The sequence below is a fragment of the Miscanthus floridulus genome, chromosome 6 (genome assembly GCF_019320115.1).
Source record: "Miscanthus floridulus cultivar M001 chromosome 6, ASM1932011v1, whole genome shotgun sequence".
Classification (NCBI taxonomy): Eukaryota; Viridiplantae; Streptophyta; class Magnoliopsida; order Poales; family Poaceae; genus Miscanthus; species Miscanthus floridulus.
In genome coordinates this window covers 11,498,132-11,569,682 of record NC_089585.1, presented here as the reverse complement: position 1 = coordinate 11,569,682, position 71,551 = coordinate 11,498,132, and the positions used below count along the sequence as shown (strand labels likewise).

The window sequence follows — 71,551 nt, the reverse complement described above, 5'->3', positions numbered from 1 at the left end:
TTGGCGCCATAGACGCTGACATGGCAGCCAGCTCCGCGCCATGGATCTTGGCGCCGAGCTCGGCGCCAACAATCCTGACACCAAGCCCTCTCTTACGTATGGGCCCGAGGTTCCTTTCTCTCTTCCTCTCTCTTTCTCTTTCTCTCACCGCCGCCCACTCTCACCGCCGCCGCACCGTCCCCACCCGCGCGCCCGTGCCCGCGCCGGCCATCCCTGGCCGCGCCCTCGCCCTCGGCGGCCGTCCCCGCCCGTGGCCGCGCCCGCGCCGGCCGTCCCCAGCCGCCTCCGCGCCCTCTGCGGCCGTCCCCTCCCGCGCCCGTGCCAGCCGTCCCCATCCGCGCCCGCGCCCTCGGCGACCGTGTCGTCCCCGGGCCCTGCAGTGTCCGGTCACGCCAGGTAAAAATTGTGAATATACAATGTAGGTGCTTAGTTAGCTTTGATTGTAATGTAGTAGTTCGATTATTTGTTATTTACTAGTTAATATGATGACTGAGGTAGTTGATTTAGTTAGTGATCTAGTGAGATAGATATGTAGATAGATAGAAACATACATACATAGGTACATAGACATAGCTATCTGTGAGTACACTGTATATATATATACATACGTAGTTATTATCTTATTTACTTAGTTTGTAGTTAGAAAGTACTTGTTAGGTACTATCTATCGTCTAATTTAGACTAAAGGATATGTGTTTTGTTATGTGTTTGGATATGTTGAGTTTGTTGACATGCAAAGCGTGCTTGTGCTATTCATGAACGAAAAGAGGAAGGGAACTACCATTATGTGGGAGGGTTATCTTGGTCCTGATTTCTTTGAGGAAGCTCTTTATGAGAGGTTCCTAGTTGAGAGTAAAAGTTATTTCACCAAAGAGACACCACTGAGAGGATACGATGAACGGAAAGAAGAGTGTCCAAAATGCATGCATGGTGAGGACTGCCTAGTGTAGATGTTCATCGAGGGAATAGATGGAGGTCGTCATTTCTTCAAATGCCCGCGAGCATGGGTAATTGCTATTACTATTTGTTTCTTTAATATGTTCCTCTTCTATACAACTTACATGACATACTTATTGCAGTCTTCCTTGGCCGAAAAAATTGTGGGTTCACTAGGTGGGTCGATCCTCGACCTATTTATCTGCATGCGGAGTACATCTACTACCTGCAGGACCGCATCTTCGATCTAGAAAGGGAAGTTAGCAGCGGTTACAAGGATGACGAACATGACGACAACAACAATGGTGCCGATTCATAAGAGGTACTCTGCAATGATCCATATTACACCTGCCCTAACTACAAGAACAAGGGGCCTCCACCGTCACCCCACCACCACCACCAACAACATGGGCGAACCTAGCCTGATTTCAGGTAGTCCGAGGACTACCCTAGCCAAAATTATTATTACTAGTTAGATTTAAAAGTCCAAATTAGAAGTCTAATGTTCTTAAGATATTAGTACCACAACTATATCTCCTCTTGACTGGTGCTCGATTGTGTTGGTATCTGCTAAGTTTATATTATATCTTAGATTATACACTATATTGATTGTGAAATATTTTTACTGCGCATACCCTAGGTTCAAATCTTGGGTCCGCCACTGACAACAACAATGGGAGGCTACTGTGGAGAAGGTGCAACATAATTTGCTATGTGACCACACTACTAGGACGACCCTATCTTATTCACATGGCACATCCATGTGTTTGTTGCTTGGTTTAATTACTTAGGGCATGTTAGGTTTAGTCAAAGGAACTCTGTATCCTAGTTCGGTACATGTTCTCACATGCCATTTCATGTGTTTCGTGTGTTGAATTATATAATGCCCTACTTCGTTAGGTTTTATTTGCAGCACGTGATCACATTTCACTATGTCCGTAATATTATACTAAATATTATGACCACAAATAATGAAAACAACTACATAATGAAAAGTCCAATACTATGCCACATTAAACAACACAAAAAATATTAGAAGTACGTGCTGACAGTAGACAACATTATCCATAAATAAACCATAGAACTAGCAAGTCATAGAGACTACTGAGTGCAACGAGGTCACTTTTCCTTCCTCAGGACATCGGGATTCTCCTCCACCGCTTCTTTCGCTCGGCGTGCACGCTCAAGCTTCTTCTCCCTCTCCTCCCTGTACGCAGCAACACACCCCATTTCCTCATCTTCCTTGTGCTCCTTTTTTACAGCCTCCTCTCCGCGTCTCTTCTCCATCATCTCCTTGTCCTCTGCCTCCCACCGCAACAGTTTTGCATCCATTCCTTGTCTTCAGGCATGATCTCAGTGTCGATTCACTGCTCAAAATCATAGAGTAGTGGAGGGGTTTATAAAAAATACAATTGTTACAAAACAAAAAATCATGTAAGATGTCATATGACATAAATATCAATTCCTCACCATCTTGTTAATGTGGCGCTGACGAAATGTAGGCTCAAACGCAAAATTGGAACACATCCAATACCTCTGTCTATACGTGTCCTCTTCATCGGACTTGGCTACCTTGCAAGGATCGCTTCAAAAGCACATGGGCACTGGAACACCACTAGGCAGAGGCAATGGGTCGAAGGCATTTCTGATCATCCGGCCATAACTACAATTCAACCAATTTCGTTCTAAGAACCGAAAGCAATTAACATTAAACCCTAAACCTAGGGTTTCCCATTTGATGTACAACAATGAACCCATAACATAACAACATACGCTGAGGTTACCTTGGTTTGCTAGCTTTTACATGCCTTGGCATCCTATGGATGTATAATACAAATATTAAAAATTGCATGAAACCCTAAGTCATGACGATTTTTAGGTTGAAAAATCTAACTAATATATACCGAATCAATGCGAAAAAAAACTAGGAGGGGAGCGAGGATACCTTGCTCTCTAAGATCTATGGATCAAATCAAAGTTTCTAAGGTCCAATATGCCAATTCCTGAGGTAGGGCGAAGTGGGAAGAGAAAAAAACTGAGAGGGAGGAGAAAGAAGAGGAAGAAGGCTTGGGCAGGAAGGTTGAGGCCGGGTTAAAACACCAGGTCGGCGCCATAGATATTGGCATCAAGCTTGGCGCTAAGATCTATGACGCCAAGCTTGGCGCTAGGATCTATGGCACCGAGCTACCTACCAAGTCAGCACCACATCTACATCGAGCCCAAAGACCTCGGCGCCAGCAACGATGGCGCCAAGCTAAGGGTCTAGATTTTGAAATCATACCTCCAGGGGCATATTTGTGAAAAAATTTCAAAAAAGTGCTAAAATGAAAAATTCAGGGACTCCCACCTGAATAAGGTGCAAGACCAGTGATCAAACTCGTTGGCTGGCTCAATCGAGAACACATGCCACCGCACTACTAGTGCGTTTGCACCGGCTAATGATTTGACAAGCATGTGCTTGTTAGTAGCTGCTTGGTGGATTCCATGGCGGAGGACAGAGGTGGAGTGGGTGCGTTGTAGCCACTAGGTAAGAACTGTGACCCTCCGAACAATGTGTAAAGTAATCTGCTGCTCTCTCTCTCTCTGTAAGTGCAGTAGGGGTAGGCATCGAAAGGGCTCCCCTGCTGCTGCACTATAGCCGTAGCAAGGGTAGGCACCGAAAGACTCCCCTGCCGCACTGTAGCCATAGCAGGGGCAGCACCAAAGTTAGTCCTGCTGTCACATCTAGTCACTATAGCAGCATGGCAGCCTGGCATGTCTGTGTACTAGGATTAGATAGATAGAGTTGTATATATAGCTTCCCACTGCAACTCAGTAAAGTTGAAGCGAGTTCAGTTTTGCCATCTCCTCTACAGAGCTTCGGCCAACGCTGGTGCTTGTGCTGTGTGTGTGTGCGCTCTATTCTCCCTCCCTTCTTCTACCTCTAGCCATAGTGAGCGAGAATGCCGGTGAGCAGTCAGCTCACCCGTGCGGGAGATCTTAGAATCAACAAGTGGTATCAGAGCCGTACAAGCTCCATCGCTGGACTAACCGCTGGCGATGATAGACGGTTTGGAGATGGGCGACAACAGCAATGCTGTTGTGGCTGCCTAGCCACGATAGAAGGTCATCATGCACATGGTACAGGAGGTCCACAACACCAATTGGTTGACGCTGACTCACACCAACTATGGCGAGTGGGCGGTGACCATGAAGGTCAAGCTCAGAGCCCGACGACTCTAGAATGCCATTGCCAAGGGCACCAACAACTAACAAGATGACATGTCAGTGTTGGAGGCTATCCTTGCTGCTATGCCAGCGGAGTACAGGGAGCCGTTAGGGGTGAAGAACTCTACTAAGGAGGCGTAGGAGGCTATTGCAGCGATGCGCATCGGCTCCGATCGTGCAAAGAAGGCGACGGCCCAGCTGCTAAAGTAGGAGTACGCCAACCTCAAGTTCAAGGATGGTGAGTCGATGGAGGACTTCTCCCTCCTCCTGCAATCACTCATCAGCAAGCTAAGGAGCCATGACATCACCATCAATGAAGAAGAGGCGGTCTCTAAGTACCTCCACTCCATGCTGGTGAAGTACATCCAGATTGCTCTCTCCATAGAGATGATGCTAGACTTGTCCACCCTCATAGTTGAGGATGTGACAGGCCATCTATGGGCGATGGACGGGCGCATGGAGTAGGCCACTGCAACAACAGACATTGGCAAGCTGCTGCTGATAGAGGAGGAGTGGGCTGCCCGGATGAAGAAGTCCGGGGAAGCCTCCTCCAGCCACGGTGGTGATGGCAAGCACCGCGGTAAGGCTTCTTTAGAGAAGAATAAGAAGAAGAAGGTTGCCCCCAATGCCTGTCGGCGCTATGAGAAGATAGGCCATTGGGCAAAAGAGTGCCCAAATCGCAAGTAGGAGAAGAAGGCTAAGGCTCATTTAGCGCAGGCTGATGAGGATGATGAGTCCACTTTCCTGGTGGCGATGTTCTATGCACTGCACGATATTGAGGCCAAGGAGAAGGGAGAGGTGATGGCAGTGGAAGGGCACGGCAAGGCTCTAAAGGCTGTCAACCTCGATGAACTGCGTGCCCATGTCCACCTTGGATGTGTGGGCGGTGAGCATGAGCAGTGGTGGTACCTAGACTCTGATGCTAGCAACCATATGATGGGCTCCAAGGAAGACTTCTCTGAGCTCGACGGCAACATGACTGGCATGGTGAAGTTCGGTGATGGCTCAAGGGTGGCGATCTAAGGGCGCGGCACCATCATCTTCAGGTGCCAAAATAATGACCACCGCACACTGACAGATGTGTACTACATCCTACAGCTGCGTTCAAGCATCGTCAGCATCGGGAAGCTGGACGAGCGCAGATGTGAGGTACTACTCGAGAGCGGGATCTTGAAGATTTAGGATCAAGAGCAACGTCTTCTCGTGAAGGCAAAATGCTCACGTAATCGATTGTACCTGCTCGACTTGAAGGTGGAGCAGCCAGTGTGCCCGGCAGCACAGCACACCGAGGAGCCATGGCTGTGGCATGCTCAGTTCGGCCATCTTAGCTTCGACACGCTCAGTCGGCTGGAGAAGATGGTCTGAGGGCTACCCCACATCAACCACGCAGGCGAGCTATGTGATAGCTGCCTGGCCGGGAGGCAGAGAAGGCTGTTGTTTCCAAAGGCGGCCAAGTATCGCATGACGGATGCTCTTGAGCTCGTCCATGGCGATCTCTATGGGCCAATCACGCTAGCCACAAACGGTGGTTGGCGGTACTTCCTCTTGCTCATGGATGATTATAGTCGCTATATGTGGCTACAACTCCTGACGAGCAAGGACGAGGTAGCAAAGGCGATCAAGAAGTTCAAGGCGTGCGCGGAGGTGGAGAGTGGTAAGAAGCTGCGCATGCTGCAAACTAATCGTGGTGATGAATTCACTTCAGTGGAGTTCACTGTGTACTGCATGGATCAGGGTGCGGTGCGACACCACACCATGCCGTACTCGCCACAGCAGAATGGTGTGGTGGAGCGGTGGAACTAGACGGTGGTCGGCATGGCTCGATCCATGATGAAGGCCAAAAGCATACCGGTAAGGTTCTAAGGTGAGGCAGTGACCACAATGGTGTTCATCCTCAACCACGCACCCACAAAGGCCCTAAAGGGCATGACACCATTTGAAGCTTAGTATGGGCGCAAGCCAAGCGTGTCCTTCCTCTGAACATTCGGCTGCATCGGCCATGTTAGGAAGACAAAGCCCGTCCTCACCAAGCTGAAGGATAGGAGCACACCGATGGTGCTCCTAGGTTACGAGGAAGGTACCAAGATATATCGGCTCTACGATCCATGTGGAGGCAAGGTGGTTGTCTCGCGTGACATCATGTTTGATGAGAAGGTAGCCTAGGACTAAGACAGTCTGGGCACGGGGGAAGTTGGTGGCTTTACCAACACCTTTATCATCGAGCACTTGGTCATCCACGGTGGTGCAGACGCTGGAGAGGAGGTGCTGACCACTCTAGCAACAGAGCCGAGCACTCTTGGGGTGGTGTTGAGCACTCCTGAGAGGGGTGCTGAGCACTCAAGAAGTGGTGCCAACCACTCTAGGATGGGTGTCGAATGCTCCTATGGCGGTGCTGAGTAGTCCTACAGTGGTGCCGACCACTCTAGGACGAGTGTCGAATGCTCCCATAGAGGAGCCAAGAGGTCTTGCAGTGGTGCCGACCACTCCAAGATTGGTGCCGAGCACTCCTGCAATGGTGCCAATCACTCCAGGAGTGGTGATGAGCAGTCCAAGAGCAGTGCCGAGCACTGTAGCTGGGGTGCCGAGCACTCTAGGTGCTGTGCCGACCACTCTAGGGAAATAGGTGACTCCATTGACACCAATCAAGTTCACCTCACCTCCAAGCGACATCACTGAGTTCATGGATGCCTTCCATGATGGCGAGGAGGTGCAGTTCCACAGGCTGGACGATATCATCAGTGGCACAGGGTCCTCAGGCTTGGCAGGTCAACTACTCAATGACCTAGAGCTCCTTCTCATTAGTACAGAGGAACCACCCATGTTAGCGCTGGCCAAACGCGATGCAAATTGGCGACGAGCGATGCTGGAGGAGATGAAGGCGATCGAGGAAATGAGACTTGGAAGCTCATCGATCCACCTATAGGATGTCATCTGATTGGCCTAAAGTGGGTGTACAAGGTCAAGCAAGACGAGCGCAGCGCCATTGTCAAGCACAAGGCGTGCCTCATCGCTCGAGGCTTTGTCTAGCATGAGGGCATTGACCTCGAGGAAGTCTTTGCGTCGGTAGCACGCATGGAGTCTATTCGACTGCTGCTGGCTTTAGCAACAGTGAAGGACTGGCACGTCCATCACCTGAACATAAAATTGGTCTTTTGTAATGGTGAGCTGGCGGAGACGGTCTTCATCAGGTAACCTTCAGGTTTCACCATCAAGGGAGCGGAGCATAGGGTGCTCCGACTACGTAAGGTGCTCTATGGGCTATGGCTGGCCACATAAGCATGGAATACCAAGCTTGATGCCACACTAGGTGAGCTTGGGTTCTTATGGTGTGCAACCGAGCACACGCTCTACACGCGGCAACAGGGGAAGGAGGAGCTCATCGTCGACATGTATATGGACGACTTGATCATCACCGGCACACATGCGGAGGACATCGATAGCTTCAAGTGCGAGATGGTGACTCGTTTTCAAATGAGCGATCTCGATGCGCTCTCCTACTACCTAGGCATCGAGGTTACATAGGAGAAGGAGGCACTCATGCTTGGACAGAGCGCATACGCCTCAAAGCTGTTGGAGCGGAGCGACAAGGCTGAGTGCAAGCCATGCATGATTTTGATGGAGGAGCGGCTGAAGCTGACTAAGGCTAGTACCACGGCGAAGGTAGATACAACACTCTACCGGAGCATCATTGGTGGTCTGTGCTACCTAGTCCACACAAGCCTAGACATTATGTTCGCCATGGGCTACGTTAGCCACTTTATGGAGGATCCCCAAGAGGATCACTGGGCCACGGTGAAGTGGCTACTATGCTACATCAAGGGGATGGTAGATCAGGTGATCATCTTCTCCAAGATTAGCAGAAGTGGAGTACAACTCACTATGTTCAATGATGCAAATATGGTGGGGGACATCGATGGACGGTGGAGCACCTCTGGCGTGTTTGTCTTCCTCAGGTCGGCTCCAATCTCATGGCTGTCACTGAAACAGAAGATGGTGGTGTTATCCATGTGTGAGAAAGAGTATGTGGCGGCAGCCACAGTGGCATGCCAAGCTATGTGGCTGTGCTGGCTGCTGGATGAGCTGATCAGTGTGGAAACTCACCCACCAGCACTGATGGTGGATAACCAACCCACCATTGCCCTCGCGAAGAATCCGGTTCTCCATGACCAGAGCAAGCACATTGATGTCAAGTTCCACTTTCTCACGGATTGTGTTGATAGAGGGCAGTCTTCATTGATTTCGTCGAAACTGATCGACAACTCACGGACGTCCTCACCAAGCCGCTCGACCGTCTTCGGTTCACGGAGCTGAAGAAGATGATCGGCATGGTGGAGGTTCTAGGGTTAGCAGTAGGATTATGGGAAGAATTGTAAAGTAATATGCTGCTCTCTCCCTCTGTACATGCGGTAGGGGCAGGCGCCGAAAGGCTCCCCTGCCGTACTGTAGCCACAGTAGGGGCAGGGGCCAAAGTCAGCCCTGCTGTCATATCTAGTCACTGTAGCAGCATGACATACTGGCATGTCTGTATACTAGGATTAGATGGGTAGAGTTGTATATATAGCTTCCCACTGCAACTCAGTAAAGTTGAAGTGAGTTTAGTTTTGCTATCTCCGAGCTCTGACCAACGCGGGTGCTTATGCTATGTGTGCGCTCTGTTCTTCTCCCCTTCTTCTACCTCTAGCTATAGTGAGTGAGAACGCCAGTGAACAGTTGGCTCATCCGTGAGGAAGATCTCAGGACCAACATAATACACCATCACATTGGGTGTAGGGGATTGACCAGATAGGCGATGATGGGAGGCGGCAAAGGAAAGTGGAGAAGTGACAAGAGTCAAAGAACAAGGAGAGAGTCAAGACTTGTTGCAAGTGTAGTACCGATCAGTCAGGGACTCAGTGTCTCTAAGGTTAGACGGGATGCTGGACCATATTATTGTTGCGATGGGTAGATTTGAGAGTTGTGCCAGATGGTTCTTACGAGCCAAGTTAAGTTGAGTCAGTTATTGAGCCAAAAGTTTCTTGTCTAGCCCTAAAGATGGATGTAAGCTTAGCCTTGGTGACATCCTTAAATTAGCGAATCGGGCAGGAGCCTATATGGATGTTTATTCATGCAATTAAGATTTGATGTTGTATGAGTTAGCATTTGTGTTATCTCTAGGACTCTTATTGTAGGCTCATTCATTTCTAAGGTTAGCAGCGAATGAAGTCCATCGGCCATGCAATGCAAGGAAATTAATCAAAAGGATGAACTAATCAGATATATTTATGTGTATCCATGCAAGGAAAGAAAGATATTAAGAGCTGATATGCAAGGAATTGAGATATATTCATTTGGCAAAAGAAAAGTTCAAAGAAAACAAATCAATTAGAAAAGTCCAATTAGAAACCTCGTGAAACTTGAAGTGACACATGTGCACTAAATAAAGATTATGTGTAGAGAGGGTGTGAATACATGTATATGTCTGGTCTCTGGCTACATGCCTTGAGCCAACATTTAAACTTTGATGGAAGCTATTGTTTCCAAGATAAAAAGAAAACCCAAGATTTTCACATGCATGTGGAAGGAATCAAGGAACCTTCATTGCATCCCATGAAAACCCGTGGACCTCAACCAGAACCTAAAGAGCTAAGCATATGAACACGTGCGCCACTGACCGTCTGAAACTCTAGGGTAGAAAAGTTGTCGCGTTGAAGAACCATGGTCATCTCACCTGAGCTAGGTATCTGAACATGTGCGCCATTGACCGTCTGAAACTCCAGGGTAGAAAAATTGTCACGTTGAAGAACCATGGTCGTCTCCCAGCCATGTTTTTCCAGCAATGTTCTCAACCGATACCCGATAACATGATCAAATGAAAGGTCTTTCTCCGGTTCTCCCCCCTAGAACATGGGTGGGGGACGGTGATGGTGGCTGGCGAGTCATGGCTAGGCTTTGTGATTGACGTGGTCTCATCGCTGCATGCTGAATGAGGTGGAGGTGGAGGTGGTGTGGCAGCATCGCATCCGATCGGCTTGTGGAGTGTATTGGCTCACTGGCTCTCCCCTTTCCAGAGCGAAAATGACCGCCTTATCCATGCCTAGTTAGCCATCCTATCTAGGGTTGTCGCCTGCTGCCATGTCAATGTCTCTGTCTTCTTCCCTTTTGAAAGATTTATTTTGAGAAAGTGACACACCGGGAGCTTGGGAAGCTAAGGCCCTGTTTAGATTCCAAAAATTTTCAACCCAAAGTGTCACATCGAATCTTGCGGCACATGCATGGAGTATTAAATGTAGACAAAAAACAAAACTAATTGCACAGTTAAGTGAGAAATCGCAAGACAAAACTTTCGAACCTAATTAGTCCATAATTAGATACTAATTACCAAATACAAATGAAAGTGCTACAGTAGCCAAACCCAAAAAAAATTGGGAACTAAACGCACCCTAAATGAGTGTATTACTCCTACTAATAAGCTAGCTAGGCGCTTTAGTTGAGATGAAATCATGAGCAGGTCGAGCAGGCTGTAGACTTTTGTATTGTACATAGTGAGTAGACTACTATTGTAGCATGGGTTTCATGAGCACGAATGCATGATACAGTATCTTATGGCCTTGGGGCGAACAAAAGTTCAGAGGATGACTTAATGCCTACTCAAACCAGTCTCAAAATGAAATGAAATGATTAGGTGTTGGGATGTCAAACTAAGTCATCATTGGCCTTAGAAGAATGAAGAGTGCATCATGAGTTTCACAACTATATATAGAACACTTACTTTTAGAGAAGCCTTCTATTTATTTATTGAAAAGTTAAGCCTTCTATTTCTCTATGCATGATAAAAAAAACTGAGTACTCCCTTTGGTAAAAAAACATACTCCCTCTGTTCTAAATTATAAGATGTTTTGGTTTTTTTAGATTCATAACTTTTGTTATATGCACCTAGATATATATTATGTCTAATTACATAGTAAAAACTATGAATCTAGAAATACCAAAACTTCTTATAATTTGGGATAGAGGAAATATCATTTAAGAGTTGGTCAAACTTTTAAAACTACAAATATAATCTTCTAAATTATGTAGTTCAAAAATATGCAAAATTTATATATAGATAGCGTTGAAAAATACTTAAAAGATCTATAAATTTGTAGTCAAGAATATGTTCTACGAGATATTAGTAGTCAAAGATATATATATCGAAAAAGTCTTATATATATTAAAATATGGTGCGTATTTTGACAAAGTATATCTTGTGAGGAAATAGAAGTGATGAACTACTTTCGATATTTTAGTTCATGGAATTGGAGGCGAGGGGTTCGTTTGTTGTCCATGGTCTTCTTACACGTTGCATTATTGTTTTATTTAGAGGATGTAATGCGTTGATCATTTACCATCTTGTAGGGTCGAGATGACGGATTAGAGAAGGGTGAATAGTCCTTTCTAAAGTTAATTGTGCTGACTAATCGAAACAAATGTGGAAATAAAATTATCGGTCTAGCCAAGACTACACCTCTCTATCTAAGTTCTCAAACACCTTAAAAAGATTCTAATTAGGCAATGAAGGCGCCGGGCTAACTAGAGCTCACCTAAACAATTCTAGTAGCAAGGTCACACAAACATATGTAACTAGTACTTTGGCAAACAGGGGAGCTCCTACACAAACTAGTAAGCAAAAGTACAAAGCTCCTAAGCTCACTAGCGATGCTCAATAATAAGACAACACAAGCCAAATTAGAGAGCTCAAATTACTTAGCTACACAAACTAAGCAATGTAACTAACAAGGCTACTCAAGCCAAATTAGAAATGCAAGAGAGCTACTTCTAAGCTACATAAGCAAGAAGGTAACTAGTGAAAGCATCTAGGCCCCTAGTTGTGTTTCGGTGATTAATGACAATACGTGATTACTGTGACTAACATGTGTTTTGCAGAAACAATTAAGTTAGGTCATGGTAATGGAGATCGAATGGGCAATCAAGGTTGTCATGCCCTTACGATGGAAATTATTTTGGTTTTCAAAGGATGGACGGCAAGGTTAAGGATGGATTAGTTCTAAGTGTCGATTGGAGTTGGAGAGACACTTAGAGTAGTTTAGAACTTTGTTTTTCCTTTGGCTATACTATTAAGGGGGTATGAACGAGTAGCTTGACCTAGGTGAGTCTAGTGAGTTAGGTGTGGTGCACACTTGTTAAAACTAGCACTAGGTAGCTCCATAATAGCCCTTTGATCCAATGGAGCAAACTTCATTCATATATGTTCGAGAGTTGGAAGTGAATGGAGGGTCAAATACTGATCAGACGCTGGCTCTGGGTCCAGTCAGTTCATTTGACCAAGGTGAAAGCATTTGGAAGTGACCGGACACTAAGGGCCAGCGTCTGGTTGACTCCAGTAAGATCCTAGAGAGGGAGAATCCTGATTGGATATGCCTGGTCAATGCTAACCGAACACTGATCAGGTTTTGGCTACTGACCGGACGCTGCTCAGCAAGTGACCGGATGCCGGTCGACATTAGTAAGGTTCTAGTGAGGGGAAAACATGACCGAACGCGTCCGGTCAGTGCTGACCGAATGCTGTCCAGTGTCCGGTCAACACTTAACCACTGGAGTTCGAGGTGTACTGACCGGTGTGTCCGGTCAACATGACCGAAGCGTCTGGTCACCCCGTAGAGGCACATAACGGTTCGTTTTTCAGCCGGTGTTATAAATTCAACCTCTGCTCATGTGTGGGGGTACTTTTGCTCATTCCAACAGCTGAGAAACACCTTAGAGAGTGCCAAAAAGAGCAAGGTCCTAGTGAGGTGATTGAGATTTGAGAATCCCAAAGAGAGCCCTCATTAGTGAAGATCAAGAGTAGCAAAGTGTGCATCCACCTTCTCATTAGGCTTGTCGTGGTCAAGTGAGAGTTCGTGCTTGTTACTCTTGGTGATCGCCATCACCTAGATGGCTTGGTGGTGATTGGGAGTTTAGTGATCATCCGACAGAGCTTGTGGATGACCCAACTCAAGTTGTGAGCGGTTGTGGGTGATTCCCTATGATGGAGTGTCGAAGAATCAACCCGTAGAGAGCACTTGATCCTTGAGCAGATCAAGGGGGAGCTACATCCTTACGCAGGTGCTCCAACGAGGACTAGTGGGGAGTGGCAACTCTCTGATACCTCGGCAAAACATCACCGCGTTCCTCCTTCTCTATTTACTTTGAGCAATTTAATTCTTGTCTTTACATTCATAGAATTGATATGCTAGAGTAGGATTAGAACTTAGGTTGCAAGTCTTTTATATGGTAGAATAATTAGAAACACTTTCTAGGCACAAGGGGTTAATTGGGCTAACCATAGGATTTAATTATTATAAAGTAATTTAGAATTAGCCCAATTCACCCCTCTCTTGGGCATCTTGATCCTTTTAATTGGTATCAGAGCCTCATGCTCATGTATTTAGGCTTAACCATCTAGAGCAAGATGTCTCACGGGGATGGATCTCCTCCTATCTTTGAGAGAGATGACTTTCCTTATTGGAAAATTCACATGGAGGCGTATCTAGAAGCTCTAGATGTTGGTATACTTAGAGCCGCCTCATAAGGCTTCCCAAAACCTTGGGATGCTACTCACCTATAAGGCGATGAGGTGAATTACAAGAAGTGGAATGCAAAGGCTTGAAACACCATCTATAGAGGCCTTTGCAAAGATGTGTTCAATCGGGTGAGGAACCACAAAGATGCTCATGCACTATGGTCGGACGTTTGTGCGCTCCATGAGGGAACTAAGAGTGAGCGTGAGGAACGCTATCATCTTGTCATGAAAAAGCTCAACTCTTTTGAAATGCTTCCTAAAGAATGTGCTAATGAAATGTATTCACATTTGAATGTTCTTGTAGAGGAAGTCAATGGGCTTGGAGTCACTCAAATGCAACCATCTGATGTTGTAAGAAAGATCTTGAGTGTCCTCCCCATTGATAAATATGGGCATATTGTGACTGTGCTTCATCAAGATGATCTTTCTATCGCTACACCGACACAAATCTTGGAAAAGATCAATGCTCATGAGATGTACATGCACATCACCCCACAAGATGGCTCATCCTCTACCAAGAAGAAAGATAAGGACTTAGCATTCAAAGCTAGTCAAGAGAAGGGCAAAGCAAGACTTGAGTATGAGAGCTCAAGTGATGATAAAGTTGATGATGAAAGTCTTGCTCTCATGGTGAAGAAGACCGCCAAGATGCTAAAGAAGCTTAACAAGAGTGGCATCAAGTTTGATGGTAAGAAGAAGTTCTTGACTAACTCTAGAAAGAAGCCAATCTCCGAGATGGATTGCTTCAATTGTGGAGAACTTGGTCATCTAGCACACCAATGTACTAAGTCCAAGAAAGACAAGTTCAAGAACAAATACAAGGGCAAGAAAGATGACTCAAGTAATGAAGAAGAAGAAGAGAAGAAGAAGAACAAGCCATACAAGAAGAGAGATGGCAAGAAGAGGGACTTCCATAAGAAGAAGAGTGGAAAGGCATACATTGTCGGTGATTGGCTCACGAACATTGATTCATCTAGTGCCTCATCCGATGATGATAGTGACAACAAGAAGGTGGCCACAATTGTTATCAACTCTTCATCATCTTCATCGCCACCACCGCCATCATCCTCTACACACCTATGCCTTATGGCCAAGGGTGACCGCAAGGTATCGAACAATGATGATAGTAGTGATGATGAGCATGCTAGTGATGATGATAGCGATAGTGATGATAATGAATATGAATCACCTTCTTATGATGAGCTTCCTAGATTGCTAAAACAATACACTAAGATCATTATAAAAACTAGAGCTAAGAATGAAAAGCTAGAGGCTAAAAATGATACACTTTTAGCTAAATGTGATATAGCCGATAAGGCTAGTGTTGAGCTTAGAGAAGCAAATGATGCTATATCATCCAAACTCAAGGAGCTTAAATCTTCTAAGAAAGAGCTTAAAGATAAACATGATAAACTTGAGAGGACACATAATGAGCTCATCACTAGCCACAACAAGCTAAGAGAAGAATATACCACTCTTAAGGTTAATCATGATACTCTTATTATTGCTCAAGAATTCTTATCTAATGAGTCACATGATGCTACTAACAATGTTGTTAAGATTGATATAGCTACATCATGTGATGACTTGATTATTGAGAGCATTGAGCAAAATTCTAGTAGCAAGGGCAAGCAAGTGGTTGAGGCCGATGATTATGATGAGTTTGTTAAGCTCAAGAATGACAATGAAAATCTCAAGAAAGATCTTGAAGAACTCAAAACCACCAAGTCTATTATGCTAGAAACTATTGTTCATGATGATGATTTGATCCTTAAGAATGAGAAGCTCAAAGATGAGAATAAGAAGCTCAAGGAAGAGAAAAACAATGATACTCTCAAGGAAGATAACAAGAAGCTCAAGTTGGAGAAAGAGCATCTTAAGATTGGATTGAGCAAGTTCACTAGAGGCAAGCATCTTCAAAGTGAGCTACTAATGAACACTGTCATGAAGATGGATAGAAGTGGCATTAGGTACTTGGCAAATCAAGAGAAGAAGGCTCAAGCTCAACAACAATATAAGTCCAAGCCAAAGCCAAAGAGATGTTTTGAGTGTGGATAAGAAGGCCACTTTGCTCATGAGTTCTAAACCCCACCACCACAACCCTTGCCCAAGCATGCTACACCTTTTGCCTTCAATGCATACTACATGCTTAGAAAGGATTCTAGTGGAAAGATGAAAGTCATGTTCTTAGGTCCTCCCAACAAGAATAGTCCTAAGAAAATTTAGGTTGCAAAGTCACTTATTGAGAAGGTGAAGGGCCCTCAATAAGTTTGGATTCCTAAAGCTTGATCTCTTATGTGTAGGTGAACTACAAGACCAGTGGAAGTCATTGGGTTATTGATAGTGGTTGCATGCAACATATGACTGGTGATTCTCGTATGTTCACCTCACTAGATGAAGAAGTAGATGGACAAGAAAGAATCATATTTGGAGATAACTCAAAGGGTAAGGTCAAAGGATTGGGCAAAGTGGCTATATCAAATGATCATTCCATCTCCAATGTGCTATATGTTGCTTCATTGAGTTTCAACTTGCTATCCATTGGACAATTGTGTGATCTTGGCTTTCAATGCTTGTTTACCGAGAAGGAGGTTGTTGTATCCAAGAAAGATGATGATCATGTGATATTCAAAGGATTTAGATACAACAACCTATATCTAGTAGACTTCACCTCCGAAGATGTAAACTTGAAGACATGCTTATTCACTAAAACAACACTTGGGTGGCTATGGCATAGAAGACTTGCTCATGTTGGGATGAGCTCACTCAAGAAGCTAATGAAGAATGATTTGGTGAGAGGGTTAAAGGATGTGAAGTTTGAGAAAGACAAGCTTTGTAGTGCATGTCAAGCCAGCAAGCAAGTTGCAAATACTCATCCAACAAAAGCTTTCATGTCAACCGCAAGAGTGCTAGAACTCCTTCATATGGATTTATTTGGACCAACAACATACAAGAGTTTGGGAGGAAATCTTTATTGTCTTATGATTGTTGATGATTATTCAAGGTATACATTGGTATTCTTCCTTTATGACAAATCCAAAGTTGCATCTTGCTTCAAAAAGTTTGCCAAGAGAGCACAAAATAAATATGAAGTGAAGCTTAAGAAGATAAGAAGTGATAATGGGAAGGAATTTGACAACACAAATATAGAAGCATATTGTGATGAAGTTGGGATCAAGCATGAAGTCTCCACAACATATACTCCTCAACAAAATGGTGTAGTTGAGAGGAAGAACCAAACATTGATCACTCTTACAGGAACAATGCTTGATGAGTACAATACCCCTAAAGCTCTATGGGCGGAAGCAATCAACACCGCATGCTATGCATCAAACTGCCTATTCCTTCAAAAGTTCCTCAGCAAGACACCTTATGAGTTGCTCAATGGGAAGAAACCGGACGTCTCCTTCTTTAGAGTGTTTGGTTGCAAATGCTACATTTACAAGAAGCGGCAACACCTAGGAAAGTTTCAAAGATGTTGTGATATTGGTTTTCTTATTGGTTACTCATCAAAGTCCAAAGCATATAGAGTATTTAATTATGTCACCAGCTTGGTTGAAGAAACATATGATGTAGAATTTGATGAATCTAATAGCTCCCAAGGAGCACATGAGAATCTTAATGATGTAGGTGATGAACCATTGAGGGAGGCTATGAAGAACATTCCGGTTGGAGACATCAAGCCTAAAGATGATGAAGATGATGTACAAGTGATTGATCCACCTTCTTCATCAAGTGTGCCACAAGATAGTTAAAATGATGGGAGGGTAGAAAATGAAGACACTTATGTCTCTCATGAACAAATGGTGGTACAAGCACAAGATGTTGATGCTCCACAATCTCCCCCTCAAGTGGTCAATAGAAGAAATACACCTCTACTTCAAAATCATCCACGAGATCTTATCATAGGGAGTCCATCAAAGGGTGTAATGACTCAATCACAAAAACTTACTTCATTTATTGCTCATCACTCATTTGTCTCTTGCTTTGAGCCTACTAAGGTAGAAGAAGCTCTTCAACATCCGGATTGGATAAATGCCATGCATGAAGAGTTGAACAACTTCACCCGCAATGAAGTTTGAACTCTTGAAGAGCGGCCAAAAAGGGCAAGAGTCATTGGAACAAAGTGGGTGTTCCAAAACGAGCAAGATGATCAAGGTGTTGTTGTGAGGAACAAGGCAAGACTAGTTGCAAAGGGGTTCTCTCAAGTTGAATGCTTAGATTTTGGAGAGACCTTTGCACCGGTTGTAAGATTAGAAGCCATCCATATCCTCCTTGCATATGCATCACATCATGAAATGAAACTTTATCAAATGGATGTAAAAAATGCATTTTTAAATGGTTTGATTAATGAACTAGTCTATGTTGATCAACCTCCTGGGTTTGAAGACCCTAGATATCCTAATCGTGTTTATAGGTTGTCCAAGGCACTATATGGACTTAAGCAAGCCCCAAGAGCTTGGTATGAGCGCCTTCAGGACTTCCTTATTGAGAAGGGCTTCACCATTGGGAAGGTCGACACCACACTATTCACCAAGAAGCTTGATGGGCATATCTTCATTTGTCAAGTGTATGTTGATGATATCATCTTTAGATCATCAAATGAAGACTCATGCAAAGAGTTTGGTGAATTGATGTCAAAGGAGTTCGAGATGTCAATGATTGGAGAGCTTACATTCTTTCTTGGTTTTCAAGTCAAGCAAATGAGAGAAGGGATTTTCATCTCTCAAGAAAAATATACTAATGATCTTCTCAAGAGATTCAAGATGGATGAATGTAAGCCAATCAAGACACCAATGCCAACTAATAGACATCTTGACCTAGATGAGGGAGGTAACCCGGTTGATCAAACTCTCTACCGCTCTATGATTGGTAGCTTGTTATATTTGACCGCATCTAGGCCTGACATCATGTTTAGTGTGTGTATGTGTGCTAGATTTCAAGCTAATCCTAAGGAAACTCATTTAATTGCCATAAAAAGAATCCTTAGGTATCTTAAGCACACACCAAGCATTGGCCTTTGGTATCCCAAAGGAGCTATATTTGAATTAGTTGGCTATTCCGATTCGGATTATGCCGGTTGCAAAGTTGATAGAAAGAGCACATCCGGAGGGTGTCATTTGCTTGGTAGATCACTTATGTCTTGGTCCTCCAAGAAACAAAATAGTGTGGCTTTGTCCACCGCTGAGGCGGAATACATTGCCACGGGTGCTTGTTGTGCACAAATACTTTACATGAAACAAACTTTACTAGACTATGGTGTAGTTCTAGATAAAGTACCTCTTTTGTGCGACAATGAAAGTGCGGTAAAACTTGGAAATAATCTGGTTCAACACTCTCGCACCAAGCACATAGATATCCGCCATCACTTTCTTAGAGATCATGTTGCTAAAAATGATATTTCACTAGAAGGTGTAAGGACCGAGGATCAATTGGCGGATATCTTCACTAAACCGCTAGATGAGGCAACATTTTGTAGATTGCGGAATGAGCTCAATGTGCTTGATTTTAGTAACTTCACTAAAAATAAACTTGTGTTGTCCCTTGCATTGCATTGTAATATACAACATGTTTAATGTTTCATAATGCATATAGGGCTTGTCTAACATGGTTAAGATAACTGCCAAAAAGCGTGTGAAGAAGCTTAACCTTGGATCAAACTTGACAAGGAATTAGATTTACTTACAAGTATTGTATTGCATATGCATGAATGTTGTTTTATCGTTTATCTTCAAATTGCCCTCTTATTGCCTATTTTCTTAAAAAGAATTATAGCCTAAGGCAAAATATTTTGAAAAACTTGAGGGTTTGAGAGAGGTCACTCACATTAGTCCCAATTGGTGTTTATTTGGATCTTATTCGAGTTGGGACTTGATTGGGAACAGGCAGCACGATGGACTTTGAAGATTTGTTGAAGAAAGAGTAATCAGACGCTGCACCGGACTCTGGGGTCTAGCGTCCGGTCAGTTCACAGGAGGTGAACTTGCTACGAAGGAGTGACCGGACTCTAGCTTTCAGCGTCCGATCAAAAGGCTTTCAGTGTCTGGTCGTGTGAAGAAGACGAAGGCTGTATTGACCAGACTCTGGCTATGTCCGGTCGGTGTCCACCGGACACGTCCGGTCGTGATTCTAGGGATTCTAGACCTTACTAGAATCAACTAGACGTTGGGTGGCAGCGTCCGGTCGCTGCCTTGGGAGCGTCCGGTCAGTTGTTAACGTGTGGCATTAGGTTTCTTTCTCTGTTTTCTTTTCTGATCCACTAGGGGCCACCTTATTTAATCTTAGTGTCATGTTTTGACCTCACCTATCCGCCGACATCACCGTCCCGAGTGCCGCCCTAGCCGCCGAGCAAGCCCATGCCTTAGCACCGCACGCCCACACACCACCGCACCACCGCTCGCCTTATGCGCCCGCATCGCCGTCTCTAGTGTCTCCCTACACCAGCGTCGCCCGCGTGCCTCCCTACTATGCCGCCGCACCGCGAGCCTCCCTGTGCCCACGCGCTGCCATAAACCTCACACCAGCATCGCCGAGCAAGCTCGCGCCACCACTCCATCCTCTCCTGCGTGCCTACCGTGCTCTAGTGCCGCCTTGCTGCGCCATAGCTTTGCCCACGCCGTGCCCTAGCTCTGCTTTGGCCTAGCCCTGCTTCAGCACCACAACCACTTGGTATCATTGCTCGGTCACCGCAATTCGTCGAGCCGAAACCCTAACCCTAGCTGATTCAGTGGTCCCCCGATCCATTCCTCTTCTCGCCGTTTCGCTGGTTCATCAGGTAGCAAGCCTCCATTTCAATTTCATACCTAAATTGCTTGCTTCCTAGGGTTTCATATCTATTAGATATATTGTATTTATTTGTATATCCTTTCTATTCTATCGTGCAGCGAGTCGGTGTCGTTGAGGTGTCAGTGGCAGTTGTCAGTTAACTCGAGGCCAAGCTCGCGAGTACGAAATGAGGCCAAGCCTCGAAAGTGACAATTGATCTTTGTCAACGGTAGTTGATTCATCTCAGATCCTTCAGATGGCTCGAACGAAGAATGTCAGAGGTGGTCCCAGTGACGAGGATCCAAGGCCCCCACCTCGCTAGCCTGTAGAACCAAAAGGCAAGGTGGCCAAGAAGTTGGCAGTATGGAAGCGCAAGTATCCAGATACAGATACAGCGAGAGCCATCATAGTTGCTGAGGCCACAGAGCGTGCCGAGAGAGGAGTCACTCGTAGTGGAGTCCGGATTACTGATCAGCTTTCACCAGAAGCGAGGGCTTCACTTGAGCGAGTTGAGCACCTTCATGGTGGTCCAGCTGGGACTCTCATGATCGGCGGATGGTGTGTTGCCATTGATGAGGTTTAGCCTTAGGGGGAGCCATAGCAGTAGCCTCGGCCAGCATAGCAGACTCATGAGCCTTAGCCAGCACAGTAGACTCAGGAGCCACATGATGTAGACTAGGCCCGATCTTCCAAAAGATATGATAGCGTCGATTGGTGAAGACTCAATGTTCATGATCTAGGCTTCAAACCAAGACTGATTCAGACCCCCCACAACCATTACACCACTGCTCTGTTGGTTATCAACCACGCGAACACGATTGACCTCGCCGAGAAGGCTTTCCTACAAGCGAATCGAGGTCACAAGCAAGAACGGGATGAACATAATCTGAAATTGCAAATAAATATGAGGCTTATGAAAATAAGAAGGAGTTCAAGTCTTTATTCAAAAGGACTAATCGCCACAGGCGAACAAGATCAAGAACTGGGGCCCTATTTCATAGCAAGCGGCCTTGGCGGCGACAGTTGCAGCAAAATGACGTCTATTTCATGAGGAAATCAAGAACTAAACAAAACCCAAACCCTAAGGAGAGCGATGGCTATTATTTATAGAGTCTTGGGCATCACCCCCCGGATGCGCCCCCTAATGGGCCCAAACACGATACATAGTCCAACGGACCAAAAGACGGTGTCACAGCACCCTGATAGATTCTAGATGCTGACTTATTTTGACAATCTCCATTGATTCCGAAGGTCTTTTGATGTGAAACTACTTGTATTGGCTTCCTTATCAAATTATCTTTCCAACCATATGTGGATCGTCGAAAACAGAGTCCGGATGCGTCCTGGGTGACCAGTTTAAGGCAGACTGGTCCTGGAGCCCAAGCCGGACTCGAACTTGAGTTGGACTGAGCTTCCACCATGAAAAAGATGAATTGGACACCCATGCTGGACCTCCTCCTCTCCTTGGCTTGTGTGTAATGAAGTAGTGATGTCCTCATCATCCTCCCTTTCTTGAATTAAAGTCATCCTCGACTGAAGTAGATCGTCTCCTCTATTGGATGACAGTAACGATGGTTCTAGAAGAAGACGTTCATCTTGGTGCCCCATCCTTCACAAAGGCAGCTGCCATAGTGGCTTCCCTGTTGGGAATTCATCCTCCTTCTCCTACAAAAGGTTAGTACCAACAAGAGGCATAGCACTAGGAGTAGGACCAAGTGGACATATAGGCGATGTACAAGTTAGAGCATAACATGGTTCATCATGAACAGCAAGAACAAATTTTAGAGCAAATAAAACTTCTTTCATGTTACTTGAAGGTTCATTTAATGGTTTACTAGTGTCATTATCAAGGCCTTTCTTTTTCTTTTCAACAAGTTCCTTTTCATATTGCATAATTTCAGCAGGTGTTAAGGAAGTAAAGCAATGGTCTTTCCTTTAAACATAAAAGTATATCTATTTTGCCTACCATGATGTACAACATTATTATCATATTGCTAAGGATGGCCTAACAAAAGTGAACAAGCTTGCATAGGCATGACATCAAAATCAGCATAATCATGGTATGACCTGATAGAAAAATGCACACGAGCAGATTGTGTTACCTTTGCCTTACCACTATTGTTGAACCACTAAACATGGTATGAATGTAGAAGAGCACGTGTAGATAAACCAAGAGTCTTGACAAGCTCAGAACTTACCAAGTTATTGCTGCTCCCTCCATCAATTATAGCACGGACATAGAAATTATTGACAATGAGGAATATTTGAAATAAATTATGGCGTTGTAGCTTGTCTACTGGCTCAACTTGTGTACTCAAAACATGCTGAACAAGGATTGATTTATAGTCTGTAGTGCATGCCACACTATCAATTACCTCATCAGGATCTTCAGCACTATCCGCAAATTTATCTGCATAAAGATCAGTTGCAAGTACAAATTCATTCTCTTCATCACTAGCACTAGCATACCCACCATCATCAGTAGCAATATATGCGCGTTTGCTGGGGCATTCTTTAGCAATATGTCCTATGCCCTTGCAGCGGTGGCACATAACTTTAGAAGAGCTACTAGAGAAAGGTATAGCAGATCCATTAGAAGGAGGTGTGATAGGAGAACTCTTCTTTACATGCGCTGGTGGTGTCTACACATTAGAAAATTTGCTCACCTTGGTTGGACGTGAAGGAATGGATGGAGTCACGGATGGAGTCATGGACTGCCTATGTTGTCATCCATGTACTTCCCTTTCAGCTTTAATAGCATAATGATATAATTGGGAAAATCTAGTCCATTCTTTATAGTTAAGAACATCATGTATTTCACGACGCAAACCTCCAAAAAATCTAGAACACTTATCCATATCATCCTCTTGTATGTTACTACGTGCTAGACCAATTAAAAGCTCCTGATAATATTCCTCAATAGTTTTACTACCTTGATTTAAACGTTGCAATTTTAATCGTAGATCACGCTGATAGTATGGAGGAACAAATCTCGATTTCATTCGTCATTTAAGTACAGTCCAGGTTTGAGGTATTTGAGCATTAGCATTAGCATTATTGCGAATATCATTCCACCAAAAAAGAGCAAAACTAGTAAACTCACTAGTAGCAAGTCTAACTCTATATTCTTCAGGTACTTGATGGGAACTAAATTTTTGATCTACAGCCATCTCCCAATCTAAATATGCTTCAGGATCAGCAGAACCAGAAAAAGGAGGTATCTTAAACTTGGTTTTAGAGAAAGGATCATTATTACCTTGGTTGTTACCTCCCATACCACGTCGGTTAAAGTTCAACCGATTACGGTTACGTGCATCCTCAGCACATCATTGAGCTTTGGCTTCAGCCTCCGCGTCGCCATCGTTCTCTTCAGAGAGATCATCATCATCATCTTTATGACGTGGTTCAGGATGTCGTTGTTCAACATCTTCAATCCTCTTGGCCAAATTGGTGATTTGTTGAAGGATCTCATTGAACTTGTCATCAAGAACGGCATGAAGCTTATTCTTAGAAACACAGTCATTGAAATCTGTAGGTGCATCCTCGTTTCCTTGACCGCTGCCTCTGGCTTTTCCTAACATGGTTAGTAGAAAGGAAAAGACAACACAAATAGTACTATCCCTACCAACTACTTAGGTTGTGGACAATGAGAAATAAGGCACTCAACTCTCAAGCGTCTTATCATGGTCTTACAAGTGTTCTTACCAAAGCAACAGGCGGTGCAATCGGTCGGTGACTGTGATACCGTTGTAGCTTGAGTGTAATAGTTGCAAGGCGAACCTGTACTTGGTTAGAAGAAAGTGGAGCTCGGACAGGCACAATACAGTAGCAAGGAATAGCAAAATTCGCAACTGAATAACAAAGCTGAATAAGTATCCTAAGTACTTGTCTTAGTTGCTGGCCTACTCACGTTCTAAGTACCAGATGTATCAAGTGATGTGAACAGCAAGAATACGATTAGGAACAAGGTAGAAATCAGCACATGTAAACACAGCTCAAATGGCGCTCTCTATGTGCTCCTCTAGACATTGTTCCTCTTTTGCCCCTCTTTTTTTTCTATTTTTTTTGCCTATCGTTGTTTTTTTGAGAAATTTCAACGTTTTCTTTTTATTTTTTTGATATTTTTTCTTCACTTAGGAGCACAAAAGAAGTAACCATAGAAAATATAAGCTTAAACAAGTGAAAGACGTGGCCTGTGGAATTTTTAGAAGACATGCTCAAAATCGATAAAAACCTTGTGACCACGAAAAAAGGATCTTATGACCACTTTTTGACTAAAATAAAAATCTCTGACCCCGATAAAGGCGGGGATGGGCAGATCCGAAATTTTTTTCTGATCGATTTTGATATATGAAATGTCAAAATCCGAGTTCGTATGCGAAAACTAGACTAGTTTTAAGAACGCACTACGAATTAGAGGACAAAACGGGAACAATACACGTAAAATTGGTCACGACAGCAATGATTTGATGGAAACAGTGAAGACAAGTGTAGGAAATTAGATGGCGTGGACTAGGGTTTTATGAACACAAAGGAAACTCAACAAGACTTGAAGATGTTCACGGATTATGATGAAAAACAAAGGGGGAAACACAAACTGGACTAAAAAACGATCTAAAACCAGCAACCAGAACTTGACCTAGGACACAAACTCAACAACGCAAAATAGAGACGAAATTGCATGGCACAATGAGGCTATAGGACAGGGAATATGTGACGTTGTATATTTTTTTTGGCTTTTTGTGGACTCTAGGTAATGCAAAAACAGTAACAATCTAAAGGGGAAAACAAAGTTATACATAACAGGCAATAAGGTCTCTGATATCACTTGATGTAGACTAGGCCCGGTCTTCTGAAAGGTATGATATCATTGATTGGTGGAGACTCGATGTTCACGATCTAGGCTTTGAACCAAGACTAATTCAGACCCCCGCAACCATTACACCACTGCTCCGTTAGTTATCAACCACGTGAACGCGATCGACCTCGCCAAGAAGACTTTCCTGCAAGTGAATCAAGATAACAAGCAAGAACAGGATGAACGCAATCTGAAATTGCAAATAAATATGTGGCTTATGAAAATAAGGAGTTCAAGTCTTTATTTGAAAGGACTAATCGCCACAGGCGAACAAGATCAAGAACTGGGGTCCTAGTTCACAGCAAGCGGCCTTGGCGGCGACAGTTGCAGCAAAATAACATCTGTATCACGAGGAAATCAAGAACTAAACAAAACTCAAATCCTAAGGAGAGCGACGGCTACTATTTATAGAGTCTTGGGCATCACCCCCTAGACGCGCCCCCTAATAGGCCCAAACACGATACACGGTCCAACGGACCAAAAGACGGTGTCGCAGCACCCTGATAGATTCTGGATACTGACTTGTTTCGATGATTCCCATTGATTCTGAAGGTCTTTTGATGTGAAACCACTTGGATTGGCATCCTTATCAAATTATCTTTCCAACCATATATGGATCGTCGAAAATGGAGTCTAGATGCGTCCTGGATGACCAGTTTAAGGCAGACTGGTCCTAGAGCCCGAGCCAGACTCGGACTTGAGTTGGACTGGGCTTCCACCATGAAAAAGATGAATTGGACGCCCATGCTGGACCTCCTCCTCTCCTTGGCTTGTATGCAATGAAGTAGTGATGTCCTCATCACCACAGCCAGCACAGTAGTCTCAGGAGGATGAGCAGGCCGAGGAGACAGAGCTAGCACCTCAGCCACAGTTACACTGCTCTGGTCATACCCGTGCAGTAGTCACGTCGAGGCCAGACACTCAAAGGAGGGGTTCTCATCCATCGCCTCGACCATAGGGTCTGCCTCCAGTAACTCATCTTGACCTGAGGGCCGCCACGGCCAAGCAGGTGCAGCAGCTGAGTTTCGTGGACTTTAGGTATGGTTTCCACCCAGGAGGGATGAGAGAGCATCAGAGGGATTCTATACACCCTTGTAGGAGGATTTCTATAATGCCTATCTGAACAGCGGTGCAGTTTTTAGATCATAGAGGGTGTGTACATAGAGTCTATAGTAGCAGCAGCTGGAGAGCATATTCGCCCATATCTATCCTATTTACCAGGGCTGACAGATCTGATCGGATGGATAGGGCTGTATGTTCCATCTTGGGTTCGACAGTTCTATGCTACTCTCTAGATTGACCCCCGGTACAGGTTCATACACTTTGTATTCGGAGGTAGAGACTACCGGCTGACAAGCACCAGGGTCAGGGAGATACTGAGGCTTCAGGAGCAGCCAGTCAGGTTACATGAGGTGTGCTATGGACAAACTGCACCCCCTAGACACCCTCATGGTGGCATAGTGCTGCCTACGGACTTGGTTCGTCACTACTTCATAGAGCCTTTTGGTGAGGGGTCACAAAGGAACCCCAGTGATCTCACTCCCATTGCTAGCGTGATTGAGGCTATCATGAGGAGGACTTTACTTCTAAGAATGGGATATAGAGAGGGATTGACTCGGATATAGCTATGGCTTCTTAACTCTCTGATGCAGTAGACAGTTTTTGATATTTGGGATCTTCTTCTATCAGAGATGGAGGACACTATAGCTGAGGGCTTCAGAGGTCACAGACAGCTACCCTATGCTCACTAGATCACATTCCTTATCCATAGAGCTATTACAGTTAGGTCACCTGAAATGATTGCTGAGTATAGTGGTGCCACTACAGAGTTTCCTGCTTATAACCTAACTCAGATGATCCACCATAGTATACCACAGGCACCTAGCCAACCGCACCATCGTCTAGAGGTGCTAGAGACTATAGCCTAGCAGGATGATATTATCAGGGGTATTGCAGCCATAGAGGAGGAGCGGCTTGCTTAGCAGGAGGGGTTGGTCACTAGCGAGCCCAGTGACAGTTCTGATGATGACTACCAGCCCATTCCTCAGATGCCTCCATGATGACATGATGCTGAGGCCAGTAGCTCTAGTTTAGCGCCACCTGCTCCATAGATAGACCCTGCTCTTGTGGCTATACTTGAGTGGATGAGGTAGGACCAGGCACGATAGGCTTAGGAGATAGCTGCTACATTTGCTCAGTTCCAGACTTGGCAGGATGAGTTCCAGCGATAGTAGCTAGTTATTCAGCAACAGACATAGGCTCTATAGCAGCAGCAGCAGCAGGCCATGCATCAGCAACAGATCCTCATGTAGCAGCAGCTTCTTGGATTTATGCAACATGTAGTGACAGCGATTGGGGCCCCACCGCCATAGGCTTCGCCCTAGCTTGGTCAGTCTGCCACCACTTCGATGACTCCAGCATTATAGCCTAGTGGGCTTTAGAGTTAAGGACAGCCACTAGCATAGTATGCTTCACCTATAGAGCAAGTGTCCTAGTGGTTCACTTCGCCAGTGGTAGCCCCGCAGTTCACACCACTTCAGACGGGCTTCACACCGGCACAGACATCGTCGCTGCTAGTGCCAGACACTTCAGTCTCTAGAAGTCTTAGAGCTTCCTTTAGTGAGTTGAAAGGGCAGCCCACTCCTCCATACCTATATGCTCCAGGTCCTTCTACGACTACACTTATCACAGCGACGACAGAGATGCTCCCCTCCTTAGTGGCATCATCAGAGCCGGCTGCTTCAGTTATACCAGCCCAGCCTACAACAGCACCAGTTTCTGATCCGACCTAGACTGCTTTAGCCTCACTTCTAGCTACAGAGGGTCAGATAGCCTAGAGCTCAGGATCAGATGATGATGGCACCCAATTCCACCTCGCTCCTCATACCTTAGTGCTCGACTCATCCGCTGCAGCCCTACCAACTGACCCTTAGGTTTTGGTGTTTGATGTCAAAGGGGGAGAGGGTTTGAGTATGTTAGGCTTAAGGGGAGCTACATAGCTAGGGGAGCTTAGTTATTATATTAGCTTATCTATTACATTTTGAGTTTTTATATGTGAGATACACTATTATGCATTTGTGTGTGTGATACATTATGCATTCATGTTTACTACTATATTTATGTGATAGTGATATCTACGTGATCATGATATATGACATGTGTACTCTCTACTTTGAATTATTTATATGTCATATCACTTGTGCTATGCTCATTTGCCTTTGCTTCCGCATTTTACTCCGATGCAAATGAGCTTCATTACTTGTACTCATGCTTATTTCATATCTTTTGAGTACATCATGATGGCTTGGGTCATATAAGCTTGCCTAACACTTTTGTTCTTATTGCCAAAAGCTTATATGAACCGAGCATGTTAAAAAACTCATCTCTTTCACATACTCGAGGTAATATTGTCATCAATCACCAAAAAGGGAGTGATTGAAAGCATCTAGGTCCCTAGTTGGATTTCGGTGATTAATGACAATACATGATTACTATGACTAACGTGTGTTTTGCAGAAATAATTAAGTTAGGTCACGGTAATGGAGATCGAATGGGCAATCAAGGTTGTCATGCCCCTACGATGGAAATCATTTCGGTTTTCAAAGGATGGATGACAAGGTTAAGGATGGGCTAGTTCTAAGTGTCGATTGGAGTTGAAGAGACACTTAGAGTAGTTTAGGACTTTGTTTTTCCTTTGGCCGTACTATTAAGGGGGGTATGAATGGGTAGCTTGACCTAGGTGAGTCTAGTGAGTTAGGTGTGGTGCACACTTATTAAAACTAGCACTAGGTAGCTCCATAACAGCCCTTTGATCCAATGAAGCAAACTTCATTCACATATGTTCGAGAGTTGGAAGTGAATGGAGGGTCAAATACTGACCGAACGCTGGCTCCGGTGTGACCGAACGTTGGCTCAGGGTCCGGTCAGTTCATTTGACCAAGGTGAAAGCGTCTGGAAGTGACCGGACACTGAGGGCCAGCGTCCGGTCGACTCTAGTAAGGTCCCAGAGAGGGAGAATCCTGATCAGACATGTCCGGTCAATGCTAACCGGACGCTGATCAGGTTTCGGCTACTGACCGGACGCTGCTCAGTAAGTGACCAGACACCGGTCGACATCAGTAAGGTTCCAGTGAGGGGAAAACATGACCGGATGCATCCGGTAAGTGCTGACCGAACGCTGTCTAGCGTCCGGTCAACACTTAACCACTGGAGTTCGGGGTGTACTAACCGGTGTGTCCGGTCAACATGACCGGAGCGTCCGGTCACCCCGCAGAGGCACATAACAGTTCGTTTTTCAGTCGGTGTTATAAATTCAACCTCCGCTCGTGTGTGGGGGTACTTTTGCTCATTCCAACAGCTGAGAAACACCTTAGAGAGTGCCAAAAAGAGCAAGGTCCTAGTGAGGTGATTGAGATTTGAGAATCCCAAAGAGAGCCCTCATTAGTGAAGATCAAGAGTAGCAAAGTGTGCATCCACCTTCTTATTAGGCTTGTCGTGGTCAAATGAGAGTTCGTGCTTGTTACTCTTGGTGATCGCCATCACCTAGACGGCTTGGTGGTGATTGGGAGTTTGGTGATCATCCGGCGGAGCTTGTGGATGACCCAACTCAAGTTGTGAGCGGTTGTGGGTGATTCACCACGATGGAGTGTCGAAGAATCAACCCGTAGAGAGTACTTGATCCTTACGCGGATCAAGGGGGAGCTACATCCTTGCGTGGGTGCTCCAACGAGGACTAGTGGGGAGTGATGACTCTCCAATACCTTAGCAAAACATCACCGCGTTCCTCCTTCTCTATTTACTTTGAGCATTTACTTTGAGCAATTCAATTCTTATCTTTATATTTATAGAATTGCCATGCTAGAGTAGGATTGGAACTTAGGTTGCAAGTCTTTTGTGCGGTAGAATAATTAGAAATACTTTCTAGGCACAAGGGGTTAATTAGGCTAACCATAGGATTTAATTATTTCAAAGAAATTTAGAATTAGCCCAATTCACCCCCCCTCTTAGGCATCTTGATCCTTTCAACTAGCAAGCTATACAAGCTAACTAATTACAAGAGCAACTACACAAAGCACAATATATATAAAAGTAAATACAAGCTTGTGTATGGGGAATACAAACCAATGAGAAGAATAGTGTTGACACGGTAATTTTTCTCCTAAGGTTCATGTGTTTGCCAACACGCTAGTCCCTGTTGTGTCGACCGCTCACTTGGTGGTTCGGCGGCTAATAGGTATTTCATAAACCTAACCCACACATTGGGCGCCATAAGAACCTACCCCAAATGTGAGGGTAGCTCAATAACACGCTCTACTAGAGTTACTCACAAGCACAACACCCCTCACAAATCCTTATCCGGAGCCACGCACAATCTTCACGTGGGCTTCACAACGAAGACCACAATCCACCAAGCCGTTTAGGTGATGGTAATCACCAAGAGTAACAAGAAATCCCCAATCACAAAGATTTCCTAGTGCCACCAAAAGCAATCCTCAAATGCACTCACTAGGTCTCTTGGTCCCTCACTCAAATTAGCACCAAGCTTGAGAAGGAGAGGAAAGGGAGGAGGTGATCTTCAATCTCTCATCAACACCCACAAAAGGGCACTCAATCTCTCATAGGAATTTTGGCACAAACCATGGGAGAGAGAGAGAGAAGAGGAGAGGAGAGGAGAGGAGAGGATCAACCCTAGAACTTGGTTCCCCAAACTCAACAAATGATCCAAGGGGTATGGGAGAAGGAGGGGGAACCCCCCCTTATCCACATGCCAGCCAGCCACCCAAGGGTGTGGCCCAAGTGCACTCCCACGCCACTCCAATGACTCTTTTCGGATATGAACATTAGTGCTGAAACGCCCAGAACCGGACCTCCGGTCCAAATCGGAGCTCTGGTTTCCAGCCCTTAAACAACGCAGAACCAGACCTCCGGTTGAGGCTCTCATCTTCTGAGAATAAATCAATTTTAGGGCGAAAATCGGACCTCCGATTTGGCAACCGGACCTCCGGTAGAAGCACTTAGATTCTGAAAAAATATTTTTAGAGCGAAACCGGACCTCCAGTATAAGCTCTCATCTTGGAGTAATTATAAAACCGAATATCTTCCGGGCCTTCGGTTGGGCTCTCAGAATTCACCAAGAAAACTAAAACGCCCATAACTTTTATCTCCAAACTCTGATCTCGATGATCTTGGACATTCCGGAAAGCTTATACGGAGGGCTATCCATCCCAACAAAGGATAACAGCCAAGATCAACATGTGCAAGTGTTGTGACAAGTGTTTCTTTTATGTTAGCACTTTTCATTCAAACATTTTGAAAGACTTTTCTCTTGCACCTCACCACGTCACTAAGCACAATGCATATGTAAGTGAGATTCACAATTAGTGGCACTATGTAACTAAAAGATTTTCCCTCTTTATAGTACGGCTATCTATCCTAAATCTAGTCTATTTCTTCTCTACTCAACCATAGACCAGTGAAATGAAAATGCCCTACAAATATACATTTGCCTTGCGCATTCCATTCCATCTCCTCCAATGTTGATACAACACATGCACCAACCAATCACAAATGATATGATCCACTTCATATCATCACATGACCGTATTGGTTCATCGATCTTGACTTCACTTGCTCTTCACCGTTGCTTCAGTCCATCAGCCCCAAGTCATCACTCAACTTGCCCTTCACACTTGCAACTGGTCCATCAAGCCAAGTCTTGTCTTGATCTTCTCTACCTTAGTCACATGACTCAATGTCATGTCTCATATGCAATGAGCTCCTTCATCTCATGTGTGAGCTTTGCAACATCTCAAGCCATCTTCACCTTCATGGCATAGGTTGCTCACACAAGTGTGCTTATGGACTAATTACCTGTGTATCTCGCATTTAAACACATTAGTCCATCTAGGTTGTTACTCAATTACCAAAACCAAACAAGGACCTTTCACATCTCATGCTATGTATCCACATTGAGTAACACAAATATGGGGATATAGTCATTGTACTAACATTGATGGATGAACTCATAATGGGCCAGTCCATCTAAGATGAGGTATTACTAAAACGAAGCACCAAATTTGTTTTCATGAATGCACCTAGTTGCTTGAAATAAAACAAAAGTATAACAATTAGCAATGCTCGAACCACAATTATAACCCAACTAATACAACTAATATCACTCCATCAATGATATAACTTGAAATTTCCCATTACTATCTTGACGTTTTAAGATCTACTACTCAACCTTTTGCTAGCACACAGCTCATATCTTCACAATCAAACTCAAACACCATCTCATGCAAAGTTGATGACAAATCCGATATAAAATGAGTGAAGCACGTCGATCAGAAGGCGGGCAGGTTTCTTTGGAATGTTCATTTGAGTTTAAGGGTCTATTTGGGACTGGTCTGCTCCATGTTTTTTAGCCAAATAAATTTCCCAAAACTCTGCTCTAGGAAAAGGTAGAGTTGAGAGAGTATCTAAAGAGATGCTATAAAAACTCCAGGTTTTTGGTGAAACTGCTCCTTGGTGGAGTATGTAGAGCAGAGTTCGTGGAAAACTTCGACTTAAATGAGTGCTCATATTTTAGCTAACTAACATGGCCGTTATCTAGGAGGTGTAAGCGGGTCCAGAAACTCATGCGTTTCATTGGTATGTGTGCAATGTGCATATCTTTATAGTCGTAAGGGAACCTACAACGATTGAGCCAACTTACTAACTTATACTCCAACGATACTACAAACTTAGACACCCTACAAAAGGTCCCACGTATTCCTTTTTCCCACCCACTTTCTTCCTCCTCGATCACGCCTAGTCTAATGACAACAACCACCTCGCTCGCACCCCCAGGTTGTAGCAAGTGGCCATTGACCTAGCCCCTGCTCGCTCGGGCGTCGCCTGCCCACCGTCGCTCTAGACATTACCGTGGTATCACCGGTGGAGCTCACTCCGTATATCGCCACGACTCGCTTCGAGTGTCACCACCCCCTATCATGGCTTGCTTCGGGACTCGCTCGTGCTCTAGCCACCAGGACCCGCTTGTGCTCCAACCGCCGTGGCGGAGGAACATTGAGACCAAAGGGGGCCATGGGCACCCCTGATTTTGATTGTTTCTTAAGAGTAATAGTGCTTTATTGGGCAGTAAATGTTGAAAATCTATGTGGATCAGACGATTAGCACTAATGGCTCCTCCACTGGCAACCGCCATCAGGACACTCTCGCATCTAGCCACTGCAGCATAACTCGTAACCTGCCAGAGCCTAGCGTGGGACCACTTGTCTTTTTCTTTTCTCTCTCTTCTCTTTTTTCTTTTATCTTTCTCCTTAACGTGGATTTGTATGAGCTAGCTGAAGCGTCTTTATTGAAGCTGCCCTACGTGTTAATAGAAAAAGAAGAAATAAATAAAATGATAAAAATGGTGGTGGGTCATTATGAAATTAGCAATTGAACATGTGCCGTCGCTAAAGAAAGAAACAACCGAACGATGTTTCCCCAGCGGTTACAACTGATTTCCCATTATCCAATCACCATCATGCAGTTCGTACCCGTATGCCTTTCCAGAGCGAAAGATGGAGAGCACCCAGCCATAAAAAAGGCCGAGATTCGACGGCTGAGGAAGCTCGAAACGCCCTATCCGACGTTCCAACCGCGCCGAGCGGGCGATCCATCGTCCTTGCAGCGCACCACTGCAGCTCGCTCGCTCGTTCTACTCGGAGAGTGTCCTCTCGCCTCCTCCCCTCTCCGCCAGCGGCTGCCCTCCCCTGCCACCAGCCCACCACCACCCCTCCTCAAAACGCCAAAATTTCCTCACTTCTCCACGCCCTTTCCCCTCCTCCCGAAATGCCATCCATGGCCGCCTCCCGCCCCCGGATCTGGCGCTGAGCCCGCCATTGCCGGATCCCTGCCAGGCCTCCTCCTCGCCGTCGCGCTCCCGGCCCGGTTTTATTGGGCGCGGCGTGGCATTCCCTCTCATCTCGGTGCGTTCACCGGGGGGCGGTGGTTGATCTGTACCGGCGGGTGCAGCGCACCTTGCGATCTCTTGCTGTCGCTGCGGGAGGATCGGCCGCTCGTCGCCGTTGCCAAGCGCGCTCTTTTAAGGCCCGGGGATTCGCGCCCCCGTGTCCGTGTTGCCGAGAGGAGGCCGGGCCTGTCGGAATGATCCTTTAATTGGGGGAGATTTGATGTGTTGTTGGTGCCGCCGGATCTCGCCGACATGTGGAAGCAATTTATTGGAAAGCTGTCGTGGAAGGCGATGAAATCCAGCTCTGGCGGCGGGGCCGCGAGCTCGCCGCCTGCGAAGCCGCCGCCGCCCCTATCGTCGCCGCGGGAGAATGGGGCCTCGCCGCGGGAGAATGGGGTCACGGCGAAGCCCAACGTTTCGCCTCCGTCTCCCGCGGCTGGCGCCGGAGCCGGAGCCGGAGCCGAGGTGAGGTCCAGGGAGGACGCCTTTGTCCAGAAGGTTAACATTTGCTGCGCGGTGTACGACTTCTCCGACCGGGGCAAGGACTCGCCGGAGAAGGAGCGGAAGCGGCAGATGCTCATGTCCCTGGTCGACTGCATTGGCGCCGCTGAGGATCCTCTCACGGAGACAATGATAGCAGCGTGCGTGCGCATGTTCGCCGCTAACCTGTTCAGGGTCTTCCCGCCCAAAGTCCGGTCTGGCACCTCGGCTTCGGAGACCGAGGAGGACGAGCCCTTCTTCGATCCGTCCTGGTACCACCTGCAAGTCGTTTATGAGTTTCTCCTTAGGTTTGTGACTTCGCCGCTCGTCGATGCTAAGGTGGCTAGGAAGTATGTGGATAGCTCTTTCGTCTCCAAGCTGCTTGATCTGTTTGATTCGGATGACCCGAGAGAAAGGGACTGCTTGAAGACAATATTGCATAGGATATATGGCAAGTTCATGGGAAACCGACCATTCATCCGTAAGGCTGTGAGCAATATCTTCTATAGGTTTGTGTTCGAGACAGATCATCACAATGGGATCGCCGAGCTGTTGGAGGTCTTTGGCAGTGTAATAAGTGGGTTTGCCAAGCCATTGAAGGAGGAACATAAGCTGTTCTTATGGAAAGCATTGATACCACTTCATAAGCCGAAATCAGTGGGAGTGTATCTGCCACAGCTGACATATTGCATCACACAATTTATTGAGAAGGAACCGAAGCTTTCTGGGACTGTGATCAGAGGCCTGTTAAAGTATTGGCCAGTTACAAATAGTCAGAAGGAAATGATGTTTTTGGGGGAGTTGGAGGAGGTGCTGGAGTTGACTGACATGGCTGAATTTCAGAAATGCATGGTTCCCTTGTTCCGGAAGATTGCTAGTTGCCTGAATAGCTCTCATTTTCAGGTGAGATTCACTCTTCATATTTTGTTCTGGTCTTGTGCTCATAACAGTTGCCGTGGTAAGAAATGCTAACAGGAATATATGCTCGTGTAATCATTAGTTTCTCTAATAAAGGTTAGATGCACAGCTTTAAGCTTTTTTATTTTTTTAATCAAGTAATAGTTGCAATGTTGTTTGCCAGATCAATCTTTCACTTATTTTAATTGAAGAGTCTGTTTGACCCCTTTCCTTTTCGCCTTGTTTTTTCTGATTTATTAGTGTCCCTTTACATGGTCCCCTGTGTCTTTATGACATAGTGCTTACTAATTAATGATAAGAATTTCATCAGTGGTTAAAATCTTTTCTTGTTGGCTAAAGTGAGACCACACACTTATGTTATTGGCTTAAGTTTAGTTGGTGGCCACTTCCTTTATGAGGCTTCAGGCCATTTGCTTTACTACAGAATTGGAAATGCCCTATAATTCTCTAATTCTGCCTCATAATGGTCTCAGTGTACTCTGAAGTCTAACGTCACAAATAAATCCATGGTCCAAAGGCAGATGATAGGAATCTTTGGGGTGTTAATGTGTGGCAATTGCCAAAATCTGCTGTTCTTGTAAATACTTTAATTTCCTCAATAAATTGAAGATACAGACATTTGCACTTTGTGGGACTTGACAATCAGCTAGGTGGAATTGTGATTTTGAATCTGTCTATCGATTTTGTGCACTAATGTGGATGGGACACAGTGACTCCTATTTCCTTGTTTGTACAGCATATTGTATTCATCTGTCTTCGTCGATTAAGTAAGATACATAAATGTAGGGTTGTGAGCGGCCTGGCATTTGCGTTTGTACTGTCTTTGCTCATGTCACTTGCATGTTGTATTGTTGCATAAAGGAGTTACCATTTGAAACTCAAGCACTGCTTTTCTTTGGCATGGCTTTTGCAGGTTGCAGAGAGAGCCTTATTCCTATGGAACAACGAGCACCTATTCGGTATGATCTCCCAAAACCGTCAAGTGATCCTACCGATTATATACCCAGCTCTGGAGCGGAACACCCGCTGGCACTGGAACCAATCTGTCCTCAATGTAACAATGAATGTGCGGAAAATGTTCCGCGAAATGGATGAGAGGCTTCTTGTAGCCTGCCAGAACAACTTCCAAGAGGAAGAGGAGAAGCGAGCTGCAACTGAGGAGCGGCGGAGGCTCATGTGGGAGCAGCTGGAGCGGAGCGCTGCTCATGGGTATCACCAACCAGTGATTGCTGCAGACGCAAGCTTTCCTGCGCCCCCTTCGTCGGGTCGTCTTGTAGCCCCTACCGTGACATGAGAACCTGAGATTGCAACAAAATGTGCTCCGTTTTCACCACTTGGTAGCTAAGCTAGATGAAGTTGCTTGCTTCACTGGGGATGCACAAAGGCATTTTGTTACCTTCTGTATGCATAACCCCCTGTCAAAGTCTGTAATTAATAGTTGATGGTTTGAGGACAAAGGGACATTTTGAATTTTGCATGGCGTATTCTTGAAATGGGCATGTGTTTTCTTCTTGCCTGAATCTTGTCTGATTCTACCAGAGTGCTCTGCTCTGTATATCTGGAGTCTGGACAGTGTGCATCATGGGAGGATGACAAGTAACAAGTTTGCAGCTTTCCTTTTTGTTGTTTTCGTGGCAAATAGCTTATGCTTATTTTTTATTCTATTATGTGGACAAATATGGAATATGGTGGGAAGGAAACAAGAACAGCTAAGGCCGGCTGACACACGAACCATCTCTTTCAGAATGTTGTGCTTAGGTTATCTACTTGCTGATTGCTATTTTGTACTACTATAAGTAGGATCATGATCTTACCTAATATTCTGAGAATTATTTGGATCCAGCTGTGGAGACCGGAGAGCCTTCAAAATGTACATTGTTAATATGAATACTTTCATACGTATATGTACAACTGGAAAAGTAAGAAATGAATTCATGCCCTGTATATGCCTCTTTGTATGATATGACATGGTATTGTCTGAATCCTGAGTGAATTCTCACCTGATGTTTGAATGCCACCGCATCTCTTAATGTACACTTGTTTATTGCTACTCAAGACATCCGTTAACGTGTCTATCATACGCTGTCAAACAAGATTACTATCTCCGTCTCAAAATAAGTACACTTCTAGAGTTTAGGTAAAAAGATCAAGATTAGTGAGAAATTACGTATATGCTCCTATAAAGGTATAATTGTTACGCTTTGGAAAGAGAGAACATAGAAAAAGACAAGTGAAATTAATTCTCTAAGGCCCTGTTTGGATTGTGGGATTTCCAAAAGGAAAAGTACAGGAATCAAGATTCCTCCATTTTATGTACCGTTCATGTGTTTGGAACACAGGATTGAGCGATCCTTTCCTATGGAAAGTTTACTTCACCCATTCATTTTGAAGGAAAGAAAACATCCAGTCTAGGCCATTGGAAAATTTCCTGTGACATGATGCGCATCTGCCTAAGCTACCGAACACTATTGCCATGCATCAGTGAGAAAAAGAACAAGACACAAAAACGGAGGAAACATTTTTTATCTATTCACGTCGCTTGTGTTCTCGCCATGCACCAACTCCAGAACTTTGATCTACGATCTACGCTTCAGTGCTCCATTGTTGAGTTAATGACCTACTAAACCTAATCTCAAGCTACCAAGTTTAGCAAAACAAGCACATCATTAGTCCAAATATAATGAGATTCTTCTACTACCTCATTCCTGCATTCCAAACGCTCATTCGTATAAATTTCCTGTGTTTTTTCATTCCTCTGTTTTACCACCACATTTCTTTCCTATTCCTACATTTTCTCCCATTCCTACATTTTTTATTCCTATGTTCCAAATAGACTCTAAAAATGCACTTGTTATGGGACCGAGGGAGGAACTTCCAGTACAGCATGATCCTTTCGGATACGAGATTATTGATCCACGTGGGGCCAATCACGTAGTAGCACTGGTACTTGCATACCCGAGGAAGACAGGAAGTAGCTGTCTGAGAGTGACACGTGGCCGCCTTGACAGTGCTGAGCTTCATATAAGAGACACTGGCACACAGCAATCCTGTGTTTGGTTGGGCGGTGGTCTTGTTCAGTTTCTTTTTACTTCATGTCACATCGCATCGTATGTTGGACACATACATAGAGTATTAAATATAGACTAAAAAATAATTAATTATACAGATTATGACTAATTTACAAGATGATTTTTAAGCTTAATTAGTACATGATTTGACAATATGATGCTACAACAAACATGCGCTAACGATGAATTAATTAAGCTTAATAAATTTGTCTCGTACATTACTGAGGACTTCTATAATTTATTTTATTATTACTATCCTAACCCTCTCATATGAGATCTTGATGTAACACCGAATGTGACCTTCCTAAACTTTACTTTTTCAGATTTAATCCAGGCTGCGGTAAGCCAGTTTCAAACTGTTTGGTTGCCTGGTTGGGCTGGTTAGCCTGTCCTGCTCGAGCCACCGACCACTTTAGCCAGGCCAGCTGGGAACGAGGTGGGCGGCCGTTTCCACGGAGCCAGGCGCGAGCCAGCGCGCGTATCCGCTCGCCTCACCTCCCGCTATCCGAGAAAATTGGAATTTTGCCCTTCTGGCAGATGGTTTTTGCTTAAATGTCATTAAAATTGTGGGCTTCGTTAAAATGCCTCTATGAAATCGGTCATTCACGTTATATTGCCATTTCATGATTTAAGCTAACTTTTAATATTTTTCAGCCTAATATTTGACTTACTGTGGCCGTTTTACCCCTCTGTGTCCATTTACCTTATCCCCTCGTTCACTCTCCTCTCCCTCATGAACTCTCTTTCATTCTCGCTCTCTCCGTCGCAGAACGAGGACCAGGCTCCGGGCAGGAGCCCGACGCCGGAACGCCGACGCCGACGCCCCCTACCCTAGCCCCCGTGGCTCCCTGGTCGTGTTGCCGCCCCCAATCCCAGCCGCGCCACCGCGGGGAAGGCGCAAGGGGCTAGGCCCTGACGGCAGTGGAGAGTGAAGCCCACAACGGGGAAGGCGCAGGGCAGGGCAGAGGCATGGCCTTGCAGGCCAATCGTCCTCATCTTTCCCCCTCTCCCTCTCTCCTGCTGTGGCCGCTCATGGTGCTCGTGCCCGGTGCCGGTGGGTCTCGGCGATGCCACGGTTTGCACAGAGCAGTCTCAGGTGCTCCTGTTTCCTCTTGTATTTTAGGATTTTGCTTTTGCCTCTCTGATTCGTCCCTTCGATGACTTCGATTCGTGTTCTAGGGTTTGGCCTAGAATGCCTGTTGTTCCAATGTTTGCCTTCTCTGTGTTTATCTGTGAAAGGACGGCACCAATTGGCAATGACACTACCAATTCGTGTTCTAGGGATTGTGTCTGTGATTTTATTTTTGCAGTTTTTTTCTTAGTTTTTCCCTCCCCAGTTCTTGCTTCGATTCTTCATTTTGAGACCGATTTAGTTCATTCCTTTTTGCTCAGATTCGTGCTATGACATGAGTTGATGCTACCCCTTAAGTGAATTTGATTGAATCGAGTCGAGCACGAAGAAATTGAACGAATTTTGTTTTTGGGGAGTTTTTCGTGTTCTTGGCCGTGATCTAATTTTCTCGGAGTTTGGGTTGAAATTGGGCGATGATATCTTAGACTATGCTCACCAACTCCCTTGTGATGGCCTGTGAAATGTTTGTTCGCGATTTGTTTTGATTTGGTCTAGTTTTTCGTCGATTTTGTGGCCGCCGGTTTCCTATTCTAGATTTCCAGTTCTTCGTTTCTTCATGCTTGTTCGCCGTGGGAGGCCGAGCAACAGGAGCCGCATGCTCCCAGCGCTAGTCTAGCGACCGGCCGCTCGCCTAGGTGTTCTGCTCAGCGGTGAGCAGCTCCACCGCTCAAGCCCCTCTCTGTCTCCCACCGTCTCTCTCTGTGCCCGACGGTGAGCAGCACCACCGTCCGTACTTCTCTCTCTGCTCATTTTTCCCACCGATTCAATGAGCTCAGGGGCAAAATGGTCACTCGTTTCATAAGTGCATTTCAACGAAGCCCACAAAATTGATGGTATTTGGGCGAACCCATATGGGCAAAATTCGGATTGTCTCCCCGCTATCCACGCGCGCATCACCGCCCGCCTCCCGGTAGCTCCTCCCCGTCCGCCGCCGGTCACCTGTTTCCCCGGCCAGCTCCTCGCCGTCCGCGCAGCTCGTCCGTGTCCGCGCGCCGGCCAACCGCATCCCCGGCGAGCTCGTCGGCTGCGCCGCGCTCATCCCGCAAGATCCAAGCGGAGGTCCACGCGGTGCGGCTCGAGGTTCACCACGCTCGTGGACGGGAGCTCCACAAGCAAGCAACACCCTCAATCCCGTAAATGTTGTTTCGTGATCTGAATCCGTGTCCCCTTCCGTCGAACGCGCTCGTGGACGGGAACTCTGCGCAGTGTGGCCAAGCGGAGCAGGGGAGGGGCGTCAATGGCGTCCGCGTGCTGGGCATCCTCGCAGCCCCTCGGCCGCACAGCTCCTCCGCGTTCGCGTGCCGGGCGTTCGAGAAGGTGGCCTGCTCCCTCAGCGCCTCGACGGACCCCGCGTGCTCGCCGCGGCGCCATGCCTGAGCGACAACCACGGAGGCAACGACCTGCCACTACTGTGGAACCGCGGCAGCGGCGTTCTGCATCGAGTGCCGCGCCGCCGGGGTCTGCTCCACCACGCCCGCGCCCCGCTCTGTGCCGAATGCCTCGCCGCCGGGGCTGTCTTCCGCCGCGCCTCGTCTTCCGCCTTCCTCTGCTCCAACTGCGACTTCGGGAGGTACAAGTCCACGGCCGCTGCGCCGTGCTGCCGAAGATGGTGCTTGGTGGAACATCTAGGAGGACGAGGAACCCCAGGTGCTGAGCTTGGAGGATCTGAATATCTGATAACGCTGTCGACGCCCAAGGTAGTAGCAATGCGCATGCGCTGCCTTGTCCCCTTAATTCTCTGCTCTCATTGCCCACTGAATTTTAGTCATGTCTACGTTTTACTCTGATTTCTGTGATGTAAATTCTCGACTGGCAGTCAGGTTGGTTCACATGCCTCTGCTCAATGATGATTGCAGATATGTTTGTGTGCTAAATCACATGAATTTTTGTTGTTATTTGGTTGTTCAAATGGAATAGATTGATCTGGATTGAGGCACTCACTGAACTGCATCAACCTGCTTCTAGACCATTCAGTTTCGTGACTGTCCAAATGCAATCCAATCAACATGCTACTTCCTTTAAGCAGAACTCAAACTCCATCAACCTGCTATATACTAGACCTTCGAATAGCAGGAGCAGAAGAACTTTGGCAGCATGTTAGTTTTATGACTGGGCAAATACAGCATGGCATGTTCGAACCGATTCAGGCCTTGTTTAGTTCAGTGAAATTTGGGAATTTGGCTATTGTAGCATTTTTGTTTTTATCTGGCAATTAGTGTTCAATCATGGACTAATTAGGCTCAAAACATTCGTCTCGCGATTTCCCACTAAACTGTGCAGTTAGTTTTTTTTTCCGTCTACATTTAATGCTCCATGCACGTATCGTAAGATTCGATGTGATTGCTACTGTAGCATTTTTTAGGAAAACTTTTTAGAACTAAGGCCCTGTTTAGTTTCCAAATTTTTTTTGCCTCCTACAATAAAAGAGCATGTTTGGACACATGCATGAAGTACTTAAAAAAACTAATTGCACAGTTCTCGACGAAATCGCGAGACGAATCTTTTAAGCCTAATTAGTTCATGAAAAACCTTAAGTTCTACAGTAACCCATATGTGCTAATGCCCGATTAATTAGTATCATTAGATTCGTCTCGCAGTTTCCTGATGAGTTCTGTAATTTGTTTTTTTATTAGTATCTAAAACCCCCTCTCGACATCCTTCCGACACATCTGATGTGACACCAAAAAATTTTTACCTCCTCAACTAAACACACCCTAAACAAGACCTCAGCGGTATGTGGTGTCATCTCCATGGCTGACAATCTCCATTCGCGTGGCAGTGTGCGCACGACGCTGGCGGCGAGGTCGTCCTGCTGCTGTCGTGCTCTCCAAGGATGCCCAATAGAAGAATGGGGTAAACTTACAAGTCAAAGAAGCGGTGACTCTATGCAAAGCAAATCAGACAACTAAACACATCATTTGCTAGTTAGGCTTAGATAGCACGGACAACCAAACAACTAAGGATTGGCTTAGACCGAGCAGACTAAGACGTCCAGCCTAGGATTCTAGCCAGGATAGAAATGGGACAGGAAACAAACATACCCATACAGCTTAAACAAAGCTTCCTATCTCGCGAACTTTTCGTCTCCGGTAGATGTATAGCCCTCCGGCGACGCAGGAGATGTCCTACTACGGGCACGTCCAGAAGCGCCGCCACGACAGAGGCTGCCTTTGTCACTCTCCTCGGTTCCTCGGACCTCTTGTTTGCTCATCATCCATCCCTCATCTTTGGCAGCCTCTTCACCGCGTGCTGCTGCTTCTGCTGCTGCTGCTACGAGACCTGCGAGTGCTGCCTCGACTACCTCTGCTGCTGGGCTAATCAATTGTTCCTGACGATTTTTTTTTAATTTTAACCCTTTTTTTAATATAATTTTAAATCTAACACTGTCATTTTTTTTTAAAACTAACACTTTTGGCCGCGCCTATTGCCATGGCACGGCCAAATGCCTGTGCCGCGCCATGCATGGTGGCGCGGCAGAGGCCTTACGTGGCGGCGACCATCACCGCTGACCGCTGACGTGGCAAGGCTCTGCCGCGCCACCGATCTTGGCGCGGTAGTGCCGCGCCCTGATCCATGGCGCGGCAGAGCCCGGTATAAACGCCGCCGCTGTCTTTTGCCCGAGCAGTCGGCGTTCTGTGAGAAAAAGAGCAAGGCAGTGCCGCCGCGCCCGCCTTCGCCCGCGCCTGCCCGCGGCCGAGGACGCCGCCACCGCGCCCGCACGCAGGCGTGCCTCCCCCTCCGGCCGCCTCCATCCCTCCTCGTCCTCATTTAAGGTTCTGATGCATATTTTATTTTGTTTGAATAATGGATATGATATTATGAATGGAGTTAAGGTTAGCAGAATTTTTTTTGGGAACTATGGTGAAGATATGAGTTTGAGTTTGTCAATGTTAAGGTTAATTATTTAGTTAGAAGTATGTTTGCCATGTAATTTTTTGTTGCTATAATTGTTGTTTATAATATTTTAGTTCCATTGCAAATGATTATATTTTTTATTAATTTGCGTTGTTTTGATTGATGTTTAATTTGAACCGTTTTATTAGATGGAAGACATGTTTCGGGAGCAGTTATGGCGAAAACGGGGTCGTCCTAGAGAAATGTACCCCGACAATTCTAGCAAAGATGCCCCCTCCCTCCTAAACTCTCTGACCCTAATTGTGACTGTGGTCGTCCGGCCGACGTGTTTCAATCGAGACATGTGGACACAGGGGCTCGTTGCTTCTACACGTGCAGTCGTTTTAATGTAAGTAATTATTACCGTATATTTTTCTTTTCATTTGTATTACTAGGTTACTAATATTTTGTTGAATTTTTGTTGTGTAGGACCATGAGAGGTGTTTTTTCTTTCAGTGAATCGATGGTGCAGACAAGTTTGACCCTAGGTACCTCCTTTTCGACGATTGGTGGAGAGGGCGACATCCACGAGAGCACTTCGAGCGGTGGGTTCCACCTCCCCCTAACCCCTCTCTAATGACGGCTAAGGAGAAGCACTTAGCCACAGTTAGACGTCTCGAGGAACCTCCTCTGTGCCATTGCGGAGACCGAGCCGTGATAAACCCTGACAATACGTTGGAGTTTGTGTGTCCAAACAAGCATGAAGTAAGTGCAAAGTGTATTTGTTCAAAAGTTGAGGTATATGTGTCATGTACTAATGTCATGTTATTTAGGTGTATTCAATGGCGAAGTGTCGTTTTAAGAAGTGGTTGTATGGTCCTAAGAACAAATGGCCCGAAGAACCTCCAAAAGCAAAACAAAAGAAGCTAGATGAGCACAGAAAGCGAGCTGGTCGCATCGTTGAATCACCGATTATTGTGTCTGATGAGGGGGACGACGAGGAGGACGACACTGCAAGACTGAGCGAGCTCATCGCTCTAGCAGAGGCGGGCTTGCCGGTGGAGGAGGCTGAGGATGACACTGCCAGACTGAGCGAGCTCATCGCTCTAGCAGAGGCGGGCTTGTCGGTGGAGGAGGATGAGGACGACACTGCCAGACTAAGCGAGCTCATCGTTCTAGCAGAGACGGGCTTGCCGGCGGAGGAGGCTGAGGATGACACTTCTAGACTGAGCGAGCTCATCGCTCTAGTAGAGGCGGGCTTGCAGGCGGAGGAGGATGACGACGCGTTCTTCACTCAGGCTACAGAGGCCGCAGATAAGCGGAGGTCGCTTACTACAGGCGAAAGACAGATCAAGGCAATGTAGGTGACCTTAGCCATAGAAACAGGGTTGTGGTTGAGGATTGGTACTCGGACGACGAGTTGCTGACTCAATATGTTTCTGACTGAGAGTTTTTGATTGTATCTTAAGTGATCGATCTTAAGTGATCACAACTGTTTGTATCATGCATTCAAAATTTATAAAACGAACATAATCATTTGTCGTGCCGTAGCACGGGTTCAGTTGCCACATAGGATGGTTCTACCGCGCCATAGGCCACGGCGGTCTGGGCCACGCCATAGTACATGGCGCATCAGTGAGTCGGTCAGCCAACGGCTAGCCAGTAATAATTTAGTTGTTGGTGGTGTTGTGCTAAACTACAAGTGCTGTATAAAACGAACATTAAGCTAATAAATGTACAAAATGAACATTAAGCTACAAAACGAGTTGGCACATAATATTTTCATTTGTTTATGAGTACAAGTTTTCAACGATAATATTCGTTCGACATAAGTTTAACGTAATGAACTAAGTCCCACGAATGTAAGGATCCCTTGAACGCCTCTTGGAAACCTCGTCGTCCAGTAGAAGAAGGGGGTCGTCGTACTCCACATCAAGAAGGGGGTACAGCTGGTGCAGGCGTGGGAGGGGCCATCCTATTACAAAATGATAAACAAAGGGTTAGAGTATTCAAATTAATATTTTTTAGATAAACATTATGTACCATAGCACAATTTGAACTACTTGTTATGTAATACAAACACAATATAAATCACCTGTTGTCTTCTATGCCGGCTAGCCTTAGTGGCCAGATTGCTTACAAACGGAGCAAAGATTTCTAGCCACGGGTCTCGTTGAAGTCTCCCCCATCGTACATGTCTTCATCGTACCCTCTATAGCGTCCATGTCCCCCTTCAGTCGCTTCTTCTTCCTTCTACCCTTCCCTAACTTCATTAGATCCGGATGCGGCACGTAGTCATAACCTATTATAAGGTGGCCACTGTGTTGGGTCTAGGTATGGCTCAAAGCTCATCTCCCAAATACTAACGGTGTTCGAACGGAGATACAAGGTTGACATATATAGGTAGATCCTCATAGTTGTACCCACGAACCCTGTAGGCCATGATCATATGAGAGCAAGGGGCATGCATGATCTGAGGGACGTTGCAACTGCACTCTACCTTCTCAAGATCAACTCGGTAGTTTCATCCACCATAACGTTCGCCGCCCAAGCTTGTGCCACCCTTGCCCCATACACTAAAGATATGGCGGCAGGGGTCCATATGGCTCGGCGGTATGCTGCTTGGCCAATTTCCTTGGCCTCCTTCAAATGTTCAGTTCTGGCCTTTCCAAAACGCCCTCTGCTCAGCTATATTCCTCTGTGCAAGTTCCCACCTCTTCACAAAATATTCGTTGCACTTATGAAAGGAGAACTCAACAATTCCAGACATAGGCAATGATCGAACTCCGCTGAATACACGGTTGAAGGACTCTGAGGAGTTAGTAGTCATGATGCCATACCTAAAACCCCCCTCGTCATATGCTAACATCCCACTGAGCCTTCTGTTCCTATCTGCGCCTCTAACCAAGCCTTTCCCTGCTACATTTACCATCTTGTCTACTTCTCTCTTTGTCTCCTTGAACTCAGTGCTCTATACGTACACAACATAGAGCCTTTACTTTGTCACATACCTCCTTCCACTGACGCCGCCAGAAATTTAGCGGCAAAGTGTCTCATGCACCATCTATGTACTAGAGGCGGGAACCCATCTATTTGCTCACCTATAGCATTAAGAAGCCCTACGTGACGGTCGGAGATCAAACATATAGTGCGAGTTGGGCCAAGCACTTGGACACGTAGTAGCCGCATGAACCAAGACCACGATTCATTGTTCTCTCCCTCTGCCAAAGCAAAAGCCACGGGTACTATCTGGTGCCTCAGGATCAACAGCAGCAGCCATCATCAAGGTGCCCCTATACTTTTCCTATCAGGAAAGTGCCATCAACAAGTACGACTGGCCGACAAAACTAGAATGCATGTTCTGTTTGCGCGAACGACCAGAACACACGATAGAGGACATGCCTCAATGGGTCCCGAAAAAACATCCCTCCGATGTCCACAAACCATTTTAAGCCAGGGTTGTAATAATGCATTGCACATAAGATGCGGGGCACCCTGTTGTATGCTTCCTCCCAAGTACCCCATCGAATCGTGAGAGCGATTTGCTTAGCACGCCAAGCCTTTCCGTACGACACATCGTACCTAACGAATCCAGATATGGACTGTTGTAAAGAAGATACCGAGATGTCGTTATTGTCATCAACGAGGCCCAATATACGATGGACAAGGTAACGTGCAGTGAGCTACTGATGATTTTCCTTCCCCCTATTATCTAGGCAAGTGTGGAGTTCAACAACTTTAGTTATCCTCCACTTACCATCACTCTGTCTCCTTCGTGCATTTAACCTCCATAGACAACCATTTTTGCATATCAAGTGGTACCTCAACTCCTGGTCCGAATGAGTTATGGTGTACGATCTATGGTGGTACACAGCATAGTCCTGAAGGAAGAGTTTCATCTCTGACATTGTGTTGAATATCATCCCCTTCCTAAGGGGTTCTTTCTCATGGTTATACAATGAATTCCTACACAGCTAGAGACCTGGTATCACAAACTGCCATATCCGTCATGCTGACATCCCTATAGTTCGGAACACCCCTGAAAGGTACGTTCTTGGACCTTAGTTGCTCAAGCTCAGTCGTTGTGTAAGGTGGTGGTGGAACATACTGCTGCGCTTCGCTAATTCTGGCCCATGAATCATAGGGGTTATCATCTGCAGCCAAATCTGTGACTAGTCTACCCTGAACATGGACACCATGTAAAACCTCGGTTCGTACTGGTAATGGCATAGTATGAATCGGTACTGGCATGGCATCAGCCGTTGTTGCCACAAGCATCTGTACCTCCTTGGTCATCATTAGAATCGTCTGAATCACTGCTAACTACATCACCGATCCTGTCCTCCTCCTCCCGCTCCTCCTCTTCCTGTTCGAACTCATTCTACATCGAAGTCATTGCTTATACAGCCTACTGCTAGTTGAATGAAACTGCTCCTGCATCAACTGTCCGTCCAAATTCATGTTATCCTGACTTGCTTCCCCTTCGAACACCTAATTCTTGTTCATTGCCTCCAAAACCATCAATAGATGGGCCGTCCTGCACACCATGCATCATGTACCCATTCTCCACCACCACCTCAGCCATGGGCACATTGGAACCTTAGAGAACCCTTATGTAGCGGGACCAGTGAGTAGGATCGCGCAAGGGCATGAGGACATAGTGTGCCCTAGTCTTCCCAGTATCAAACCTCCCCTTGAGTGTGAAATCACCCCCAAACTTTGTATTCAAATGGACACAAAGGTCGTTGAAGCTAGGAGGTTCATCAAACCATTCCAATTCTTCTTCCATATCCTCAAACATACCATCTTCTCTCCTAACACTTCCTCCGAACAAAACTCTAACACAATAATCCATCTGCAAAAGCATTTCAAGAAACTTCATGAAGTCGTCGAAATCATCGTACGTAATGTCCATACTAACATTATTACATTTTCTAACTATAACTATACTAACTAATCAAATATTAACATCTATACAAGGCTAACTACAACAACTTATTAGACTAAATCCAATGTACAACTAGAGTAAATAACTGTACTAACTAAACTACCTTACTTTACTACCTATACTAACTTATTATATTACGTATACTAACTAAACTAACTAACTTTACTAACTATATTAGCTATACTTTGATAATTTTACTAACTTTATTAACTGTGCTAACTATATTAGTGGAGTACCTCACTGCAGCACCTAGACGGCGTGACCGGAGGTTCTGGCCGGAGGGGGAGGCGTGCCTGCGTGCGGGCAGCGGTGGCTGCACCGGGCGGTCGGCGGCCTGGCAGGCGCGGCTCGCTTACTGCCTTGTCTGGCTTGCTGGCGCAGGCGGGATAGCTGGCATGGGCGGACGTGGCCACGGCGAGCGGAGTCCTCGGCCGTGGGCAGGCAGCGGGCGAAGGCGGGCGCGGCTGGCACTACCTTGCTCTTTTTCTCGTGGAACTGCCGACTTACTCGGGCAAGAGGCAGCGGCGGCATTTATACCGGGCTCTGCCGCACCATGGATCAGGGCGCGGCACTACCGCGCTAAGATCGGTGGCACGGACAGAGCCTTGCCACGTCAGCGGTCAGCGGTGATGGTCGCCGCCACGTAAGGCCTCTGCCGTGCCACCATGCAATGGCGCGGCACAGGCATTTGGACCGTGCCATGGCAATAGGCAGCGGCAAAAAGTGTTAGTTTTTTAAAAAAACTGACAGTGTTAGATTTAAAATTATATTAAAAAAGGGTTAAAATTAAAAAAAAATCTTCCTGACAAGCTGGTCCTCACAGCGATGAGAACAGCTACGCCCTGTTCTTGTAGACTTGTTTAAGCCATGGCTGCAAGTACTGTTTGCTGATTTGGTATGAGAGAAAAATATTGTTCGTTGACTGAAAAAGTATGGCTTATAAGCTAAACAAGTCCAAACGAACAGGGCGCTAGTTCAGGAACCCTACTGGAACTTGGAATGGAATTAAGATCTGTGTTTGTTGATTGTTGTTGACTTGATGCACAAATGTGATGTGCCAGCTGTGCTTTAAGGTTCAAAAGTGATGGTGGATGTGTAGAGATATACTGTGTTATTTTTCTGATCTTCAATGCTCACATAGCCATAATGCACCTTTGTTATTATTCATAAGTTTTTTTTGACAAAACCAAGCGGTAAAGCTTTATTGATCAAGAATTGTTACATCATTTGATAGAAATTCAACAATAAAGCTAGGGGAATCATCGTCCCAAATACAATAATTTTTAGAAATCATAGCTCGCTTCGCCGATTCATGAGCCACTTGGTTTGTCTCCCTTCTGCAATGCTCGATGGAGATCTCCTGGAATCCTAACCAGATTTGTTCGGTGTTTTCGGACCATCGACGAGTAAATTTGTATTTGCGCGTCTGGCTCGGAGGACACAAGTATTTATACTGGTTCGGGCGGAACGTTCCCTACGTCCAGTTCGCTGCTGCTCATGTTACCGGCACTTAGTTTACAGTAAGGGGTTACAAACAGGCGAGAGAGGGAGAGGATCCCAAGTCTCTGATGAAAGAAGTGAACTGGGTGCTGAGAACTCGCTTGCCGCTCAACCAGTGTGCTCGTGTCGTGCTCTTGTGTTCCGATTCGTTTGCCCCCCCTCCCTTCATGGGGCGCCCTGCTTTCTCTTTTATAGGCGAAGGAAAAGCGCGGGTTACAGCGGAGAAAAAGGAGAAGAACGAGAGAGAAGAAGGCTTCCAGGATCGTCGGGTCCTTCTTCTCCTTCATGCGGGTCCCACCGATCCTATAGATGTCAACAGGGGACGGCTCCACGTCGTGGCCCTGTTCGTCACTGGCGCCATGCGCAAGGCGTCATCTACCGGTCATGGCGTTCCATTCCGTCCCGACGGACGTCGTGGTGAACTGACGCGCCTGTCACGTGTTCGTACGAGGGTTAGGCAGAACAACACCACCACGACCGACACTGTTCTTGATATGAATCCTTAGGTATGGTCCTGTCATGGCCACGAGTTACATCGAAGTGTGCCAGTCTCTTCCCTGGTGTCAGAGTTTTGACCCAGGCCCATACGCTTGGACCTGGAGTGGTTGGCGGCGGTATGGGTCCCCGTCGGAACAAGACGGAAACCACGTCCTTGAAGTCGGGCAAGACGGAGCCCGCACCCAAGGGGTCGGGCGAGGAGCCCACGGCCTTGGACGAGACGGAAACTGCGGCCTTGGGGTCGGGCGAGACGAAGCCCGCGGCCTTGGGCGAGACAGGAAACCGCGTCCTTGGGGTCGGACGAGACGGAGCCTGCGGCCTTGGACGAGACGGAAAACCGCGTCCTTGGGGTCGGACGAGACAGAGCCTGCGGCCTTGGGCGAGACCCTCGCGGTCTTGAGGTCGGGACGAGACGGAGCCCGCGACCTTGAGGTCGGGCAAGACAGAGCCCGCACCTAAGGGGTCGGGCGAGAGGGAGCCCGCGACCTTGGGGTCAGACGAGACCTTTTAATACGTCTTGCTCCATCTGGAGAAGTCAGCGTGGACGCTAACTTCCTTACTTTGGGTATCCCCTAATATCGATACCCGACAAGATTGTATTACATTCATCATATATAGCCGCTGCGGAGTTAGCTGTGAATCCACCGTCGCCCATAATATCAACCACTTCCATGCAATCGGATTGGACAATCATCCGATTGCATCCTGCATGTTGTGCTAACATCAATCCTTCCTTAAGAGCATATGCTTCGGCCACAGGCACATCACCTACATGGGAGATAAAATTACTTGAAGCTATCACCATGTCGCCTTCGTACAAATAGTTTTTTTTTTCTTAATTATAGGGGGGCATTAGGGTCCAGCCATCTTTACCTTATGGAGTTTTCAATCATTTTTTTCTTTTATCTAACAGAAAAGTACATAAATAAAATATTCATAAATATGCTACGGTAGGCACAAAATAAATATCCTCACAGAGAAAGCATCACATGAATCACTGTCTCCTGCAATTAGGGAGAACATGTGATCGAGGCATAGAGCAACGATTTTGAGACATCTTGAGACGTGAAATTTCTCTATTTCGCAAGATCTCATCGGTGTTGAAAATACTCGTAAATAAAAACAATTTTACATCTACTGCTACGTGTATGAAAATGATTCATGGCACTGCTACACAATTTGCTGTTCTAATTCATCAATCAGGTTTCTCTCTGTCATCTAATGTGGACCTACCATAGCACCAATGCTCGCCATAGCTAACCTCAGAAAATGTATGTGCAAGCCACCGCAGTAAGAACAGTTGTCAAGAACACAGATACTACATTGACCCCGTTGTTATCCAGTATGTTCATCCCTGAAATCCTCGTTACGGTTGGACCATCTACTCCCACCACCTAAGCAAAACAAACATAACACAACAGAGAATCAGTTTTTAAAATCAGAGACAGAGGAGATAAGGATATGTAGACATCGGGCAGATTTCAAATAGTTTAGGTTGTGATACCTTGTTGCGAACACTGCAGAACCCGCTATACTGGACTGTTGCACCCAAGAACGAATCGATCAGGCTTCCACATAGGCCAGCAGCTGTAGCCAAGGGTATAACTAGCAGCTGGCTCCAGAATACATCAGAAGCACACTGAGTGGTGAATAATCCTATCAGCACAAACGCAAGCCCAATCGAGAATCCAGCTGCTGCTGCTGCGAGAAGCCCATCTATGGTTACACCACCATTCGTACCCTTCCACACTCTCTGATAAAATTGAAAGGAAGCAGTGAAAGATTAAAATTATATGTTTGCTAATGATTTGTGAAATCAGAAAAAAGAATTAAAGCCTTAACATTACTTTGAATGTTGTGATAATTCGTGGCTCAGCTTTACTAAGAATGCCGAGCTCAGAAGACCATGTATCACCATTGCAGCAAGCATAATGTCCGATAACACCACCAATAAGAGCAGTTACAAGGGTTGACTCTTTTGAATCCAAACACCTATCTGTCCCTCCAGTAACTGATGCTATCAAAACAACCAAGATACTTGCAATGCCACTATTTGACAAAACTTGCTTCCTGCCAATAAGAGTGGGGTGCACCTGCATTAGAGAGATTCAGAAGGGAACTTTCTGAAATCCAAACATATCCAGCTAAGTAATGATGTCAATTGTCAATATTTTCAAAATTAAAAAGCATACAAATACAGGCACAATGGTTGCACCTCATTTACATCCAATGCCATGTGGGGCTAAACTGAATTTGGGTTTAACTTCTTGATTGATAATCAATTACAAGTTCCATATATATAGTTTCCTTCTCCCTATCTCTAAGAAACAAACTCTTATATATAGTTGGATGTGCCCACGTCCTGGGACTCATGGCGTGCATTGCGCCGTCAGTGTCACACTGGGAGACGTAGCCCCACAATCGACAGTGACATCCAGATCAAGAGCTTTTGTTTTGGGAAAAGTGACTCATTAAATCTGAAAAAAGGATAAATATGGGTGGAGGATAATGTTACATCAAAATAGAAACTGGTCATTCTTTATTATTTTTTGTATTCTAGCAACCCTATGAGTAAGAGTGAACATATAATGTAACAATCAATGACATAGCTCCTGAGCTGAAGAAAGTAGGCATGCACCAAGGCAAAAATATCAATTTACACCAGCGTACAGAAAGGTATGCAAAACACCTTTTATTAGACAGTGGACATGATGCGTCCTTAACAGAAGAAAGGCAATCGAATTCAAATTGAGGGACACCATCTTTCACTTATAAAAGGTTAGCGCATCTAGTCATTTTATCAATGCATATGAAGCCCTTGGTTTCTCCTCAGACACAAAACAATAGGATCACTACACGATGTAGTCAAAACAAAACTCCCACAAGATTCTCTGAGCTCGCAGAAAATTTCTACTCAGAGAAAAATTCTATTCCACCGAATCAACTCATTACTTTTCTACTAAATAACCAAAACTGAAATCATCTGAAGTCTCTAGAGAGCTAAAGTCTCTAGAGAGTTAACGGTGTAGACGATAAAAATTTTCAATAGTCCGCCAAGTTCGCAGAAGCTCCTCGTGCCTCGATCTATAACATCACTCACCCAACATACAAAACCAAGGGAATTTAGACACAGTTTCATGACTTACAAAGAATTACCAAAGCATAATACCCCAAAATTGAGAACAAGCATTCCATATTATTCTTTTCTCGAAAACTTTCCATATTATTCCTGGTTATAAACTGGGTCTCGGCAATAGAGATAAGAGCAACAGAGGCAGCGATCTCGCTCACCAGTTACGCTGCCCGCCCTCCTTAAACTCGGGATCAAGAGCACGCTTCCTCGCCTCGCCGACCCTTGTCACCCGCGACGACGTGAAGAAGAACACCAGTAGCAGCCCAGCGAACCTGCACGTGCCAAACTCGAGATCTCGTCACGAAATTCACGGGAGAGCCCTTCCGCCGGAAAGGAAGACTTGAAAAGAGGCGGCTCTCTAACCTGTAGCCGGCGATGGTATGAGCCACCATGGCTGGGACTCCGACGAACACGGCACTGGAGTCGACAGACTTGCGCCGGACGGCGCGCGCCGCGATGGCGGCTCCCGCCGCCACCGCCACTGCCGCACGGATCCAGATGCTGCCGCTGCCGCCGCCGCCGCCGCCCTGATCCATTGCGGCGACCTGATATCGAGATCTTTTGAAGTTCCCCGAGGATGTCCCGGTCCCGTCCCTAGTGCCGGCGCGGCCGCAAGCGGAAGAGGCGAGGTGGCCTGTCCGCTGCGTGGAGCAGCAGGACAGGCAGTGGAGAGGGGCGTCGCGGGGACCGGGGGCGGCGGGCGGGGAAGAGCAGCGGGGAGCGGCGAGCGATCGAGAACGGCGGGGCGCGGCACGGGAGGAGACGGCGGCTGCGAAATTTCCGTTTGGTAACTTCCGCAAGGCACGCCTTGCTTTTCATTCAGCAGCACATTGTCATTCTTCCTGTAACAGCTGGGCCCACAATGCATTGACTTGCATTTTTACCAGCAAAATCTCAGAATTAATAAGAGGCAACAAAATATTGTATACAATATACAGCAACATGTTTCAAATGGATGAACAGCACAAGTAAACAGAAGATAGAAGTCATGTAAATTTCAGACTTCATCACTTCAATTCGTTTGTCCAAACCATGTACGATGTACTCCTGCATCTAAGAATAGAACAAAATTCCGAGAAGTCTACAAATTGTTCCTTAATCTGACTAGCATCAGCCTTCACCATTAGGCTAGAGAAAATGAGAACATGATTTGAGAAGGTCATCATCGTACCACTTTATACCCCTACAACCAGTTGACTACACTGAATACACAACCAACCTATAAACCTCCAACTGTATCGCCGGACTAAAATCTTCCCCTGCCCCTTCCTCGCCCTCGGCCCCTTCCCCTGCCCCGGCCCCGGCCTCGAAAATCTCTTCTACCACCACCTGCTTCGTCAGGGCCACTAAAGCTGAACATGCTCATCCGTAAACGTTCAGCATCTGAGCTCTCCGTCCCACCGCTGAAAACATCTGCCCCACCCTGAAAAACATCATATTGACACTGAAATCAACATTCCACACTGGTATTGTAAAAAATCTGGAAAGGGATGCATCATCGCAACAGAGAATCGGACTAACATGCATGTCTTCTAGATCTAGTTGTTCCTGCAGTTGCCTTGCCAACTCCTCGTCTCGGCTAGTGTCATGCACATAGCTTTCTGCAGCGGACTTCGAACCAATGGCTTTCCTCTTCTCCCATTCATCAAGGGTAAAAACCTGAGCATCTTCTTCCTTACCTTTGCCTTTGAATCTATGACCCCGACCACGCCTGTCTTCAGGCACAGCCTGCGACATTTTCTGCAGTAGCTTCTGTGCAGCAGCTTGGTTCTGGACAGGAACAGCTTCACTGACTACACATAGCAAGGAAATAAATCTTAGTTCCAACTGCCCCTGACAAATTATGATGATCAAATTGGTATGGAAGATAAGGTTTTGGAGTCTGACCTTCTTTTGGTCTGCTCTCTTGAGTCATTTGCTTAGATTCAGCCTTGCTTTCAATATTGTCTTTGTTCACATCGTTCGAATCCTCAGTCATTGGTTTGCCACCAGAATTAACTGGCACATGGTCACGAGTAACTGCCAACTTCCTAGCTTTATGAAAGGAAGGCAGATCACAAGTTACGAAGAAATCACCGAAGCCTAAAAGTTTTGCAAGCATGCAATAATAGTGCCTAACAGATGAGAATAATGTAGGTATACAGAACAAGTGCAAGCATGTGAGAAACCTAAGGACCAGGTTTTCCAGCCAAAGAGATGCAGAGCTCCATGTTTCTCAAAAATGACAAGGAGCCAGTATGTTATCAGATTAATGGTGCTTGTTCAGATTTACAGGACTTAACAGTGACTTCATATTAAATTTCAACAAAATCAATATATTTCTAGGGAGGAGTATGACACCATTATAACACCTTTTCATGAGGAAATAATCCTGAAGTGACATCCATGCGGATTTCACTGCGTGAACCAAATGCAAATTTCCGTTGACTTCTAATGCTATATTTTACGGAACGATGTCTTCAAACAAGTTTTTCGTTTTTGGTGGTGCCTCATGTGGGGTTTCATATCTAGCCTACGGCCTACCCCAAATTGCTTGGGAGTTGAGACTAAAAGGCTTTGTTGTTGCTGCTGCTGTATTTTACTTAAGGTAAGCAACTCATAACTTCCACAGCTCTTTAGTCAACAGCATGAGTGGACACAAGAGAGGGTGGTTACCAGGATATGCTTGAACTTTGGTTGCCCTGCAGGGACGTGCTTCAATGTCTAACTTCTCAAATGGTGGAGGCCCAGCTCCATCATCACTTTGAGACAACCTCAAGGATGGACGAGATATGCCGGAGTACTTCTGGTTCATTTGCCATTCTTCATACAATGATTGGACAGTCCCCCCAATGACACTCACATTTTTTGCACTTAAGCACAATATGCCATTATTGATTGTAACTTTATTCTCAAGGCGAATCTATACAGGGACAAAGAAAGAGGAAACATGCATGTCAATGCTAATATTTAATAAACTGCAGACAGTTCAACTACTGTATATTTGAGAAAGTGTAAAAAACAGTCTTCAAATGATCACAGAGAACCATAGTAATGTATCATTTTAATCAAAGTTTAGGCCTTCATATTTATATATTTTTTTATAAAAAAAGTAAGGAAATTCAGTTAGATCATGGGGCAGAGTGGCAGACAACCAATTGGAACAAAGAATGATATCTCCCAACCCCATCTTAATGCCACATCACCATATATACATCGTCATAAATAAGTTTCTTTACACTATTCTTAAATAGAAATACTAGTTTGTCTACTTTATCTTTTCCAAAGTTTGTTTTCATACTGACGGATGGAATAGTGTCACACTAAAGAGCTACTTGAACATTCCTATTCACTTATTCATTTCTAACACGCTCAGAGCTTAATCAAATATGTTAATCTACTCTCTGGTCTCTGGCCACACTGGCGTTGATACTCAGAACTGAACCAGAAGTCATGAACAATACCCAGACAGGCAGGCAAGCTTAAACTCTGTACACTGATTGTGCAGAAAATGTGACTCTCTACAACAGGAATTAGAGGCAGAAGCAGAACACGGTCAACTGACCTTGGTACCTGGAGCTATCTCTTCAGTGATGAATGGGATAGGAGAAAACTCTATGGCTACTGCTTCACATATCCCATCAGTGAGACCAAAGCGCAGAAGACGCTGCTGCTGCGGGTTCTTAAATGATGGCATCAATGATGCTGTGATATATATCTCTTACAGAAACTACCTGTATCAAAACAACAGTTCATAGAAATAGTAAATATAAGTACAGGAATAAAACAACCAAACACATCCAAGGCACAAAAAAACAGTTGTCTCCTATAGTAGCATGAGAATGCACATTCGATCCACGATTGCAGAACAGATACGATCATCTTTTCCATCGTCTGATGTTTCACAGAAGTTCGGTTCAGAGAACTGCATTGACAATGCTCTTTTTCCCTCTTATTGCCTAGTAAACCACTGCCCGTAATCAGGGACGTACCCATCCTGAGCACGTGGAGTTTTCCTAAGTCCTCCTTTAAAATTTTATACATACATGTATTAGGTAGGAGGGGCTAAAGTTAATAAAAAAACCTCTATTCTTTTGTTCAGTCCCTCCTAATTTTTTTTCTGGCTTCGTCGCTGCCCGTAATACCTGTAGGGCTGTAGATCACAAATGCAATGTCCACCCAAACAGAACCACAAATTGAATAAGTACCCTATATAAGTAACGCAATTTTTCTCAGTTTCGGACTAGCTGGTGCAGAACCTTAAGACCGATTTTACAATTTTCACGATACCTGAAAGACGACGGGGCCGTGGAGGTACGAAAGCCGTTTCGACGTGGCGGCGGTGGTGGCCCGGTCGGGAAGGTACTTGCCGCCGAACATCCTCAAGTCCATGTCGACGAGCTCGGATTCCACGGCCTCGGGTGACGGAGTGGGGGAGGCGAGGAGCAGGGTCTGGATGGCCTCGTCGGTGGAGTCACGGAAGCGCCACCCCCGGTCTGCGAGGGACTGCAGGATCCCGTTATCTGCGGAAGAGGCCGATGCGCTCGGAGCTTCCGCCGCCGCCGCCATCGCAGTCAGGGTGTTCTCCGGCAGCGAGGTCAGGTAAGACTTCAGAGAGGGCGGGTTTTACGTTAGGGCTAATAGAAAGCGTATTTTGATAGGGAACGCGCAGCGAAGGCAGCAGATGGATTATAATTTTGAACCCTACTTCATCCATTTCAATTTAGTGATCTCTGGAAAAAAAAAATGTCCGTGCGTTACAGCAGAAAATAATTTATTACGTTATCGGCGTCACGGTTGTAGCTGTATGATGAAGCCGTGTGTAGGCACAATGGCCATAATAAGCACGCACGCCTAGTGTCATCGGACATGGCCAAGCAATGTAGGACGGCGGTGTGCCCACCATTAAGACATTGGGCTAGCACTGAGCAACGATGCGATAGGGTGGCACAACACCCTGTGTGGGCGTGACTCTAGTAGTGGCTGAGCGGATGAGGCTCCTTGGACGGCATAGGCGTGGCCTGACGATCGTAATTGAGAGAGCGTGCAACCCTTACGGTGCCCTTAACAGATTTAGAAGAGCGGCATGCATAGGAGATCTAATTGTGCCATTAGTTTCTATGACGACGCAACAGTTGGTGCAGGTTAATTTGGCAAGGAGTAGATGTATCACGTGATGGTCAATCGATTGCTCCACTGTCGGTCTTCTGAATAGCAGGTCCTCATAATTTCCAGTATGCTTGAGGTGTTTTTTTTTGCCCTGCCTCATCATTATTGATCTTATAGGGCCATAGGTGTCGGTGCGAAAAATGACCAACATATAAATATTTATAGTTTTGCCGTACGTTGTGATCGGATGTGTCCCTAGCACTCAATGATACAGAGTTTATACTGGTTCAGGCAACGTGCCCTACGTCCAGTCTGAGTCGATCGAAGACTTTATTCCTGAGCCCAGGTGCTCAAAGTTTGCTGTGGGGTTACAAATGAGAGGGAGTAAGATGGGGGGTATCAGAGGTCCGGTCGGACTCCTGGACCGAAGGGCCAAGAGTGACGGGAGCTCCGATGTGCGCTAAGTGTTTCGAGCGTATGCTCTGTTCGGCTTTAGAGTTCTAGAGCCGGGCAGAGAGAATCAGAACGATCCGTATGTTGTTCGTTGGGATCCTTGGTCGTTCGGATCGATTGCTTTTCTTTTTGGAGAGAGCGCAGTCCCCTTTTATAGCTGAAGGGGACAGCTTTACAAGAGAGAGAGTGTGAGAGAGAAATAGTGTGTGTTACCTAGTCTTGTTGCACACGCCATCGGGTATAATATTTGTCGGTGCCCACTAATACTGTTGATGGTTGGTTGCATGTGGTTGGTTCCACCGTGATCTTCTAGTATGGCAAATATCAACGCCTACCATACTGTAGGTCAAATGTCGGCGCCCATAATACTGTTGGTGTTCTGACATGTCTGGAAGGTTATAAAGGACCATTCTGACATGTCCTGACAGTTCTGTCCTGCAGGTGTGCAGGGTACGGTCCTTGCGGTTGACTAGGAGCACCCCGCCTTACTTGCTCTGTCGGTTTCCTAGGTCTTTACCGAGCGGGCGTCCCCGGTCAGGTCGTTCTCCAGTCGGCTCTAGCCTCCTGGTCAGGAGAAGAGCTATAAGCAGAGGTTCGATGTATTCCCGATCGGAGAAGCGGGTCGAAGCCAGAAGTGATGGGTCGAAGAGGCGGGCCAGGAGTCGGAAGCGAGCGAGGCCTTCTGATCGGAGAGGTAGGGTCGGAGTCGGAAGCGAGCACCGTTCCTCTCTTTGGCCAGGACCATCCGGTCAGAGAGGCAGGGCCGGAGTCGGAAGCAAGCACCGTTCCTCCTTGGCCAGGCCTTCTGGTGGGAGGACTGGATCGCCCTTCTAGGCCTGTCATTAGATTTTTTCTTTTGCTGGGAAGCAAGTCCATGAGGGACCCCGGATTTATGAACCCGACAGGAGCCTCTGAGCCCCTGGGTAATTCGGATAGAATCATCTGGGGGATTTTTATCTTGACGACGGGTGCGCGCGAGCACACCCGCGGGTGTAACCCCTGAGCCCCAGGGGGATTCAGGCAGAATCATTCTGGGGGGTTTCGTGTTGCCTACGGGGGAATTTTTTTATTTTGGCAGCGTGTGCGCACGAGCGCACCTGTGGGTGTAGCCCCCCGAGCCTACGTCCGACTGGTGAGTCGGTTGGAGGCTGAGCATCTTGGTACTCTTTTCCTAGGGCCGAAGACTGTCGTTCGGGGTATTCGCCCGCGTTTGTCCCACCCACGACCTGTGCGGTCGGTTGATTTCCTTGAGTCGGTGTCGGGCGACCTGAGCCCCTAAGCCCCATTGGGCTCAATAGGGGTTGGTCTAGTTCCATGCGTTACCCCTGTCCCCAGGTTTCCGCAACCAGAGGGCTAAGCTAACATCGCTTGCCTCGATGGCTCGAGTGACACGCTCGGTGAGCTCGCTAACAGGTACATTCGAGTGGAATCTAGGGTTCAGTCGTTCATGATGGGGTCGGCATAGCCCTCATGTGGCATTCCACTGCTCCTTAACCCGTGTCCTGGTAGATGCCCGAGTCATTTTGAAGACCGACTCAGGTGGCCCACTGGCCTCCCCTCGATGGAGATTCTATGGGCATGGCTCGAGGTTAGGATCGAACAAGAAGGTTGAGATGACCCTATCTACTTCGGAATAGATTGGGTGAGGGCCACTAGAGCCCATCTGTGTTTTCTGCCCTAGCTCTGTTTGACACAAGGCAGCCTCGAAGGCCTTCGCAGGGCCGGCCTTCGAACCCTAATCGATCGTTGCTCATGTTGAAAGAGGCAACTACCGCTTCATGACACAACACGGAGCGTTGTGATGCATCAATTGCATATGCGATGCCTCGGATGTATGGGATGAATGAAAGCATGCATGGATGAATGTGTAAATACGAGAATGGATGAATGAATGTTTATGCATTCAGAAAATAAAATAAAGTAAGAGGGATTGGTTGAGTTACCTTGACAACTCGAGTGACAGGCTTTGAGGAGTTTTTATCGGATATGTCCGAATGGGATCCGTGCTCATCGTTCATGATGGAGTCGGCATGGCCCACATGGGGCATCTCTCTTTCCTTACCTGTCTCTTAGCATTCGCCTAAGCCATCTGATCGACTCAGGAAGCCCGTTGGTCTCTCCTAGGTGGAGATCCCATCGTTGGGCCCTTCCACGTCCTGCCTGGGAAGGCGGAGGGGCGCCTGTGTGTGGCTACGCCTTGTTTCCCATGCCTAGCGTGTGGTAGTGGTGGGCCATGCCTAGGCCATGTCTCATCTAAACAAGCGCTGTCTCATTGGGCAGGGCGCCTCCCATCGGCCAGGACGCGTCCCACCGCATTCCATCCACATTGAATGGGGAAGGGAGAGGGTTTTTCACCCCAATCATTCACCTTTCCCCAACTGTTGTGCCTCCTCCTTAAATAGGGGAAGGGAGAGGGCTTTCGTCCCATTCCTTCTCATATTCCCCAACTATCACCTCTCCTCCTTTTCCTTCTCGCCAAGAGCATTTGTGCCGCAGTGGTTCCTAAGTGAGAGAGGGTAGAGCGAGGGAGAGGAGAACTCATAGATCTATTTTGTGAATCCGTAGAGCAATGTCGAGCTAGAGGCCATCCACTATGGATGAGTTGGTGCTGGCTGCCTTTACCGGGAAGGGGCTGCTTCTGCCAAAGGAGGTGGCACACTAGAGGGCTCCTACGGGGGAGGATTTCCCGTGACCTCGGGCTAGCGAGGTCATCTCCTTCCTTGCCTTCCATGAGCGTGGGTTAGGATACCCTGTGCACTGGTTCCTACGTAGGGCTCCTCAATGAGTGGGGCCTGGAGCTACAACACCTCAATCCGACTAGATTGTTGCATGTCACCGACTTTATCATTGTCTACGAGGCCTTCCTCGAGATGGAGCCGCACACTGGATTTCTTTCGGCGGATTTTCACTAGGCGAGCTTTATTGGAGGGGAAGCTAGCCAGGACTGTGCCGAATTGGTGGCTTCGCCCTGTAGAAGAAGCCGAGCTTGTCGGGCTCCTACACCGCATACACCCCCTGCGACTCCAATTAGGGGGTGGCATGGGGAGTGGTTCTACATTCAGAACCCTGATAGAGGCGCTGTTCCCACCATTCACCGATAGGAGGCCAGAGAGGCAGGAGAGCTAGGTCGTGGGGCCCCTCCAACCGATAGAACAAGCTGGAGATCATCGGGGCGGAAGCTCCAGAAGCTATTGCAGCACGACCTTGATGGGGTGCAGGTGTTCCACACCTTCTTCCACTGTCTGGTCACCCAGCTGGCGAAAAGGACGCAGACGATGTGGCTGTACTCTGGCCCGATGGACCCTGACCCACATCACTGGTGGAGTTGGCGAAGGATAAAGTCTAGAGCTGACTCAACCGGGTGCTGCAACTAAAGGTCCTAGAGACCCTTGAAGGAAAGTCCAGACCAATCCACGTCGAGAAGTTACCCAATCTGGTATGTTCTCCTTTCCTTATTCTGTGTCCCTTTCAATCTCGCTCTCCTATTATTTGACTTCAAGTCAACTATTTCTCAGGGACTCACCGGTTATAAATCCCGATCGTACCTTCCAAAGGGGATAGAGGGCATGGCTCGACAGGTGGCCCTGAAGGAGGCAACGGATGGTAGGAAGAAGAACAGAGCTGAGAAGGCTCGAAGGAGGCACAAGAAGGAGCAGGATATCGCCTAGCGCGTGTGGGTCGAGGAAAACAGGAGCGACATCGAGGCAGAGCTCGAGTCAGAGGATCCCACGGAGATGGGTGATGATGTGATCTCCTCTGAGGATGAGGGAGGACCGAGAGGTCATCGCAACCTTAGTGGAGCGTCATGAGCCTGTGGCTGCATCCCCCTGGTGGTGGGTAGGAGGTAGAGAGGCATGGCGATGTTGCCGCGCCAAGGAAGCGCGCTGCGAGCTCGAACGCCATCGGTGAGCGGGAGGCGAAGCGGACGCGGTCGTCGTGCCCTTCGGAGGTGTCGCTGGCCTTGTCCCCACCTGCTCCAGGTACGGTGGTGCAGGCTAGGTGATCAGAGGAGCAGGGTCACACCCAGCGCATCTTTGGTGCCGGCACCAGCACATGACCCTCAATGGGGGGATGCCTCACCAGCTGCTTCGGTGGGCATGCCTCAAGTCAACGGTTGCGGTGACTCATGGGCTAGTCAAGAACCGACCGGGTTGACTCACCCCTCAGTCGAAGTGAGGGGCGTGGGTCATGGCCCCCTGAGCGGTCCTCGCTCAGCGGGCCCGCTAGCCACCTAGTAGGGGCTTTAGAGCCATGCCGCTTATGTCTTGGTATGCATTGTTTGATCTCATAGTTTGAGTTTTTGGAGTACGACTGACCTATACTTTTTTGACAGTGGCCAGATACTAACGGGGTTGAGCATCGCCCCGCCTCCCATGTAGGAGGAGTGGAGGACCACCTTGCAGCGCGTCACGATGAGTGAGGGGGAGAGCAGGGTGGCAGTGGTGCAACCTTCCCCTCCGGGGGCTGCGCCCCCCTTTGTCAGTCACAAGTATGGCGGCAGCGGCGACAATGGTGTTAGCAGCGATCCCGGTGGTGACAGCAAAGGCCGGGTCAGAGGTGACCCTCGTGATCCCTCCTGCACCGGCTGCGTTGGAAGAGGGAAGGGAGATCGGGCTCCCTACCTCACCTAGTGGAGGGACGCATGGCTCACCCTCTTGGTCAGAGCTATTAGGGTCAGGAGGAGATGTGACTAGACTAGAGGTAGAACAACCACCGGTGGGCCACGAGGTCGAGGAGGTGGAGATTCCCTGCCCCGATGAGGTAGGTACCATGGTGGAGCCACTGACCATCCCGCCATCATAGGAGCTGACAGTGGTCCGATCGTCGGCTGGGCCTTCCAACGGGCCAGGGGCGACCACTGACCTGGTGTGGCCCTACCTCGGTGACCCGAGGAAGGTGTGGTTCATCCTTCGAGATGAAGAGGAGGTGCAGCTTTGGGACGTGCTTGGGGGGAGAGGACTCGCGATGGAGTCCGATCTTGCCCAAACCAGGGCGAGGCTCGAGGAGGCCCTAGAGCGGGTCAAGTCCATCCACCAGGAGGTTACAGTCGACCTACCCCGCATCATAGAGGTAAGTTTTCTATGTTCATCCTTGACTCCTTCGTCTCTCGCTGGTTGCTTCAGCGCGTTGGCTTCTTGCTCTGCAAGGCTTGGAGGAGATATCGAGCCACAAGTTTTGCTTCGTCCGGGAGGAGCATGCTCGGATGGAGTGAGAGGCCGTGGCATCACAGCAGGTCACCGAGCTTGAGCGCTAGTTGGAGTCTACCCACCATGAGTCCCAAGACCAGGTGGCCGATGCGACGAAGGCTTGGGTGGCAGAACTGCTCACGGTGGAGCGGGCGGCTGCTGCTGAGCAGGGACTTGCCACGGCGAAGGTCCACCAGGCGGAGATCGAGGTAGCACTCTAGAAGTCCCTGGCGGAGACCAAGGCGGTACTCTAGAGTTCCCTAGAGGCTCTAGAGTCAGAGCGAAAGGCCCGATCAAAGGTCGACCATGAAGTGCTCACATTTAGGGCTAGGTGCTTGGGATGGAGGAGGCGAACGCTCGGCTGTGTGAGTCAGGTGACTCGGTAGGAGGAAGGACTTTTCATCCTTGAGAACACCCGCCATGGTATGTACCTATTCTGCTTTTGATGTCTTGGTTTTTTTTCTTTAGCTTGCTTCTGAGCTTGTCATCCTTCTTCTAGGGCTAGGCGAAAGGGTTGGGTCGCTAGAGCAGGACCTAGAGATGGCCAAGGCGATGATTGGTCAAAATGCGGAGGCGTTGGCCAAGTCCCTAGAAGAGCGATGTGCTCTTGAGGGGGAGCTTGACCAGATCCACAATGTTGCCTAGGTCATCGTCTCAGAGGTGTTTGGGTCAACACCGAGCACCAGCACGCCCGTGATCTGACTAGCAAAGGCCTCGAACGAAGTTTGGGCGCTTATCTTCGATGGGATGTTCTACGGGACGTTGGGGGTGCTAACTTCGGTGGTGACGCACCACCCAGACCAAGTGAAAGCTCTAGTTTGGTTTTGGTGAATTGATGAAACCCTAAGTGCTAACCTAGTTTATCAAGTGATCATGAGATAGGTAGCACACTTCAAGTGGAGAAGCTAATGAAGATCATAGCATGACAATGGTGATGGCATGATGATGATCAAGGCTTAAACTTGAAAAGAAGAAAGAGAAAAACAAAAGCTCAAGGCAAAGGTATAACTTGTAGGAGCTATTTTGTTTTGGTGATCAAGACACTTAGAGAGTGTGATCACATTTAGGTTTGATAGCTGTACTATTAAGAGGGGTGAAACTCATGTCAGAATGTGGTTATCAAAGTGCCAATAGATGCTCTAACTCATTGCATATGCATTTAGGATCTAGTGGAGAACTAACACCCTTAAAAATGTTTGTGAAAATATGCTAACACATGTGCACAAGGTGATACACTTGGTGGTTAGCATATTTGAGCAAGGGTGAAGAAGACAGAGGAGATGCTAGCATCGGTCAAGTGACCGGATGCTGGATCTGAATGCACTGGACGCTGACTGCCTGTGTCCGATCACGCTGACTCAGTGGTACAGTGGCTAGGGTTTACCACCGGATGCTGGGCTGTGTCCGGTCAAGGTGGACCGGACGCGTCCGGTCGAGGAGAAACGATTTTTGACCCTTACTGTACTCGACCGGACGCTGGGGCTTCAACATCCGGTCAGTTTTGTCGGATCATTCGGTCAGCTTTGTAGCCGTTGAAATCTGACAAACAGCGTTTGAAGCTGGTGACGCATGGCGTCCATCGGGCGATCGAACGCTGAGGGCTGGTGTCCGGTCAGTTTGACCGGAGCGTCTGATCAGAGCGTAGTGTGCCCAGTGAAGGGGTACAACGGCTCTATTCCGTGGGGGCTTCTATTTAAGCCCCATGGCTAGCTGTAGCTCACATCTTTGGCCATTTTCATTGACATAGCAACCTTGTGAGCCTAGCCAAAGTCCTCCCACTCATCTCCATCATTGATTCATCATCATAGTGAGATTGGGAGTGATCCAAGTGCATTGCTTGAGTGATTGCATCTAGAGGCACTTGGTGTTCGTGTTTCGCTACGGGTTTTGCTTGTTACTCTTGGTGGTTGCCGCCACCTAGATGGCTTGGAGCAGCGAGGATCGTTGAGCGGAGAGTGGTGATTGTCTTCGGCTCCGATCGTGGTGATTGTGAGGAGTTCTTGACCTTTCCCCGGTGGAGCGCCAAAAGGTACTCTAGTGAATTGCTCATGGCTTGTGTGATCCTCATCTTGTGTTGGTTGTGCGGCACCCTATTGAGGGTTTGGCGTGTGAAGCCAATTAGCTCATGAACCTCCAAGTGAGTGAATCGCCACAACGAGGAGTAGCTTACCGGCAAGCAAGTGAACCTTGGTAAAAATCATTGTGTTCATCCTTTGATTCCGAGATGATTGGTCTTCATTGTTATTCATCCTTGTGATTGATTGGTTCACTCCTCTACACAGCGGTATAACTATCTTGATCACTCTCTTTACATTATCGTAAACTAGTTGACAAGCTCTTTAGTGTAACTAGTTGTGAGAGCTTGCTTGCTTGGTTGGTGTGGCTCTTTAGTTAGCAATTGAGAGCACACTAACATAAGGTAGTGTCATACCTTTTGTGTGAATTGACACTATCTAAACTAGAATTGTGGTAGGTGGCTTGCATTTTGAGTAGGCTAGTGCAACACTTGCTTCGTCTCATAATTGTCTAACCTTTTGTTAAGTGTTGTTGTAGAAATTTTTATTAGGCTATTCACCCCCCCTCTAGCCATTAGGACCTTTCACCTAGACTTCACTGCCATCTGCAGCGGGTACACCGATGGCTAGAGCCTAGACGCCATCCATGCACTCGGGGAGAGCTTGCTGCCATGCGCACAGATGGTGGCAGAGCAAGTCTCCATGCAATGGGTGACAGAGGCTCACCGCACAAACATGGCTGAAGGCGCGCACCCGTAGGATGTCGCCCAGCCTACAAATGGAGTGGAGCCTAGGTCAAAAGCGAATGTTGCCCACCTCCGCCCGAGCCAAACATCGTCCTATCAGAGACTGAGCAGCCCTCGTCTTTGCTGGTCGCGCCGTCAGCCGATGCCACCGGGCGGCCATAGTAGGAATTAGAGTAGCAGTACTTAGCATATGTAAAGGATGAGTTTGTGGGGAAGCCCCTGTGTGAATAGTTGTATTGATGAATATGTCAATTTTTGTTTTGTGATGAATCACTTTGTTCAGGGAAGCTTGTCCCATCCGTTCCTTATTTTTAACCTAACATAACTTTGTTTTTTATTCTTTCTTTTTCGCACCTGCCTGTTTGAACCATATCCCACAACTTTAAGAACTCGAGCATGACCCGCAAAGCTTAGCTGCTCGTAATCGTAGGTTGTGGCAGGGTGTGATCGATCAGAATGTTTAAAGCAAAGTTACGTAAGGTGATTAAAGGAATGGACTACCCTTTCATTTGGGTAGAAAAGTATTTACCATAAGATCATAAAAAAGAGAGGTGGTATTGCATCCTCGTGGAGCCCCCGAGCAAGCCGAGCCAAAAGTGTTCGGGCTGGGGTGTTTTGTAGGAGCGAACAATGAATGAAAGAAAAATGGTAAGGCCAAATTTTTAAGGGAAGAAACGACATAATAGTTTGATGTTCCAAGTGTTAGTGAGAACATCGCCGTTGTTGTCCTTCAGTCGGTAGGCACCCGGTCGGATCACTTTGGTCACTGTATAGGGTCCTTCCCAAGGTGGAGAGAGTTTGTGTTTCTCCTTGGTTGTTTGGGTCCTTCGAAGCACGAGGTCTCCGACCTCGAGGATCCTTCCTTTGATCTTCCTCTCATAGTACCTACAGAGAGTCTGCTGGTAGCGAGCAGAGCAGATGATGGTCGTCTCACAGGGCTGTGTCTTGTTGAGCCTCTACGGCTCGGTCATGGTCGAAAGCCTTCACTCTTGGGGCATCATGGTCGAGGTCAGAGGGCAGCACTGCTTCAGCTCCATAGGCCAGGAAGAAGGGTGTGAACCCTATGGATTGGTTTAGGGTTATTCTCATGCTCTAGAGGATCGCTGGGACCTCTGTAACCCATCACCCATCGTACTTGTTGAGTCGGTCAAAGATGCATGGCTTAAGTCCTTAGAGGACTATGCCATTGGCACGTTTGACCTAACCATTAGTATGTGGATATCTGACCGAGACCCAGTCGATCCTGATGCCATATCCAACACTGAAGTCTAGAAATTTCTTCCCAGTGAAGTTAGTTCTGTGGTCAGCGATGATACAGTTAGGAACACCAAACCAGTAGATGATGTCGAGGAAGAACTTGACCGCATCTTCTGAGTGAATGTTGGTGATGGGCTTGGCCTCTATCCACTTGGTGAATTTATCGACCGCTATGAGTAGGTGAGTGAAACTACCTGGGCCCTTATTGAGGGGTCCTACCATGTCAACTCCCTAGACCGCGAATGGCTAGGTGATGGGGATGGTTTGGAGCTCCTGTGCTGGCAAGTGCATTTGTCGAGCATAGAACTGGCATCCTTCACACCTACAGATGACCTCCTCTGCATCTCATAGCATGGTGGGCCAGTAAAAACCTTGGTGAAAGGCTTTTCTGACAAACAACCTCAGGGCCGCATGGTGTCCATAGATCTCGGCATGGACCTCGAGGAGGAGCTGCTTGCCTTGGTCGGTAGGGACGTACTTCATGAGTACTCCTGATGGACTTTGCTTATAGAGTTCATTATCAATCACGATGAATGTCTTGGCATGTCGAGTGATCCATTGCGATTTAGTCCTTTCGGGTGGGAGAACCTCCTCGAGGAGGTAAGTGAGTAGCGGCGCTTGCCGATTAGCTTGATCGAGTGCCAACACGACGATGTCGGCAGGCGATGTCATCACGGAGGCACTAGGGTCAGAGCCCCCGAGCACCGGGTCAACATCAAGGTGTGTCTGGATTAGGCCTTGCAGGATGTGAGTAGACGGTTCATGAAGGTCATTGATGAAGACCCTGTCCAGAGACGGAACCCGCCTGACAGCCAATTTTGTGAGAAAATCGGTGGCATCATTGTCCTTTTAGGGGACATGGTGTAGCTTGATCCCCTAGAATTTGTCCTTGAGCTTTCGCACCTCCTGGCAGTATGCTGTCATGAGGGGGCTTTTGCAAGAGAATTCCTTCATGACCTGGTCGACAACTAGCTCTGAGTCACCGTGGACGTAGAGCCACATAGCGTCGAGCTCGATGGCGATGCGTAGTCCATTGATGAGGGCCTCAAATTTTGCGGCATTGTTTGAGGCCAAAAAGTGGAGGCGGATTGCATAGCAGAGCCTACTCCCATCCGAGGAGATCAGACCCACTCTAGCCCTCGAGCCGAGCGCCATTATGGGCCTATCGAAGTACATCATCTAGTACTCATGGGTGACATCTAGGGTCAGGAGCTGGACCTCTATCCATTCGATGACAAAGTCCATGAGAGTCTGAGACTTAATAGCTATATGGGGGATATACCTGATGTCCTAGCCCATTAGCTCGAGTGCCCACTTGGAGATTCGTCTCGTGGCATCACGATTGCATATGATGTCTCCGAGCATGTATGAAGTGACGATCGAGACTTCATGGTCGGTGAAGTAGTGTAGGAGTTTCTAGGTCACCATCAGCACAATGTATAGGAGTTTTTGCACCTAGGGGTACTGGACCTTAGGGTCATGGAGTACCTCCCTGATGAAGTATACGGGTCATTGGACTTTAAGGTGGTGTCCTGGCTCCTCCCTTTCGATGACTAGGGTAGTGCTCACCACATGGTAGCTTGCCGTGATGTAGAGGAGGAGGGGTTGTCCCAGTTCGGGAACAATGAGGATTGGGGCTGATGTCAGTGATGCTTTGAGGTGCTCCAAAGCTAGTTATGCTTCCTCAGTCCAAGTGAAAGCATCTATCTTTTTAGAAGCTTGTAGAGAGGCATCCCTCATTCGTCGAGCCGGGAGATGAACCAGCTCAGGGTGGCCAAATAGCCGATGAGCATTTGTATGGCCTTGACATTACGTATGGGGCCCATGTTGGAGATGGCCATGATTTTTTGGGGTAGGCCTCAATGCTACATTTAGACATGATGTATCCAAGAAGCTTCCCCTTTAAAACCCCCAAAACACATTTTTCGGGATTCAATTTGATGTTGAACCTTCGGAGGTTCATGAACGTTGTGGCCAAATTTGCGATCAGGTCGCAAGCTTGAGCCATTTTGACCATGATGTCATCAACATAGACAATGATTGTTGGTTTTGGCCGCTCGACTTGGTCAAGCTGATCGAGCGGGTTGATTTGTTCGGCGAAGCATTGCTGCATGCACCGTTAATAGGTGGCGCCAGCGTTCTTCAGATCGAAAGGCATGGTTATGTAATAGTATGAACCATACGGGGTGATGAACGAAGTTGCGAGCTAGTTAGACTCTTTCATCATGATATGGTGATAGCCTAAGTAGGTAAACAGAAAGGAGAGAATTTCACATCCTAAGGTGGAGTCGACTATCTGGTCTATGCGTGGTAAAGGAAAATGGTCCTTCGGACACACCTTGTTGAGGCCAGTATAATCAACGCACATTCTCCATTTTCTGGTCTTCTTTTTGACAAGAATAGGATTGGCTAGCCAATCAGAGTGGTATACCTCTTTGATGAATCTGGCTGCTAGGAGTTTGGCGATCGCCTCGCCTATGGCCCTACGCCTCTCATTGTCAAAGCGATGCAGGCGTTGCTTGGCGGGCTTCGAGCCTAGGACAAGGCGTAGTGCGTGCTCGATGTCCTCCCACGGTATGCCTAGCATGTCAAAAGGTTTCCATGTGAAGACATCGCAATTGGTGCATAGAAAGTCGATGAGCTCGCTTTCCTATTTGGCCAGGAGCTGGGTCCCAATCCGCACCGTCTTGGTAGGGTTAGTGGGGTCGATCCCCACCGCCTTAGTTTCCTTGAGTGGGCGGAAGGCAATCGAGGAGGTTGGCTTGTTGTAGTTCGGGACTACTGAGGTCGACAACTCATTGAGCCGTGGGAGCTCAGATGAGTTGATGATGGCAGTGGCGAGCTTGTAATGCTCGTGGTCGCACGTGTAGGCGTATGAGAAGGTGCTACCCACAGTGATGATGCCATTTGGTCCCAGCATCTTCAGCTTGAGGTAGGTGTAGTTGGGGACCACCATGAACTTGGCGTAGCATGGCCACCCCAAGATGGCATGGTAAGACCCCAAGAAGTCCACCACCTCGAAGGTAAGCACC

The 71,551-nt window shown here is 46.9% G+C and overlaps 2 protein-coding genes, 2 long non-coding RNA genes and 1 pseudogene across 5 annotated transcripts; 3 read left to right on the top strand and 2 right to left on the bottom strand.

The window, feature by feature from the left end:
- The first annotated feature begins 33,985 nt into the window (after positions 1 to 33,985).
- Positions 33,986 to 37,181, top strand: LOC136461644 (serine/threonine protein phosphatase 2A 57 kDa regulatory subunit B' kappa isoform-like). The gene is made up of 2 exons (XM_066460933.1): positions 33,986 to 35,646; positions 36,575 to 37,181. The coding sequence occupies exons 1-2, from the start codon at positions 34,516 to 34,518 to the stop codon at positions 36,953 to 36,955; spliced, it is 1,512 nt and encodes a 503-aa protein (XP_066317030.1). The 5' UTR covers positions 33,986 to 34,515; the 3' UTR covers positions 36,956 to 37,181.
- Positions 37,182 to 40,741: 3,560 nt separating this feature from the next.
- LOC136461645 (uncharacterized) lies at positions 40,742 to 44,232 on the top strand. Its single transcript, XR_010760420.1, has 3 exons — positions 40,742 to 41,558; positions 43,905 to 44,104; positions 44,185 to 44,232. It is a non-coding gene; the product is annotated as an uncharacterized lncRNA (long non-coding RNA).
- A 6,985-nt stretch (positions 44,233 to 51,217) lies between these two features.
- On the bottom strand, positions 51,218 to 54,572 carry LOC136457629 (protein PGR-like). Of its 2 annotated transcripts, XM_066457653.1 has the most exons (6): positions 54,138 to 54,572; positions 53,933 to 54,046; positions 52,489 to 52,711; positions 52,146 to 52,394; positions 51,903 to 52,035; positions 51,218 to 51,409 (listed from the first exon to the last, which is right to left on the bottom strand). In XM_066457653.1, exons 1-5 carry the CDS (start codon positions 54,308 to 54,310, stop codon positions 51,904 to 51,906), a joined length of 891 nt encoding a protein of 296 aa, XP_066313750.1. In that variant the 5' UTR covers positions 54,311 to 54,572; the 3' UTR covers positions 51,218 to 51,409; position 51,903. The 2 variants fall into 2 exon arrangements, with proteins under 2 accessions (XP_066313750.1, XP_066313749.1); XM_066457652.1 differs by lacking the exon at positions 51,218 to 51,409 and having other exon boundaries at positions 51,678 to 52,035.
- On the top strand, positions 54,490 to 56,595 carry LOC136461643 (uncharacterized). Its single transcript, XR_010760419.1, has 3 exons — positions 54,490 to 54,561; positions 56,286 to 56,361; positions 56,462 to 56,595. It is a non-coding gene; the product is annotated as an uncharacterized lncRNA (long non-coding RNA).
- Positions 54,744 to 58,384, bottom strand: LOC136457627 (uncharacterized; annotated as a pseudogene).
- Between the last annotated feature and the right edge of the window lie 13,167 nt (positions 58,385 to 71,551).

What these genes read in the sequence shown, in the direction of transcription:
- LOC136461644 (XM_066460933.1), top strand. Translation starts at nt 34,516, where the DNA reads ATGTGGAAGCAATTTATTGGAAAGCTGTCGTGGAAGGCGATGAAATCC. An exon ending in TGAATAGCTCTCATTTTCAG is followed by an intron (nt 35,647 to 36,574) that starts GTGAGATTCACT and finishes TGGCTTTTGCAG; the next exon opens with GTTGCAGAGAGAGCCTTATT.
- LOC136457629 (XM_066457653.1), bottom strand. Translation starts at nt 54,310, where the DNA reads ATGGATCAGGGCGGCGGCGGCGGCGGCAGCGGCAGCATCTGGATCCGT. An exon ending in GAATTATCACAACATTCAAA is followed by an intron (nt 52,395 to 52,488) that starts GTAATGTTAAGG and finishes CAATTTTATCAG; the next exon opens with AGAGTGTGGAAGGGTACGAA. An exon ending in TCTGCAGTGTTCGCAACAAG is followed by an intron (nt 52,036 to 52,145) that starts GTATCACAACCT and finishes TGTTTTGCTTAG; the next exon opens with GTGGTGGGAGTAGATGGTCC.